Source organism: Tachyglossus aculeatus, unplaced genomic scaffold (assembly GCF_015852505.1).
Source record: "Tachyglossus aculeatus isolate mTacAcu1 unplaced genomic scaffold, mTacAcu1.pri scaffold_131_arrow_ctg1, whole genome shotgun sequence".
NCBI classification, from domain to species: domain Eukaryota; kingdom Metazoa; phylum Chordata; class Mammalia; order Monotremata; family Tachyglossidae; genus Tachyglossus; species Tachyglossus aculeatus.
The window spans coordinates 624,189-684,673 of NW_024044860.1; the positions used below are offsets into that span (position 1 = coordinate 624,189).

General features: G+C 60.8%; 1 protein-coding gene across 1 annotated transcript; it reads right to left on the bottom strand.

The window, feature by feature from the left end:
* Positions 1 to 2,188: 2,188 nt before the first annotated feature.
* Positions 2,189 to 53,307, bottom strand: SPTLC1 (serine palmitoyltransferase long chain base subunit 1). The gene is made up of 15 exons (XM_038742564.1): positions 53,224 to 53,307; positions 45,320 to 45,427; positions 42,740 to 42,834; positions 42,534 to 42,627; positions 42,364 to 42,436; positions 40,462 to 40,594; positions 34,677 to 34,806; positions 28,938 to 29,027; positions 23,587 to 23,694; positions 20,017 to 20,112; positions 19,804 to 19,900; positions 16,036 to 16,090; positions 15,799 to 15,919; positions 11,610 to 11,683; positions 2,189 to 2,360 (listed from the first exon to the last, which is right to left on the bottom strand). Exons 1-15 carry the CDS (start codon positions 53,278 to 53,280, stop codon positions 2,267 to 2,269), a joined length of 1,425 nt encoding a protein of 474 aa, XP_038598492.1. The 5' UTR covers positions 53,281 to 53,307; the 3' UTR covers positions 2,189 to 2,266.
* Positions 53,308 to 60,485: the final 7,178 nt, after the last annotated feature.

The following is a 60,485-nucleotide window of genomic DNA, read 5'->3' on the forward strand; positions in this document are numbered from 1 at the left end:
CAATAATAATAATGATGGCATTTATTAAGCGCTTACCATGTGCCAAGCACTGTGCTAAGCGCTGGGGAGGTTCCAAGGTGATGGGGTTGTCCCCCGGGGGGCTCACGGTCTTCATCCCCATTTTCCAGATGAGGGAACTGAGGCCCAGAGAAGGGAAGTGACTCGCCCAAAGTCACCCAGCTGACAATAATAATAATAATAATAATGGCATTTATTAAGCACTTACTATGTGCCAAGCACTGTGCTAAGCGCTGGGGAGGTTACAAGGTGATGAGGTTGTCCCACAGGGGGCTGAGTCTTCACCCCCATTTTGCAGATGAGGGAACTGAGGCCCAGAGAAGGGAAATGACTTGCCCAAAGTCACCCAGCTGACAATAATAATAATAATAATAATAATAACGATGGCGGCATTTATTAAGCGCTTACTACGTGCCAAGCACTGTTCTAAGCGCCGGGGAGGTTCCAAGGTGATGGGGTTGTCCCCCGGGGGGCTCCCGGTCTTCGTCCCCATTTTCCAGATGAGGGAACTGAGGCCCAGAGAAGGGAAATGACTTGCCCAAAGTCACCCAGCTGACGATAATAATAATAATAATAATAATGATGGCATTTATTAAGCGCTTACCATGTGCCAAGCACTGTTCTAAGCGCCGGGGCGGTCGCAAGGTGATGAGGTGGTCCCCCGGGGGGGCTCCCGGTCTTCACCCCCATTTTCCAGACGAGGGAACTGAGGCCCAGAGAAGCGAAGCGACTCGCCCCAAGTCACCCAGCTGACAAGCGGCGGGGCCGGGATTCGAACCCAGGACCCGGGACTCCAAAGCCCGGGCTCTTCCCTCCCGGCGGGCTCCGCCGCACGGATTCCCGCTTCCTCCTCTCTGGGAAAACGGGGGGGGGGGGGGGGTCCGATCCCCGCCCCCACTTCCCTTCATTCATTCCTTCCATCGTATTTATTGAGCGCTTCCTGCGTGCAGAGCGCTGTACTGAGCGCTTGGGGAGGGCAAGTCGGCAACATGGGGGGGCCGCGTCCGACCTCACCGTCTGCTCGGCACACAAAAAGGCCTCATGGGTCCGTGCCTCAGTTTCCCCCGCTATAAAATGGCCATTCCAACCGCCGCTCTCCCTCTCCTTTAGACTCCGTGCCTCAGTTTCCCCTCCGTAAAACGGGGACGGCGACCCCCCCCCGGCTCTCCCCCCTAGACCGCATCCCTTCCGACGCTTATCACGGCGCTCCGCGCCTCAGTTTCCCCCCCGTAAAATGGGGATCCTCTTTTAGACGCCCTCTTTTAGACGGCCAACCCGACGTCCCGACGCTTAGCGCGGCGCCCCGTGCCTCAGTTTCCCCGCGCCACGAAACGGGGACTCCGACCCCTGCCCTCCCTCGGACTGCGACCGACCCCGGGGGACCCGGCGTCCCTCCCGCCGGCGCTCCGTGCCTCAGTTTCCCCCGCCCCCGCGGTCCGGCGTCTCCCCCAGCCCCGAAACGAGGAGACGGATGCGGGCGACGTGCCTTTTTATCGACCCGAGATCCACCACCACCACCGGCACCGCGACGAGCTGGCGGCGTCCACTACGGCTCCCGGGGCCAGTGTAGACGGAGCCCGAGGGGTCTCCCCCAGTGCCAGTGTGGAAGCCGCCCAAAGAGGGGTGGGGTGGGGGTCTCCCCCTGGGCCGGTGTAGACGCCAAGGCGTGATGAGGGTGGGGGTGTCTGGTGTAGACGGAGCCTGCGTGGGGGCTGTTGTAGACGCCAAGGGGGGGGGTGTCTCCCCCAGGGCCGGTGTAGACGGATCTGGGAGGGGTCGATGAGGGTCTGGGGGGTCTCCCCGGGGGCCGGTGTAGACGGGGCACGGAGGTCGACGAGGAGGGGCGACCGTCTCCCCCAGCGCCAGTGTAGTAGACGCCCAAGGAGGGGGGAGGGCTGCGGGCGTCTCCCCCGGGGCCGGTGTAGACGCCAAGGGGCGGGGAGGATGGGGGGGGGGTCTCCCCCTGGGCCGGTGTAGACGGAGCCCGGGGGCGGGAGGGTCGACGAGGAGGGGAGGCCAGTGTAGAAGACGCCCAAGGGGGGGGGGGGGGGGTGTCGATGAGGGTGTAGACGCCAAGGAGCGATGAGAGCGGGGGTCTCCCCCCCTCGGAGGCAGTGTAGACGGAGCCCGGGGCGGGGGTCTTCCTGAGCGGCAGTGTAGACGAGTCCAGGGGTCGGTGGGGGGGACGGAGGGCGGTGTAGACGGAGGGCGGTGTAGACGGAGGGTGGTGTAGACGGGGGGGGGTCCCCTAGGGGAGCAGGGTCTCGGCGGCCCGGCGCAGGGTGAGCGCCGCCCGCTCCAGTTCCGCCTCCGTCTGCTCCACGCTCACCGACACGCGGATGCTGCGGGGACACACAGAGACACACAGAGACACACGGACAGGGAGAGACGTCGGGGGGAGAGACAAGAGGCGGGGAGAGACAGTCAGAGATCGGGAGAGATACGGTTGGGGAAGGGGGGCGGAGATGCGGATCAGAGAGGGACGGAGAGACATGCGGGGGGAGAGACGGAGATGGGGACGAGAGACAGAGACGGAGAGATGCAGGGATGAGAGACGGAGATGGGGAGAGACAGATGGAGAGACATAGGGGGGAGAGACAGAGATGGAGAGACGTAGGGGTGAGAGATGGAGATGGGGAGAGACGGGGTTGAAGAATGGGGAGAGACAGAGATGGGGGTGAGAGAGACGGAGAGACGTAGGGGAGAGAGACGGAGACGGGGAGAGACGGAGTCAGAGATGGGGAGACACAGGGGTGAAGAGACAGAGATGGAGAGACGTAGGGGTGAGAGATAGAGACGGGGAGAGACGGAGTCAAAAATCGGGGAGGGACAGAGATGGAGAGGGACAAAGTCAGAGATCGGGGAGGGGAGAGACACGGTTGGAGAAGGGGGAGAGACAGAGATGGGGACGAGAGACGGAGAGATGCAGGGGTGAGAGACAGAGATGGGAGAGAGAGATGGAGAGACGCAGGGGTGAGAGACAGGGACGGGGAGAGACGGAGTCAGAGATCGGGAAGGGGAGAGATGCGGTTGGAGAATGGGGAGAGACAGAGATGGGGATGAGAGACAGAGATGGAGAGACGTAGGGGGAGAGACGGAGATGGGGAGAGACGGAGTCAGAGATCGGGGACGAGAGAGAGATGGAGAGATGTAGGGGGGAGAGAGAGACGGGGAGAGATGGAGTCAGAGTTCGGGGGAGATGGAGACCGGGATGAGAGACAGAGATGGAGAGACATAGGGGGGAGGGGGAGAGACAGGGTGGGAGATTGGGGAGAAACAGAGATGGGGAGAGACAGAGATGGAGAGAGACAGTTAGAGATCGGGGAGGGGAGAGATACGGTTGAGGAATGGGGAGAGACAGAGATGGGGATGAGAGACAGAGACGGAGACGTGGGGGGAGACGGAGATGGGGAGAGACGGAGTCAGAGATCGGGGAGGGGAGAGATATGGTTGAGGAATGGGGAGAGACAGAGATGGGGGTGAGAAACAGAGACGGAGATGGGGAGAGACGGAGTCAGAGATCGGGGAGAGACAGAGATGGGGAGACATAGGGGTGAAGAGACAGAGACGGGGAGAGACAGAGATGGAGAGACGTAGGGGTGAGAGACAGAGACGGGGAGAGACGGAGTCAAAAATCGGGGAGGGACAGAGATGGAGAGAGACAAAGTCAGAGATCGGGGAGGGGAGAGACACGGTTGGAGAAGGGGGAGAGACAGAGATGGGGACGAGAGGCAGAGACGGAGAGATGCAGGGGGGAGAGACGGAGATGGGGAGAGAGATGGAGAGACGTAGGGGTGAGAGACAAAGACGGGGAGGGAGATCGGGGAGGGGAGAGACGGGGTGGGAGATCGGGGAGAGACAGAGATGGGGAGAGACGGAGTCAGAGATCGGGGAGGGGAGAGATACGGTTGGGGAATGGGGAGAGACAGAGATGGGGGATGAGAGACAGAGACGGAGAGACGCAGGGGGGAGAGACAGAGATGGGGAGAGACGGAGTCAGAGATCGGGGAGAGAGAGATGGAGAGACGCAGGGGGAGAGACGGGGAGAGACGGAGTCAGAGATCGGGGAGGGGAGAGACGGGGTGGGAGATCGGGGAGAGACGGAGATGGGGATGAGAGAGATGGAGAGACATAGGGGTGAGAGACAGAGATGGAGAGACATAGGGGTGAGAGACGGAGATGGGGAGAGACGGAGTCAGAGATTGGGGAGGGAGAGATGGGGAGAGACAGAGATGGAGAGAGACAAAGTCAGAGATTGGGGAGGGGAGAGATACAGTTGGAGAAGGGGGAGAGACAGAGATGGGGATGGGAGACAGAGACGGAGAGATGCGGGGGAGAGACGGAGATGGGGAGACGTAGGGGTGAGAGACGGAGATGGGGAGAGACGGAGTCAGAGATCGGGGAGGGGAGAGACGGGGTGGGAGATCGGGGAGAGAGAGACAGGGAGAGACAGAGATGGGGAGAGACAGTCAGAGATCGGGGAGGGGAGAGATCCGGTTGGAGAATGGGGAGAGACAGAGATGGGGTGAGAGACAGAGATGGAGAGATGCAGGGGTGAGAGACAGAGATGGGGAGAGACAGAGATGGAGAGACGTAGGGGGGAGAGACGGAGATGGGGAGAGATGGAGTCAGAGATCGGGGAGGGGAGAGACAGAGATGGGGATGAGAGAGAGATGGAGAGACGTAGGGGTGAGAGACAGAGATGGGGAGAGATGGAGTCAGTCAGAGATTGGGGAGGGGAGAGATCGGGGAGAGACGAAGATGGGCATGAGAGACAGAGATGGAGACACGTAGGGGTGAGAGACATGGGGAGAGACAGAGATGGGGAGAGACAGAGATGGGGAGAGACAGTTAGAGATCGGGGAGGGGAGAGATACGGTTGGAGAATGGGGAGAGACAGAGATGGGGATGAGAGACAGAGACGGAGAGATGCAGGGGGAGAGACGGAGACGGGGAGAGACGGAGTCAGAGATCGGGGGAGACGGGCAAGAGAGACAGACATGGAGAGATGTAGGGGGGAGAGATCGGGGAGAGACAGAGATGGGGATGAGAGAAAGACGGAGCGATGCAGGGGTGAGGGACAGAGATGGGGAGAGACAGAGACGGGAGAGACAAATGGGGAGAGACAGTTAGAGATTGGGGAGGGGAGAGATACGGTTGAGGAATGGGGACAGAGATGGGGGTGAGAGACAGAGACGGAGAGATGCAGGGGGGGAGAGACGGAGTCAGAGATTGGGGAGGGGAGAGATACGGTTGAGGAATGGGGAGAGACAGAGATGGGGATGAGAGACAGAGACGGAGAGATGCAGGGCGAGAGACGGAGATGGGGTCAGAGATCGGGGGAGACGGGCAAGAGAGACAGACATGGAGAGATGTAGGGGTGAGAGATCGAGGAGAGACAGAGATGGGGATGAGAGATGGAGAGACGTAGGGGTGACAGAGATGGGGAGAGACAGAGACGGGAGAGACAAATGGGGAGAGACAGTTAGAGATTGGGGAGGGGAGAGATACGGTTGAGGAATGGGGACAGAGATGGGGGTGAGAGACAGAGACGGAGAGATGCAGGGGGGGGAGATGGGGAGAGACGGGGTCAGACCGGGGAGAGACAGAGATGGAGAGACGTAGGGGTGAGGGGGAGAGACGGGGTGGGAGATTGGGGAGAGACAGAGACGGGGAGAGACAGAGATGGAGAGAGACAGTCAGAGATCGGGAGGGGAGAGATACGGTTGAGGAATGGGGAGAGACAGAGATGGGGACGAGAGACAGAGACGGAGACGTGGGGGGGAGACGGAGATGGGGAGACATAGGGGGGAGAGACAGATGGAGAGATCGGGGAGGGGAGAGATATGGTTGAGGAATGGGGAGAGACAGAGATGGGGATGAGAGACAGAGACGGAGAGACGGAGATGGGGAGAGATGGAGTCAGAGATCGGGGAGGGGAGAGACGGTGGGAGATCGGGAGAGACGGTGGGAGATCGGGGAGAGACAGAGATGGGGACGAGAGACAGAGATGGAGAGACGTAGGGGTGAGAGATGGAGACGGGGAGAGGAGAGACAGGGTTGAAGAATGGGGAGAGACAGAGATGGGGGTGAGAGACAGAGATGGAGAGATGTAGGGGGGAGAGACAGAGATGGGGAGAGACAGAGGCGGGGAGAGATGGGAGTGGGAGACAGAGACAGGGAGAGGATGAGGAGAGACACACCCCGGGAGGAGAGAGACAGAGACAAGGACGGCGGCTCAGAGATGGAGACGGGAGAGAGACAGAGACGGGGTGAGGATGAGGAGAGACACACCCCGGGAGGAGAGAGACAAGGACAGCGGCCCAGAGATGGAGACGGGGGAGAGACAGAGACGAGGAGGAGAGATACGGAGAGGGGACAGAGACAGTGAGAGACAGGGGAGGACCAGAGATGGAGAGAGACAGATACGGGGGTGAGAGGGAGAGACGTAGGGGGGAGAGACAGAGATGGGGAGAGACAGAGACAGGGAGAGGACGAGGAGAGAGACAGAGACAAGGACGGCGGCCCAGAGATGGAGATGGGAGAGAGACAGAGACGAGGAGGAGAGATACGGAGGGGGCACAGAGACGGGGAGAGACGGGGGCGAGGGGAGAGACACGGGGAGAGAGAGAGAGAGAGAGAATGTCATAGACGGCCCCTCGGCTCCCCATTATCCAGCCCCCGCCCCCAAACTCTCTGTTATCCGGCCCCTTCTGCCCCCGGACTCTGGATTATCCGCCCCTTCTCTCCATTATCCGGCCCTCCCACCCCCCCCGGACTTTCAATTCAGCGCTCGGCACAGTGCTTTGCACATAGTAAGCGCTTAATAAATGCCATCATCATTATTATTATGATTATCCGGCCCCTTCTGCCCCCGGACTCTGGATTATCCGCCCCTTCTCTCCATTATCCGGCCCTCCCACCCCCCCCGGACTTTCAATTCAGCGCTCAGCACAGTGCTTTGCACATAGTAAGCGCTTAATAAATGCCATCATTATTATTATTATTATTAATATCCGGCCCCCTGTGCCCCCAGACTCTGGATTATCCGCCCTTTTTCTCCATTATCCGGCCTGTCCAGCCCCGACCCTCCGTTATCCGGCCCTCCCCCCCCCCCCCCCCCCCCCGGACTTTGGATTCAGCGCTCGGCACAGTGCTTTGCACATAGTAAGCGCTTCATAAACGCCATCATTATTAGTATTATTATTATCCGGCCCCTTCTGCCCTCAGACTCTGGATTATCCGCCCCTTCTCTCCATTATCCGGTCCGTCCAGCCCCGGCCCTCCCGGACTTTCGATTCAGCGCTTGGCACAGTGCTTTGCACATAGTAAGCGCTTAATAAACGCCATCATCATTAGTATTATTATTATCCGGCCCCTTCTGCCCCCGGACTCTGGATTATCCACCCCTCCTCTCCATTATCCGGCCCGTCCAGCCCCGACCCTCTGTCATCCGGCCCTCCCGGACTTTCGATTCAGCGCTCGGCACAGTGCTTGGCACATAGTAAGCGCTTCATAAATGCCATCATTATTAATATTATTAACCGGCCCCCTCCTCCGACTCGATCATCCGCCCCAACTCTCGATTATCCGGCCCTTTAGGGCCACCCTCCGATTAGCCGTCCCCTGACTCTCCATTATCCGCCCCCTGGATTCTGGATTATCCGCTCTTTCTCTCCATTATCCGGCCCGTCCAGCCCCGACCCTCCGTTATCCGGCTCTTCCACCCCCCCCGGACTTTCGATTCAGCGCTCAGCACAGGGCTTTGCACATAGTAAGCGCTTAATAAATGCCATCATTATTAGTATTATTGTTATTATTATCCGGCCCCTCGATCACTCGCCCCAACTCTCGATTATATCTGGCCCTTTAGGGCCACCCTCCGATTATCCGGCCCCTCTGCCCCCTGACTCTCCATTATCCGTCCCCTGGATTCTGAATTATCCGCTCTTTCTCTCCATTATCCGGCCCATCCAGCCCCAACCCTCAGTTATCCGGGCCCCCCCACCCCACCCCGGACTTTCGATTCAGCGCTCGGCACAGTGCTTTGCACATAGTAAGCACTTACTAAATGCCATCGTTATTAGTATTATCATCCGCCCCAACTCTCGATTATCCGGCCCTTTAGGGCCACCCTCCGATTATCCGGCCCCTCCGCCCCCTGACTCTCCATTATCCGCCCCCCTGCACTCTGGATTATCCGCCCTTTCTCTCCATTATCCGGCCCTCCCACCCCCTCCGACTTTCGATTCAGCGCTCAGCAGTGCTTTGCACATAGTAAGCGCTTAATAAATGTTGTCGTTATTAGTATCATTTTTATTATTATCCGGCCCCTCCTGTCCGGCCCTCCGTTATCCGGCCCTCCCGCCCCCAAACTTTGGATTATCCGGCCCGACTCTCCATCATCCGCCCCGACTCTCGATTATCTGGCCCTTTAGTACCCCCCACCCCACCCCCCCGATCATCCAGCGCTTAGCACATAGTAAGCACTGAACAAATACCAAAATTATTATTATTATTGTTATTGTTAACCGGCTCCTCCGCCCCGACTCGATTACCCGCTCCCAACTCTGGATTATCCGTCCTGTCCATCCCCGCCCCCCCCCGCCCCCTGACTTTCGATTATCCGGCCCCTCTGCCCCGACTCGATTACCCGCTCCCAACTCTGGATTATCTGTCCTGCCCACCCCCGACCCTCCATTACCCGGCCCCCCCGCCCCGCAACTTTCGATTATCCGGCCCGACTCTAGATCATCAGCCCCGACTCTCGATTATCCAGCCCCGATAGGGCCATCCCCCCGGTTTATCCGGTCCCTGACTCTCCATTTTCCGCCCCTCCTGCCCCCCACCTTTGGATTATCCGGCCTGACTCTCCATCATCCGCCCCTACTCTCGATTACCTGGCCCTTTAGCGGCCCCCCCCCCCCCCCTCGATTATCCAGCGCTTAAAACAGTGCTTGGCACATAGTAAGCACTGAACAAATACCTAAATTATTATTATTGTTATTATTATTATTACTATTAACCGGCCCCTCTGCCCCGACTCAATTACCCGCTCCCAACTCTGGATTATCCGTCCTGCCCATCCCCGACCCTCCACTACCCGGCCCTCCCGCCCCCTGACTTCCGATTATCCGGCCCCTCCGCCCCGACTCGATTACCCGCTCCCAACTCTGGATTACCCGTCCTGTCCATCCCCGACCCTCCCACCCCGCAACTTTCGATTATCCGGCCCGACTCTAGATCATCCGCCCCAACTCTCGATTATCCAGCCCCGATAGGTCCACCCCCCCGATTATCCGGTCCCTGACTCTCCATTTTCCGCCCCTCCTGCCCCAATTTTGGATTATCCGGCCCGACTCTCCATCATCCGCCCCAACTCTCGACTCTCTGGCCCTTTAGTGCCCCCCACCCCCACCCCGATTATCCAGCGCTTAGCACATAGTAAGCACTGAACAAATACCAAAATTATCATTATTATTATTATTTTTAACCGGCCCCTCTGCCCTGACTCTATTACCCGCTCCCAACTCTGGATTATCCGTCCTGTCCATCCCCGACCCTCCATTACCCGGCCCTCCCGCCCCCTGACTTTCGATTATCCGGCCCCTCCGCCCCGACTCGATTACCCGCTCCCAACTCTGGATTATCCGTCCTGTCCATCCCCGCCCCTCCCGCCCCGCAACTTTGGATTATCCGGCCCGACACTCCATCATCCGCCCCAACCTCTCGATTATCTGCCCCTTTAGTGCCCCCCCCGATTACCCAGCGCTTAGCACATAGTAAGCACTGAACAAATACCAAAATTATTACTATTCCCCGCTCCCAACTCCGGATTATCCGTCCTGTCCATCCCCACCCCTCCCGCCCCCCTGCCTTTCGATTATCCGCTCCCAACTCTGGGTTATCCGTCCTGCCCATCCCCGACCCTCCATTACCCGGCCCTCCCGCCCTGCAACTTTCGATTATCCGGCCCGACTCTCCATCATCCGCCCCAACTCTCGATTATCTGGCCCTTTAGTGCCCCCCCCCGCCCCCCGATTATCCACCCGACTCTCCATTTTCCGCCCCTCCCGCCCCACAACTTTCAATTATCCGGCCCGACTCTCCATCATCCGCCCCAACTCTCGACTCTCTGGCCCTTTAGTGCCCCCCCCCCCCCCCGACCCGATTATCCAGCACTTAGCACATAGTAAGCACTGAACAAATACCAAAATTATTACTATTACCCGCTCCCAACTCTGGATTATCCGTCCTGTCCATCCCCGCCCCTCCCGCCCCCCTGCCTTTCGATTATCCGCTCCCAACTCTGGGTTATCCGTCCTGCCCATCCCCGACCCTCCGTTACCCGGCCCTCCCGCCCTGCAACTTTCGATCATCCACCCCGACTCTCGATCATCCGCCCCGACTCTCGATTATCCGGCCCCCGACCCCCCATTTTCCGCCCCTCCCGCCCCCCTGCCTTTCGATTATCCGCTCCCAACTCTGGGTTATCCGTCCTGCCCATCCCCGACCCTCCGTTTCCCGGCCCTCCCGCCCTGCAACCTTTGATCATCCACCCCGACTCTCGATCATCTGCCCCGACTCTCGATTATCCGGCCCCCGACTCCCCATTTTCCGCCCCCCCCGGCTCTCGATCATCCGGCCCGTCCATCCCCGACCCCCCGTTATCCGGCCCCTCCTGCCCGCCTCTCGATTATCCGCCCCGTCCATCCTCAACCCTGCATTATCCGCCCCTCCCACCCCACAACTTTGGATTATCCGGCCCGACTCTCCATCATCCGCCCCAACTCTCGACTATCTGGCCCTTTAGTGCCCCCCCACCCCCACCCCGATTATCCAGCGCTTAGCACATACCAAACAACAAATACCAAAATTATTATTATTATTATTATTTTTAACCGGCCCCTCTGCCCTGACTCGATTACCCGCTCCCAACTCTGGATTATCCGTCCTGTCCATCCCCGACCCTCCATTACCCGGCCCTCCCGCCCCCTGACTTGCGATTATCCGGCCCCTCCGCCCCGACTCGATTACCCGCTCCCAACTCTGGATTATCCGTCCTGTCCATCCCCGCCCCTCCCGCCCCCCTGCCTTTCGATTATCCGCTCCCAACTCCGGGTTATCCGTCCTGCCCATCCCCGACCCTCCGTTACCCGGCCTTCCCGCCCTGCAACTTTCGATCATCCGGCCCGACTCTCGATCCTCCGCCCCGACTCTGGATTATCCGGCCCCTGACCCCCCATTTTCCGCCCCTCCCGCCCCCTGCCTTTGGATTATCCGCTCCCAACTCTGGATTATCCGTCCTGCCCATCCCCGACCCTCCGTTACCCGACCCTCCCGCCCTGCAACTTTCGATCATCCGCCCCGACTCTCGATTATCCGGCCCCCGCCTCCCCATTTTCCGCCCCCCCGCCCCCCAGGCTCTCGATTATCCGGCCCGTCCATCCCCGACCCTCCGTTACCCGGCCTCTCGATTATCCGCCCCCCCCAACCCTCGACTCTCCGGGGCTCTCCCTCCACCGACTCTCCATTATCCGCCCCCGGCTGTCGATTATCCGCGGGACGGGGGCGTCCACAGCAGCACCCACCTGGGCGGGGGCAGGTGCTTCTCCTCCTTGTCCAGGTACCGGGCCTGAGTCAGCGCAATCCCCCTCTCGAGGCACTGCCCGGCGGAGGCGGGCGGGACGGACGGCAAGCGGGAAAGAGAGAAGGAAGGAGCGTTCAGTAAGTACCCCGGGCGGACGGATGGACCGAGCGCTCGGCACAGTGCTCCGCGCTCGGTAGGCGCTCAATAAATACGACCGGACGGATAAATGCGTTTAATCGCGGTGTCGTCCTCTCCCGAGCGCTCAGTACAGTGCTCCGCGCTCGGTAGGCGCTCAATAAATACAACCGGACGAATAAATGCGTTAAATTGCGGTGTCGTCCTCTCCGGAGCGCTCAGCACAGTGCTCCGCGCTCGGTAGGCGCTCAATAAATACAACCGGACGAACAGACGTGTTATATCGCCATATCATCCTCTCCCGAGCGCTCAGCACAGTGCTCTGCGCTCAGTAAGTGCTCAATAAATATAATCGGATGAATAAATGCGGTAAATCGCGGTATCGTCCTCTCCCGAGCGCTCAGCACAGTGCTCCGCGCTCGGCAGGCGCTCAATAAATACGACCGGACGAACAGACGCGTTACATCGCGGTATCATCCTCTCCCGAGCGCTCAGCACAGCGCTCCGCGCTCAGTAGGCGCTCAATAAATATAACTGGATGAATAAATGCGTTAAATCGCGGTGTCGTCCTCTCCCGGGCGCTCAGTACAGTGCTCTGCGCTCGGTAGGCGCTCAATAAATACGACCGGACGGATAAATGCGTTAAATTGCGGTGTCGTCCTCTCCGGAGCGCTCAGCACAGTGCTCCGCGCTCGGTAGGCGCTCAATAAATATGACCGGACGAATAAATGCGTTAAATCGCGGTATCGTCCTCTCCCGAGCGCTCAGCACAGTGCTCCGCGCTCGGTAGGCGCTCAATAAATACGACCGGACGGATAAATGCGTTAAATCGCGGTGCCGTCCTCTCCCGGGCGCTCAGTACAGTGCTCTGCGCTCGGTAGGCGCTCAATAAATACGACCGGACGAACAGACGCGTTACATCGCGGTGTCGTCCTCTCCCGAGCGCTCAGCACAGTGCTCTGCCCACGGCAGGCGCTCAATAAATACGACCGGACGAACGGACGCATTACATCGCGGTGTCATCCTCTCCCGAGCGCTCAGCACAGTGCTCCGCGCTCGGTAGGCGCTCAATAAATACGACCGGACGAATAAATGCGTTACATCGCGGTATCGTCCTCTCCCGAGCGCTCAGCACAGTGCTCCGCGCTCGGTAGGCGCTCAATAAATACAACCGGACGAATAAATGCGTTAAATTGCGGTGTCGTCCTCTCCGGAGCGCTCAGCACAGTGCTCCGCGCTCGGTAGGCGCTCAATAAATACGACCAAACAAATAGACGTGTTATATTGCGGTATCGTCCTCTCCCGAGCGCTCAGCACAGTGCTCCGCGCTCGGTAGGCGCTCAATAAATACGACCAGACGAATAAATGCGTTTAATCGTGGTGTCGTCCTCTCCCGAGCGCTCAGCACAGTGCTCCGCGCTTGGTAGGCGCTCAATAAATACGACCGGATGAACAGACGTGCTATATCGCGGTATCGTCCTCCTCCGAGTGCTTAGTACAGTGCTTAGCACACAGCGAGCGCCCAATAAGTATCACAATGAATAAACCATGAATGTGCTACGTTGCGGTATTGTCCTCTCCCGAGCGCTCAGCACAGTGCTCCACGCTCGGTAGGCGCTCAATAAATACGACCGGACAAACACGTTACATCGCTGTGTCGTCCTCTCCGGAGCGCTCAGCACAGTGCTCCGCGCTCGGTAAGTGCTCAATAAATACGACCGGACGAACGGACGCGTTACATCGCGGTGTCGTCCTCTCCCGAGCGCTCAGCACAGTGCTCCGCGCTCGGTAGGCGCTCAATAAATATGACTGGACGAACAGACGCGAGCGCTCAGTACAGTGCTCCGCGCTCGGTAGGCGCTCAATAAATATAACCGGACGAATAAATGCGTTATATCGCGGTATCGTCCTCTCCTGAGCGCTCAGCACAGCGCTCCGCGCTCGGTAGGCGCTCAATAAATACGACCAGACGAATAAAAGCGGTAAATTGTGGTATCGTCCTCTCCCGAGCGCTCAGCACAGTGCTCCGCGCTCGGTAGGCGCTCAATAAATACGACCGGACGAACAGACGCGAGCGCTCAGCACAGTGCTCCGCACTCGGTAGGCGCTCAATAAATATAACCGGACGAATAAATGCGTTACATCGCGGTATCGTCCTCTCCCGAGCGCTCAGCACAGCCCTCCGCGCTCGGTAGGCGCTCAATAAATACAACCGGACAAACATGTTACATCGCTGTGTCGTCCTCTCCAGAGCGCTCAGCACAGTGCTCTGCCCACGGCAGGCGCTCAATAAATACGACCGGACGAACAGACGCGAGCGCTCAGCACAGTGCTCCGCGCTCGGTAGGCGCTCAATAAATAGGACCAAACAAATAGACGTGTTACATCGCGGTGTCGTCCTCTCCCGGGCGCTCAGCACAGTGCTCCGCGCTCGGTAGGCGCTCAATAAATACGACCGGACGAACAAACATGTTACATCGCTGTGTCGTCCTCTCTGGAGCGCTCAGCACAGTGCTCCGCGCTTGGTAGGCGCTCAATAAATAGGACCAAACAAATAGACGTGTTACATTGCGGTATCGTCCTCTCCCGAGCGCTCAGCACAGCGCTCCGCGCTCGGTAGGCGCTCAATAAATACGACCGGACAAACAAACATGTTACATCGCTGTGTCGTCCTCTCCGGAGCGCTCAGCACAGTGCTCTGCCCACGGCAGGCGCTCAATAAATACGACCGGACGAACAGACGCGAGCGCTCAGTACAGTGCTCCGCGCTCGGTAGGTGCTCAATAAATAGGACCAAACAAACAGACGCGTTACATCGCGGTGTCGTCCTCTCCCGAGCGCTCAGCACAGCGCTCCGCGCTCGGTAGGCGCTCAATAAATACGACCGGACAAACAAACATGTTACATCGCTGTGTCGTCCTCTCCGGAGCGCTCAGTACAGTGCTCCGCGCTTGGTAGGCGCTCAATAAATAGGACCAAACAAATAGACGTGTTACATTGCGGTATCGTCCTCTCCCGAGCGCTCAGCACAGTGCTCCGCGCTCGGTAGGCGCTCAATAAATACGACCGGACGAACAAACATGTTACATCGCTGTGTCGTCCTCTCCGGAGCGCTCAGCACAGTGCTCCGCGCTTGGTAGGCGCTCAATAAATAGGACCAAACAAATAGACGTGTTACATCGCGGTATCGTCCTCTCCCGAGCGCTCAGCACAGTGCTCCGCGCTCGGTAGGCGCTCAATAAATACGACCGGACGAACAAACATGTTACATCGCTGTGTCGTCCTCTCCGGAGCGCTCAGCACAGCGCTCCGCGCTCGGTAGGCGCTCAATAAATAGGACCAAACAAATAGACGTGTTACATCGCGGTGTCGCCCTCTCCCGAGCGTTCAGCACAGTGCTCCGCGCTTGGTAGGCGCTCAATAAATACGACCGGACAAACAAACGTGTTACATCGCTGTGTCGTCCTCTCCGGAGCGCTCAGCACAGTGCTCTGCCCACGGCAGGCGCTCAATAAATACGACCGGACGAACAGACGCGAGCGCTCAGCACAGTGCTCCGCGCTCGGTAGGCGCTCAATAAATAGGACCAAACAAACAGACGCGTTACATCGCGGTGCCGTCCTCTCCCGAGCGCTCAGCACAGCGCTCCGCGCCCGGTAGGCGCTCAATAAATAGGACCAAACAAACAGACGCGTTACATCGCGGTGTCGTCCTCTCCCGAGCGCTCAGCACAGTGCTCCGCGCTCGGTAGGCGCTCAATAAATAGGACCAAACAAACAGACGCGTTACATCGCGGTGCCGTCCTCTCCCGAGCGCTCAGCACAGTGCTCCGCGCTCGGTAGGCGCTCAATAAATACGACCGAACAAACAGACGTGTTATATCGCGGTATCGTCCTCTCCCGGGCGCTCAGCACAGCGCTCGCTACATACTGAGCGCCCGGCAAGCGCGACAGCGGATGAACGGAAAGCGCGCGACACGGCCGCGCGCCTCGGTTTCCCCGCACGCGCGCCTCGGTTTCCCCGCCCGCCGCGGGGGGGTGGGGGGCGTCTCTCACATAGTCGACGAGGCGCTGCAGGATTCGCACGTGGTCCCGGCGGGCCCCGGCGGCGGGGCGGGCCAGCTGCAGGTGGAGGGCGGGCGAGCAGGGCTCCCCGACCACGGCCAGCCCGGGCGTCCTGGCGATAGACACGCGGCGGGGCGTCCAGCACAGCGCCCCGGGGGTGGGCGGAGGGGGGAAACTGAGGCCCGGGGGCGTCTCCCCCACCCCCCGCCCCCCCGAAGCCCGACTCACCCCTGCAGGGCCCGGTGCATTTGCTCGCACTTCTTCCGCAGCACCTGGAAGAGGCCTAAGAGCGCGCGCGCGTGTGCAGACACACGCGTGTGCGGACCCACGCGTGTGCGTGTACATGGGAACACACGCGTATACATGGACAGAAGCGCATAGGCGCATGCGTAGATACACACAGGACACGCATACATGGGCACAAGCGCACATGCGCAGACACACACAGACACATACACATAGGCACGGACACGCATATACATGTATAGATTCAGATACACGCACACAGACACATACACACACACACACACACACACACACACACACAGATACACATATACCCACGCATACGCATGGGCACTCGGTAAACACGCAGACACACACACACATAGACATGCACACACACAGCCACACGGGCACAGAGACACGCGCACACGGACACACACAGACACAGACGCACGCACGGACTTACGCACAGACACGGACACAAGCGCATGCACAGACACCCACACAAACACACACACACACACACAGACGTGGACACATGGGCCCACAGACACACACACACACACACACACACACACACACACACACACAGAGAGACATGGACACATGGGCCCACAGACACACACACACACACACACACACACACACAGAGACATGGACACATGGGCTCACAGACGCACACACCCATGCACACACGCAGGCACAAGCGCATGCACAGACACACCCATGCACACCCATGCACACAGACACACGTGCACACACACAGACACCCGCAGACACACAGACACCCACGCACACGCAGACACAGGCACAAGGGCCCACAGGCACACGTATGCGTGCGCGCGCTCGGGGACGCACGTGTGCACACGCGCAGGCACAGACGCACCCACGCACGCAGACTCACACACACACACACACCCCCACACACACGCAGACACGGACACAAAAGGGCCCACAGGCACACGTATGCGTGCGCGCACTCGGGGACGCACGTGTGCACAGACACAACCACGAACACACAGACACACACACACACAGACACACACACACAGAGACACGGACTCATGGGCCCACAGACACGCGTACGCGTGTGCGCATTGGGGACGTGCACACGCAGACACAAGCGCATGCACAGGCACGCCCACGCCCGCAGACACCGAGACGCTCACAGACACACGTATGTGTGTGTGCACTCGGGGACGCACACGCGCACACGCAGACACAAGCGCACGCACAGACACAACCATGAACACACAGACACACCGACACACACGGACACATGGTCCCACAGACACGCGTATGCTTGCGCACACTCGGGGATGCACACGCGCACACGCAGACACAAGCGCACGCACAGACACAACCACGAACACACAGACTCACACACACACACACACACACACGCAGACACGGACACAGGGGCCCACAGGCACACGTATGCGTGCGCGCGCTCGGGGTCGCGCACGCGCACACGCAGACACAGGCGCACGCACAGACACAACCATGAACACAGACACAGACACACACACACACGGACACACGGGCCCACAGACACACACGCACACGTGCGCACACTCAGGGACACCCATGCGCCCACGCAGACACAAGCACACGCACAGACACACCCACGCGCAGACACACACACACACAGACACACAGCCACACGCACACATGGACAGAATGGCCTGCCCAGGCACACACACACACACACACACACAGCCGCACGCACACGCAGACACGGACACAAGGGCCCGCACAGACTCACACACACACACACACGGACACATGGGCCCACAGACACATGTATGCGTGCGTACACTCAGGGACACACACACGCACACACGCAGGCACAAGCGCACGCACAGAAACACCCACACACTCAGACACACAAACACAGACACACACACACGCAGACACGGACACAAGGGCCCACAGGCACACGTATGCGTGCGCGCGCTCGGGGACGCACGCGCGCACAGGCAGACACAGGCGCACGCACAGACACAACCACGAACACACAGACACACACACACAGAGACACGGACTCATGGGCCCACAGACACGCGTACGCGTGCGCGCATCGGGGACGCGCACACGCAGACGCAAGCGCATGCACAGACACAACCATGAGACACACAGACACACAGACACACACACACAGAGACACGGACACACGGGCCCACAGACACGCGTACGCGTGCGCGCGCTCGGGGACGCACACGCGCACACGCAGACACAAGCGCATGCACAGGCACGCCCACGCCCGCAGACACACGCACGCGCGCACACTCGGGGACGCACACGCAGGCACAAGCGCACGCACAGACAGACCCACGCACCCAGAAACGCACGCACGCAGACACGGACATACGCATGGACACAAGCACACGCACACACAGACACACACACACACGGACTCACGGGCCCACAGACACGCGTACGCGTGCGCGCATCGGGGACGCGCACACGCAGACACAAGCACATGCACAGACACACCCACGCACGCAGACTCACACACAGACACACACCCACACACACGCAGACACGGACACAAGGGCCCACAGGCACACGTATGCGTGCGTGCACTCGGGGACGCACACGCACAGACACAACCATGAACACAGACACACACACACACACAGACACGGACTCACGGGCCCACAGACACGCGTACGCCTGCGCGTGCTCGGGGACGCACACGCGCACACGCAGACGCAAGCGCATGCACAGACACGCCCACGCCCGCAGACACCCAGACGCCCACAGACACACGTATGTGCGTGCGCTCGGGGACGCACACGCGCACAGGCAGACACAAGCGCACGCACAGACACAACCACGAACACACAGACTCACACACACACACACACACACGCAGACACGGACACAGGGGCCCACAGGCACACGTATGCGTGCGCGCGCTCGGGGTCGCGCACGCGCACACGCAGACACAGGCGCACGCACAGACACAACCATGAACACAGACACAGACACACACACACACGGACACACGGGCCCACAGACACACACGCACACGTGCGCACACTCAGGGACACCCATGCGCCCACGCAGACACAAGCACACGCACAGACACACCCACGCGCAGACACACACACACACAGACACACAGCCACACGCACACATGGACAGAATGGCCTGCCCAGGCACACACACACACACACACACAGCCGCACGCACACGCAGACACGGACACAAGGGCCCGCACAGACTCACACACACACACACACACACACACACACACGGGCCCACAGACACATGTATGCGTGCGTACACTCAGGGACACACACACGCACACACGCAGGCACAAGCGCACGCACAGAAGCACCCACACACTCAGACACACAAGCACAGACACACACACATGCCGACACGGACACAAGGGCCCACAGGCACACGTATGCGTGCGTGCACTCGGGGACGCACACGCACAGACACAACCGTGAACACAGACACACACACACAGACACACAGACACACACACGGACACACGGGCCCACAGACACGCGCGCGCCTGCGCGCGCTCGGGGACGCACACGCGCACACGCAGACACACCCACGCACACAGACACACACACACACACACACGCAGACACGGACACCGGGGCCCACAGACACGCGCAGGCGCGTGCGCCCTCGGGGACGCGCACGCGCGCACACGCACACACAAACAAGGCCGCACGCGTGGCCGGGGACACGCCTCCACACGGAGGACACGCGTGCACACGGACGCGCGGAGGGGTCCGGCCGTACCCGGGTCGTCCTCCATGACGTTGAGGGCCTCGATGGCGGCGGCGGCCAGCAGCGGCGGCAGGGAGGCGGAGAAACAGTAGCCCTGCCCCGACAGGCGCTGGGGGAGGCGCCGCGGGGTCACCGCGGGGTCACGGAGGGGTCACGCGGGGGTCACGAGGGGGTCACGGAGGGGTCAAGGCCGTCAGCCCCCCGCCCCCGGGCCCGCGGCGCCACCTGGTGGTCGACGACGAAGGAGCGCCCGCAGCAGAAGCCGCCCACCGAGGCCAGCGCGTTCTCCATGTTGGCGCTGATCAGGTCGATGTCCTCGATCTGCCGGGAATGGCGGGCGGGAAGCGGGAATGGCGGGCGGGAAGCGGGCGGGGGTGGATGGGAAGTGGGCGTGGTGGACGGGAAGTGGGCACGGTGGACGGGAAGTGAGTGCGTGCGGATGGGAAGTGGGCATGGTGGACGGGAAGTGGGCATGGTGGACGGGAAGTGGGCGCGGGCGGACGGGAAGTGGGCACGGTGGATGGGAAGTGAGCACAAGCGGACAGGAAGTGGGCATGGTGGACGGGAAGTGGGCGTGGGTGGATGGGAGGTGAGCATGGGTGGACGGGAAGTGGGCAGGGTGGACAGGAAGTGAGCATGGGTGGATGGGAAGTGAGCGCAGGCAGATGGGAAGTGGGCATGGTGGACGGGAAGTGAGCATGGGTGGACGGGAAGTGGGCAGGGTGGACGGGAAGTGAGCATGGGTGGATGGGAAGTGAGCGCAGGCAGATGGGAAGTGGGCATGGTGGACGGGCAGTGGGTGCGGGTGGGCAGGAAGTGGGCGTGGTGGATGGGAAGTGGGCACGGGTGGATGGGAAGTGGGCGCGGGCGGACGGGAAGTGGGCACGGGCGGACGGGAAGTGGGCATGGTGGACGGGAAGTGGGCAGGGTGGACGGGAAGTGGGCATGGGCGGATGGGAAGTGGGCATGGTGGACGGGAAGAGGGTGCGGGTGGATGGGAAGTGAGCGCAGGCGGATGGGAAGTGGGCATGGTGGACGGACAGTGGGTGCGGGTGGGCGGGAAGTGGGCACGGGTGGATGGGAAGTGGGCGCGGGCGGACGGGAAGCGGGCGCGGGTGGATGGGAAGTGGGCACGGGAGGGCGGGAAGTAGGCATGGTGGACGGGAAGCGGGCCCGGGCGGGCGGGAAGTGGGTGCGGGAGGACGGGAAGTGGGTGTGGTGGACGGGAAGTGAGTGCGGGCGGATGGGAAGTGGGCATGGTGGACGGGAAGCAGGAGTGGGTGGATGGGAAGTGGGCCTGGGCAGACGGGAAGTGGGCGTGGTGGACGGGAAGCGGGCGCGGGCGGGCGGGAAGTGCGCATGATGGATAGGAAGTGGGCGCGGGCAGATGGGAAGTGGGTGTGGGCGGACAGGAAGTGGGCAGGGTGGATGGGAAGTGGGCATGGGTGGATGGGAAGTGGGCACGGGCAGATGGGAAGTGGGCACGGTGGATGGAAAGTGGGTGTGGGTGGATGGGATGTGAGTGCGGGCGGACAGGAAGTGGGCGCGGGCAGACGGGGAAGTGGGTGCGGGCGGATGGGAAGTGGGCATGGTGGATGGGAAGTGGGCATGGTGGATGGGAAGTGGGCGCGGGCGGGCGGGAAGTGAGCGCGGGCAGATGGGAAGTGGGCACGGTGGACGGGAAGTGAGCACAGGCAGACGGGAAGTGGCCATGGTGGACGGGAAGTGAGCACAGGCGGACGGGAAGTGGGCATGGTGGACGGGAAGTGAGCACAAGCGGACGGGAAGTGGGCATGGTGGACGGGAAGTGGGCGCGGGTGGATGGGAAGTGAGCGTGGGTGGACGGGAAGTGGGCAGGGTGGACGGGAAGTGAGCATGGGTGGATGGGAAGTGAGCGCAGGCGGATGGGAAGTGGGCATGGTGGACGGACAGTGGGCGCGGGTGGGCAGGAAGTGGGCGTGGTGGACGGGAAGTGGGCGCGGGTGGACGGGAAGTGGGCGTGGTGGATGGGAAGTGGGTGCAGGTGGACAGGAAGTGGGCGTGGTGGACGGGAAGTGGGTGTGGGCAGACAGGCAGTGGGCACAGGTGGATGGGACATAAGCACGGGTGGACAGGAAGTGGGCGCAGGCAGACAGGAAGTGGGCACGGTGGATGGGAAGTGAGCACAAGCGGACGGGAAGTGGGCATGGTGGACGGGAAGTGGGCGTGGGTGGATGGGAAGTGAGCATGGGTGGACGGGAAGTGGGCAGGGTGGACGGGAAGTGGGCAGGGTGGACGGGAAGTGGGCGTGGGCGGACGGGAAGTGGGCATGGGCAGATGGGAAGTGGGCAGGGTGGACGGGAAGTGGGCGTGGGCGGATGGGAAGTGGGCAGGGTGGACGGGAAGTGGGCATGGGCGGATGGGAAGTGGGCATGGTGGACGGGAAGTGGGTGCGGGTGGATGGGAAGTGAGCGCAGGCGGATGGGAAGTGGGCATGGTGGACGGACAGTGGGTGCGGGTGGGCAGGAAGTGGGCATGGTGGACGGGAAGTGGGTGCGGGTGGACGGGAAGTGGGCGTGGTGGACGGGAAGTGGGTGCGGGCAGACAGGCAGTGGGCACAGGTGGATGGGACATAAGCACAGGTGGACAGGAAGTGGGCGCAGGCAGACAGGAAGTGGGCACGGTGGATGGGAAGTGAGCACAAGCGGACGGGAAGTGGGCATGGTGGACGGGAAGTGGGCGTGGGTGGATGGGAAGTGAGCATGGGTGGACGGGAAGTGGGCAGGGTGGACGGGAAGTGGGCGCGGGCGGACGGGAAGTGGGCATGGGCAGATGGGAAGTGGGCAGGGTGGACGGGAAGTGGGCGTGGGCGGATGGGAAGTGGGCAGGGTGGACAGGAAGTGGGCATGGGCGGATGGGAAGTGGGCATGGTGGACGGGAAGTGGGTGCGGGTGGATGGGAAGTGAGCGCAGGCGGATGGGAAGTGGGCATGGTGGACGGACAGTGGGCGCGGGTGGGCAGGAAGTGGGCGTGGTGGACGGGAAGTGGGTGCAGGTGGATGGGAAGTGGGCGTGGTGGACGGGAAGTGGGTGCGGGCAGACAGGAAGTGGGCACAGGTGGATGGGACATAAGCACGGGTGGACAGGAAGTGGGCGCGGGCAGACAGGAAGTGGGCATGGTGGATGGGAAGTGAGCGTGGGTGGACGGGAAGTGGGCATGGTGGACGGGAAGTGGGCATGGTGGACGGAAAGTGGGTGCAGGTGGACAAAAAGTGGGTGAGGGTAGACACGTAGTGGGCATGGTGGACAGGAAGTGGGCGTGGGTGGACAGGACGTGAGCACAGGTGGACAGGAATTGGGTGCAGGTGGACAGGAAGTGGGCATGGTGGACGGGAAGTGGGTGCGGGGGGACGGGAAGTGGGCGCGGGGGGACGGGAAGTGGGCGATGGGCCAACAGGATGTGGGGTGCGTGGTCAGGAAGCGGGTGTGGGTAGACAGGAAGCGGGCAAGTACGGACAGGAAGTGGGCACGGGCGGACGGGAAGTGAGCGCGGGCGGATGGGAAGTGGGAACGGGCGGACGGGAAGTGGGCACGGGCAGATAAAGGGGGCACGGGCGGACAGGAAGCGGGCAAGCACGGACAGGAAGTGGGCGCGGGCGGGAAGCGGGCACGACGGGGGCGCGGCCCGGGGAGGGGGAGGGTCGGGGCGGCCGCCCGCGGTCCCGGGTTCGACTCCCGGCCCCCGCCGGGGCGGAGGGGAGAGGCCGGGCGGGGTCGGCGGGGTCAGGGGTCGGGGGTCGGGGGTCGGGGCACTCACGTTGATGCCAAAGTGCTCGGTGACCCCGCGGCCGTGCTCGCCCAGGACCCCGAAGGAGAGGCTCTCCTCCAGGAAGATCCGCGCCTTGTAGCGGTACTTCAGCCGCACCTCGGGGACGGAGGAGAGACGACCCCCGGGTCGGGAGAGACTCGGGGAGACGGGGGGGACGAGAGACATCGGGGGGGGGCCGAGAGACACCGGGGGAGGAAAACGGGGACAGAGACAGACCGGGGGGGGGGGGGGACAGAGAGACACCGGGGGAGACAAATGGGGACAGAGACAGAGGGGGACAGAGAGACACGGGGGAGCAGAGAGACACCGGGGGAGACAAATGGGGACAGAGACAGACAGAGGGGAACAGAGAGACACGGGGGAGCAGAGAGACACCGGGGGAGACAAATGGGGACAGAGACAGACAGAGGGGAACAGAGAGACGGGGGGAGAAAAATGGGGACAGAGACAGAGGGGAACAGAGAGACACCGAGGGAGGAAAATGGGGACAGAGACAGAGGGGAACAGAGAGACACGGGGGAGCAGAGAGACACCGGGGGAGGAAAATGGGGACAGAGACAGAGGGGGACAGAGAGACAAGGGGGAGCAGAGAGACACCAGGGGAGGAAAATGGGGACAGAGACAGATGGGGGGGAACAGAGAGACACGGGGGAGCAGAGAGACACTGGGGGAGACAAATGGGGACAGAGACAGAGGGGAACACAGAGACGGGGGGGAGAAAAATGGGGACAGAGACAGAGGGGAACAGAGAGACACGGGGAAGAAAACTGGGGACAGAGACAGACAGAGGGGAACAGAGAGACACGGGGAGCAGAGAGACACCGGGGGAGAAAAATGGGGACAGAGACAGAGGGGAACAGAGAGACAAGGGGGGGACAGAGAGACACTGGGGGAGGAAAATGGGGACAGAGACAGACAGAGGGGGAACAGAGAGACAAGGGGGAGCAGAGAGACACCGGGGGAGACAAATGGGGACAGAGACAGAGGGGAACACAGAGACGGGGGGAGAAAAATGGGGACAGAGACAGAGGGGAACAGAGAGACAAGGGGAAGAAAACTGGGGACAGAGACAGACAGAGGGGAACAGAGAGACACGGGGGAGCAGAGAGACACCGGGGGAGACAAATGGGGACAGAGACAGAGGGGAACAGAGAGACACGGGGGAGCAGAGAGACACCGGGGGAGAAAAATGGGGACAGAGACAGACAGAGGGGGAACAGAGAGACAAGGGGGAGCAGAGAGACACTGGGGGAGGAAAATGGGGACAGAGACAGAGGGGAACAGAGAGACATTGGGGGAGGAAAATGGGGACAGAGACAGAGGGGAACAGAGAGACACCGAGGGAGGAAAATGGGGACAGAGACAGACAGAGGGGAACAGAGAGACAAGGGGGGACAGAGAGACACCGGGGGAGAAGAATGGGGACAGAGACAGACAGAGGGGGAACAGAGAGACAAGGGGGAGCAGAGAGACACCGGGGGAGACAAATGGGGACAGAGACAGAGGGGAACACAGAGACGGGGGGGGAGAAAAATGGGGACAGAGACAGAGGGGAACAGAGAGACACGGGGAAGAAAACTGGGGACAGAGACAGACAGAGGGGAACAGAGAGACACGGGGAGCAGAGAGACACCGGGGGAGAAAAATGGGGACAGAGACAGAGGGGAACAGAGAGACACGGGGGAGCAGAGAGACACCGGGGGGAGAAAAATGGGGACAGAGACAGACAGAGGGGGAACAGAGAGACAAGGGGGAGCAGAGAGACACTGGGGGAGGAAAATGGGGACAGAGACAGAGGGGAACAGAGAGACATTGGGGGAGGAAAATGGGGACAGAGACAGAGGGGAACAGAGAGACACCGAGGGAGGAAAATGGGGACAGAGACAGACAGAGGGGAACAGAGAGACAAGGGGGGACAGAGAGACACCGGGGGAGAAGAATGGGGACAGAGACAGACAGAGGGGGAACAGAGAGACAAGGGGGAGCAGAGAGACACCGGGGGAGACAAATGGGGACAGAGACAGAGGGGAACACAGAGACGGGGGGGAGAAAAATGGGGACAGAGACAGAGGGGAACAGAGAGACACCGAGGGAGGAAAATGGGGACAGAGACAGAGGGGAACAGAGAGACACGGGGGAGCAGAGAGACACCGGGGGAGGAAAACGGGGACAGAGACAGACGGGGGGGGGGGGGACGGGGGACAGAGAGACACCGGGGGAGACAAATGGGGACAGAGACAGAGGGGAACAGAGAGACACGGGGGAGCAGAGAGACACTGGGGGGGACAATGGGGACAGAGACAGAGGGGGACAGAGAGACACTGGGGAGAAAAATGGGGACGGAGACAGAGGGGAACAGAGAGACAAGGGGGGGGTCAGAGAGACATGGGGGGAGATAAATGGGGACAGAGACAGAGGGGAACAGAGAGACATGGGGGAGCAGAGAGACACCGGGGGAGAAAAACGGGGACAGAGACAGAGGGGAACAGAGACAAGGGGAGCAGAGAGATACTGGGGAGAAAAATGGGGACAGAGACAGAGGGGAACAGAGAGACATGGGGGAGCAGAGAGACACCGGGGGAGGAAAATGGGGACAGAGACAGATGGGGGGGAACACAGAGACACGGGGGGGCAGAGAGACACTGGGGGAGGCAAATGGGGACAGAGACAGACGGGGGGAACAGAGAGACACGGGGGGGGGGCAGAGAGACGCCGGGGGAGAGAAATGGGGACAGAGACAGGGGGGAACAGAGAGACAAGGGGGAGCAGAGAGACACCGGGGGAGAAAAATGGGGACAGAGACAGAGGGGAACAGAGAGACACGGGGGAGCAGAGAGACACCGGGGGGGAAAATGGGGACAGAGACAGACAGAGGGGAACAGAGAGACACGGGGGAGAAAAATGGGGACAGAGGGGAACAGAGAGACAAGGGGGGGCAGAGAGACACCGGGGGAGAAAATTGGGGACAGAGACAGAGGGGAACAGAGAGACACGGGGAAGAAAACTGGGGACAGAGACAGACAGAGGGGAACAGAGAGACACGGGGGAGCAGAGAGACACCGGGGGAGACAAATGGGGACAGAGACAGAGGGGAACACAGAGACGGGGGGGAGAAAAATGGGGACAGAGACAGAGGGGAACAGAGAGACACGGGGAAGAAAACTGGGGACAGAGACAGACAGAGGGGAACAGAGAGACACGGGGGAGCAGAGAGACACCGGGGGAGAAAAATGGGGACAGAGACAGAGGGGGAACAGAGAGACAAGGGGGGGCAGAGAGACACCGGGGGAGGAAAATGGGGACAGAGACAGACAGAGGGGGAACAGAGAGACAAGGGGGAGCAGAGAGACACCGGGGGAGACGAATGGGGACAGAGACAGACAGAGGGGAACAGAGAGACACGGGGGAGAAATATGGGGACAGAGACAGAGGGGGGACAGAGAGACAATGGGGGGCAGAGAGACACCGGGAGAGAAAAATGGGGACAGAGACAGGGGAACAGAGAGACAACGGGTGAGAAAAATGGGGACAGAGACAGACAGAGGGGAACAGGGAGACAAGGGGGGAGCAGAGAGACACCGGGGGGGGGGGAAATGGGGACAGAGACAGAGGAGAACAGAGAGACAAGGGGGGACAGAGAGACACTGGGGGAGGAAAATGGGGACAGAGACAGACAGAGGGGGAACAGAGAGACAGGGGGGAGCAGAGAGACACTGGGGGAGGAAAATGGGGACAGAGACAGAGGGGGAACAGAGAGACAAGGGGGGGCAGAGAGACACCGGGGGAGGAAAATGGGGACAGAGACAGACAGGGGAACAGAGAGACATGGGGGAGAAGAGAGACACCGGGGGGGAAAATGGGGACAGAGACAGACAGAGGGGAACAGAGAGACAAGGGGGAGCAAAAAGACGCCGGGGGAGAAAAATGGGGACAGAGGGAAACAGAGAGACAAGGGGGAGCAGAAAGACACCGGGGGGGGAGGGGGGGGGAAATGGGGACAGAGACAGACAGAGGGGAACACAGAGACATGGGGGGCAGAGAGACAAGGGGGGGGCAGAGAGACACCGGGGGGTAAAATGGGGACAGAGACAGAGGGGAACAGAGAGATAAGGGGGAGCAGAGAGACACCGGGGGGGGAAAATGGGGACAGAGACAGAGGAGAACAGAGAGACACCGGGGGAGAAAAATGGGGACAGAGACAGAGGGGGGACAGAGAGACAAGGGAGAGTAGAGAGACACCAGAGAGAGAAATGGGGACAGAGACAGAGGGGAACAGGGAGACACGGGGGGGACAGAGAGACACCGGGGGAGAAATATGGGGACAGAGACAGACAGAGAGGAAACAAAGAGACAAGGGAGAGCAGAGAGACACCGGGGGAGGAAAATGGGGACAGAGACAGAGGGGAACAGAGAGACACTGGGGGAGGAAAATGGGGACAGAGACAGAGGAGAATAGAGAGACACGGGGGGCAGAGAGACACCGGGGGAGAAGAATGGGGACAGAGACAGACAGAGGGGAACAGAGAGACATGGGGGAGCAGAGAGACACCGGGGGAGAAAAATGGGGACAGAGACAGAGGGGAACACAGAGACAAGGGGGAGAAAAATGGAGACAGAGACAGAGGGGAATAGAGAGATAAGGGGGGACAGAGAGACACCGGGGGAGAAAATTCGGGACAGAGACAGACGGGGGGGAACAGAGACACGGGGGGAGCAGAGAGACACTGGGGGAGAAAAATGGGGACAGAGACAGAGGGGAACAGAGAGACAAGGGGGAGCAGAGAGACACCGGGGGAGAAAAATGGGGACAGAGACAGAGGGGAACAGAGAGACACGGGGGGAGCAGAGAGACACCGGGGGAGGAAAATGGGGACAGAGACAGACAGGGGGGAACAGAGAGACACGGGGGAGCAGAGAGACACCGGGGGAGGAAAATGGGGACAGAGACAGAGGGAAACAGAGAGACACAGGGGGACAGAGAAGTGAGACGCGGATGGGACAGAGAGACGCGGCGGCACAGAGATACGGGGCGCAAAGAGACATGGGGGCAGGGAGATACGGTGGGAGAGAGACACACGGGTGGAGAGAGATACGGGGGCGATGGAGACCTGGGGAAGAGAGACACGCGGGGACAGAGAGACACAAGGGGATGGAGACTCTGGGGGAGAGACAGAGAGCGAGACAGAGAGACGCGGGGGACAGAGAGACACGGAGATAGAGAGAGATACGAGACCCGGGGAGACAAAGAGGCATAGAGGAGACGGACACACGGGGACAGGGGGACGTGGGGGAAACTGAGGCACGGGGGAGACCGACATGGTGGGGGGCGGGGGGCTCACCAGGTCGGGCAGGGGGCAGACGGCGCCGGTGTTGACGTAGAGCCCCTCCACCACGATGAAGCGTCGGGTCACGCGGGCCTTACGCGGGTTCTGGGGGGACGGGGTCGCGGGGTCGCGGGGTCGCGGGGTCACGGGGTCACGGCTCAGCACCCCAACCCCCCCCGGGACCCCCCCCTCCGGCCCCGGGCCACGGCCGTCCTGCTGGGCGGGTGGGGAAACTGAGGCCCGGGGCAGGTAATAATAATATAATAATTATTGCTGGGCGGGTGGAGAAACTGAGGCCCGGGGCAGGTAATAATAATATAAAAATTATTGCTGGGCGGGTGGGGAAACTGAGGCCCGGGGCAGGTAATAATAATAATAATAATAATAATAATTATGGGTCACGGGTTCAAACCCTGGCTCCGCCAGTTGTCAGCTGTGTGACTTTGGGCAAGTCGCTTAACTTCTCTGGGCCTCAGTTCCCTCATCTGTGAAATGGGGATGGAGACCGTGACCCCCCGTGGGACAACCTGATCCCCTTGTAACCTCCCCAGCGCTCAGAACAGTGCTTGGCACATAGTAAGCGCTTAATAAATGCCATCATTATTATTATTATTATTACTAATAATAATAATAATAATAATTATGGGTCACGGGTTCAAACCCCGGCTCCGCCAGTTGTCAGCTGTGTGACTTTGGGCAAGTCGCTTAACTTCTCTGGGCCTCAGTTACCTCATCTGTGAAATGGGGATGGAGACCGTGAGCCCCCCGTGGGACAACCTGATCCCCTTGTAACCTCCCCAGCGCTTAGAACAGTGCTTGGCACATAGTAAGCGCTTAATAAATGCCATTACTATTATTATTACTATTATTATTACTACTACTACTACTACTACTAATAATAATAATTATGGGTCACGGGTTCAAACCCCGGCTCCGCCAGTTGTCAGCTGCGTGACTTTGGGCAAGTCGCTTAACTTCTCTGGGCCTCAGTTCCCTCATCTGTGAAATGGGGATGGAGACCGTGAGCCCCCCGTGGGACAACCTGATCCCCTTGTAACCTCCCCAGCGCTTAGAACAGTGCTTTGCACATAGTAAGCGCTTAATAAATGCCATTATTATTAACAATAATATTATTAATAATAATATCATTAATAATAATGACGATGATGATAATGATAATAATAATAATTATTATGGGTCACGGGTTCAAACCCCGGCTCCGCCAGTTGTCAGCTGCGTGACTTTGGGCAAGTCGCTTAACTTCTCTGGGCCTCAGTTCCCTCATCTGTAAAATGGGGATGGAGACTGCGAGCCCCCCGTGGGACAACCTGATCCCCTTGTTAACCTCCCCAGCGCTTAGAACAGTGCTTGGCACATAGTAAGTGCTTAATAAATGCCATTATCATTATTAATAATAATATTAATAATAATAATAATAATAATAATAATAATAATAATTATGGGTCACGGGTTCAAACCCCGGCTCCGCCAGTTGTCAGCTGGGTGACTTTGGGCAAGTCGCTTAACTTCTCTGGGCCTCAGTTCCCTCATCTGTGAAATGGGGATGGAGACTGTGAGCCCCCCGTGGGACAACCTGATCACCCTGTTAACCTCCCCGGCGCTCAGAACAGTGCTTGGCACATAGTAAGCGCTTAATAAATGCCATTATTATTATTATTATTATTATTATTACTAATAATAATAATAATAATAATAATAATAATAATAATAATAATAATAATAATTATGGGTCACGGGTTCAAACCCCGGCTCTGCCAGTTATCACCTGCGTGACTTTGGGCAAGTCGCTTAACTTCTCTGGGCCTCAGTTCCCTCATCTGTAAAATGGGGATGGAGACTGTGAACCCCCCCGTGGGACAACCCCATCACCTTGTTAACCTCCCCAGCACTTAGAACAGCGCTTGGCACATAGTAAGCGCTTAATAAATGCCATTATCATTATTAATAAAAATATTAATAATAATAATAATAATAATAATAATAATAATAATAATAATAATAATAATGGGTCACGGGTTCAAACCCCGGCTCCGCCAGTTGTCAGCTGTGTGACTTTGGGCAAGTCGCTTAACTTCTCTGGGCCTCAGTTCCCTCATCTGTGAAATGGGGATGGAGACTGTGAGCCCCCCCGTGGGACAACCCCATCACCTTGTTAACCTCCCCAGCGCTTAGAACAGTGCTTGGCACATAGTAAGCGCTTAATAAATGCCATCATTATTATTATTATTCATAATAATAATAATAATAATAGTAATAACACAACGGTATTTTCTAAGCGCTTACTACGTGGCGAGCACTCGTCTAAGCGCCGGCGCTTACTACTACTCTTCTAAGCGCTGAAAAAAACGCGCCAGACACTGTACTAAGCGCTGGGGTGGACACCAGCTAATTGGGTTGGACGCAGTCCCTGTCCCACGTGGAGCTCCCGGTCTCCATCCCCATTTTCCGGATGGGGGAACCGAGGCCCCCCAGAAGTGAAGCGACTCGCCCAGGGTCACGCGGCCGACACGGCTCCGCGCACGGTGGGCGCTCAATACGCACGACTGGGCCGGGATTCGAACCCACGACCCCTGACTCCAAAGCCCGGGCTCCTCCTACGGAGCCGCGCTGCTCCTCCGGACGGCGAGCCCTGTCTCTGTGTGTTGCCCATCTGTCCTTCCCAAGCGCTTAGCACAGCGCTCTGCACATAGTAGGCGCTCAATAAATACGATTGATTGATTGATTGAGCCCGCTGTCGGGTAGGGACCGTCTCTGTTAGGCGCTTAATACAGTAAGCGCTTAGTACAGTGCTCTGCCCACAGTAAGCGCTCAATAAATACGATTGATTGATCGATTGAGCCCGTTGTCGGGTAGGGACCGTCTCTGTTAGGCGCTTAATACAGTAAGCGCTTAGTACAGTGCTCTGCCCACAGTAAGCGCTCAATAAATACGATTGATTGATTGATTGAGCCCGTCGTCGGGTAGGGACCGTCTCTATCTGTTGGGTGCTTAATACAGTAAGCGCTTAGTACAGTGCTCTGCACACGGTAAGCGCTCAATAAATACGATTGATTGATTGATTGATTGTCGATTTAGACTCCCCAGGCGCTCAGCACAGTACCTTGCGCACAGTACGCGCTCAATAAATATGACTGGACGGACGAACGAATGCATGGGAGGGGTCTCTGGGAGTCCCGGGGGGGGGGGTCTCTGAGGACGGTGGGGGTCTGGGGGTCCGCGGGGGGTGGGGGTAGGGTCTCTGGGGTGGGGTCTCTCTCTGGGGTGGGGTCTCTCTCTCTGGGGAGGGGTCTCTGGGAGTCCCAGGGGGGTCTCTGAGGATGGGGAGGGGTCTCTGGGAGCCCCGGGGGGGTCTCTGAGGACGGCGGGAAAGTCTGGTGGTCTGGGGGGGGGGGGTGGGAGTAGGGTCTCTGGGGGGGGGGTCTCTCTCTGGGGAGGGGGTCTCTCTCTGGGGAGGGGTCTCTGGGAGTCCCGGGAGGTCTCTGAGGATGGGGAGGGGTCTCTGAGGACGGTGGGAAAGTCTGGTGGTCTGGGGGTGGGTGGGCGTAGGGTCTCTGGGGTGGGGTCTCTCTCTGGGGAGGGGTCTCTCTCCGGGGTGGGGTCTCTCTCTGGGGAGGGGTCTCTGGGAGTCCCAGAGGGGTCTCTGAGGATGGGGAGGGGTCTCTGGGAGCCCCGGGGGGGGTCTCTGAGGACGGCGGGAAAGTCTGGTGGTCTGCGGGGGGTGGGCGTAGGGTCTCTGGGGTGGGGTCTCTCTCTGGGGAGGGGTCTCTGGGAGTCCCGTGGGGGTCTCTGAGGACGGTGGGAAAGTCTGGTGGTCTGGGGGTGGGTGGGAGTAGGGTCTCTGGGGTGGGGTCTCTCTCTGGGGAGGGGTCTCTCTCCGGGGTGGGGTCTCTCTCTGGGGAGGGGTCTCTGGGAGTCCCAGGGGGGTCTCTGAGGACGGCGGGAAAGGCTGGTGGTCTGGGGGGGGGGTGGGCGTAGGGTCTCTGGGGTGGGGTCTCTCTCTGGGGAGGGGTCTCTCTCCGGGGTGGGGTCTCTCTCTGGGGAGGGGTCTCTGGGAGTCCCAGAGGGGTCTCTGAGGATGGGGAGGGGTCTCTGGGAGTCCCGGGGGGGTCTCTGAGGACGGTGGGAAAGTCTGGTGGTCTGGGGGTGGGTGGGCGTAGGGTCTCTGGGGTGGGGTCTCTGAGAGTCCCGGGGGGGGTCTCTGAGGACGGTGGGAAAGTCTGGTGGTCTGGGGGGGGTGGGCGTAGGGTCTCTGGGGTGGGGTCTCTCTCTGGGGAGGGGTCTCTCTCCGGGGTGGGGTCTCTCTCTGGGGAGGGGTCTCTGGGAGTCCCAGAGGGGTCTCTGAGGATGGGGAGGGGTCTCTGGGAGTCCCGGGGGGGTCTCTGAGGACGGCGGGAAAGTCTGGTGGTCTTCAGGGGTGGGCGTAGGGTCTCTGGGGTGGGGTCTCTCTCTGGGGAGGGGTCTCTGGGAGCCCGGGGGGGTCTCTGAGGATGGCGGGAAAGTCTGGTGGTCTGGGGGTGGGTGGGCGTAGGGTCTCTGGGGTGGGGTCTCTCTCTGGGGGAGGGGTCTCTGGGAGTCCTGGGGGGGGTCTCTGAGGATGGTGGAAAAAACTGGTGGTCTGGGGGGGGGTGGGCGTAGGGTCTCTGGGGTGGGGTCTCTCTCTGGGGAGGGGTCTCTGGGAGTCCCGGGGGGGGGGTCTCTGAGGACGGCGGGAAAGTCTGGTGGTCTGGGGGGGGGGTGGGAGTAGGGTCTCTGGGGTGGGGTCTCTCTCTGGGGAGGGGTCTCTGGGAGTCCCGGGGGGGTCTCTGAGGACGGCGGGAAAGTCTGGTGGTCTGGGGGGGTGGGCGTAGGGCCTCTGGGGTGGGGTCTCTCTCTGGGGAGGGGGTCTCTCTCCGGGGTAGGGTCTCTCTCTTGGGAGGGGTCTCTGGGAGTCCCAGGGGGGTCTCTGAGGATGGGAAGGGGTCTCTGGGAGCCCCGGGGGGGGTCTCTGAGGACGGCGGGAAAGTCTGGTGGTTTGGGGGGGGGTGGGAGTAGGGTCTCTGGGGTGGGGTCTCTCTCTGGGGAGGGGTCTCTGGGAGTCCCGAGGGGGTCTCTGAGGACGGCGGGAAAGTCTGGTGGTCTGGGGGGTGGGCACAGGGTCTCTGGGGTGGGGTCTCTCTCTGGGGAGGGGTCTCTGGGAGCCCGGGGGGGTCTCTGAGGATGGCGGGAAAGTCTGGTGGTCTGGGGGGGTGGGCGTAGGGTCTCTGGGGTGGGGTCTCTCTCTGGGGAGGGGTCTCTGAGGACGGTGGGAAAGTCTGGTGGTCTTCAGGGGTGGGCGTAGGGTCTCTGGGGTGGGGTCTCTCTCTGGGGAGGGGTCTCTGGGAGTCCCGGGGGGGTCTCTGAGGACGGCGGGAAAGTCTGGTGGTCTGGGGGGGGTGGGCGTAGGGTCTCTGGGGTGGGGTCTCTCTCTGAGGGAGGGGTCTCTGGGAGTCCCGGGGGGGGTCTCTGAGGACGGCGGGAAAGTCTGGTGGTCTGGGGGGGTGGGAGTAGGGTCTCTGGGGTGGGGTCTCTCTCTGGGGAGGGGTCTCTGGGAGTCCGGGGGGGGTCTCTGAGGACGGCGGGAGTCCGGGCCGGGCCGGTCCGGTGGTCTGGCGGGGCGGCGGGGAGGGGTCTCGGTCTCGGGAGGATGTCTCCGGGCGGGGGGGGGGGGGGATGTCTCTCTGGGGAGGGGTCTCTGCGCGGGGAGGGGTCTCTGACCTTGAGGTCCTCGTCCTCCTGCTGGCGCAGCAGCTGCTCCAGGTGGGCCACGTCGTTGTGGCGGAAGACTCGCACCTGGCTCCGGGACGCCTGCAGCCCCTTCTGGATGGCGAAGCACGCCGCCGCGTCTCTGCGCGGAGACACGGACGAGGCACGACAGAGACCGGGGCGCGGAGAGACAGTCAGAGATCGGGGTGAGAGACAGAGATCAGGGCGGGGAGAGATGGGGGGAGAAGGGGGTGAGAGACAGAGATGGAGAGGAGAGACAGAGATGGAGAGACAGGTGGGGGCGAGAGACGGAGATCGGGGTGCGGAGAGATAGTCAGAGATTGGGGAGAGACAGAGATGGGGAGAGGAGGGGGCGAGAGACAGAGATCGGGGAGAGACAGAGATGGGGGTGAGAGACAGAGATCGGGGTGCAGAGAGATAGTCAGAGATCGGGGAGAGAAGAGAAGAGGGTCAGAGACAGAGATGGAGATGAGAGACAGAGATGGAGAGAGAGGTGGGGGCGAGAGACGGAGATCCGGGTGGGGAGAGATAATCGGAGATCAGGGAGAGATAGAGATGGGGAGAGAAGGGAGAGAGATACAGAGGTGGGGGGTGAGAGACAGAGATCGGGGTGGGGAGAGATAGTCAAGAGATTGGGGAGAGAGACAGAGATCAGGGAGAGATAGACACGGGGAGAGAGAGAAGGGATGAGAGACAGAGATCGGGGTGGGAAGAGTCAGAGATCGGGGAGAGACAGAGATGGGGAGAGAAGGGGGTGAGAGACAGAGATCGGGGTGGGGAGAGATAGTCGGAGATCAGGGAGAGATAGAGACGGGGAGAGAAGGGGGTCAGGGACGAAGATCGGGGCAGGGAGAGACAGTCAGAGATTGGGGAGAGATAGAGATGGGGAGAGAAGGGGGTCAGAGACAGAGATGGAGATGAGAGACAGAGATGGAGAGAGAGGTGGAGGCGAGAGATGGAGATTGGGGTGCAGAGAGATGGTCAGAGATTGGGGAGAGAAGAAATGGGGAGAGAAGGGGTGAGAGACAGGTGGGGGGTGAGAGACAGAGATCGGGGTGGGGAGAGATAGTCAGAGATCAGGGAGAGATAGAGATGGGGGTGAGAGACAGAGATCGGGGTGGGGAGAGATAGTCAGAGATAGGGGAAAGAAGGGATGGGGAGAGAAGGGGGTGAGAGACAGGGATCAGGGAGAGACAGAGATGGGGTGAGAGAAAGAGATGGGGAGGAGGGGTGAGAGACAGAGAGAGATGGCGAGAGACAGAGATCGGGGTGCAGAGAGATAGAGATCGGGGAGAGAAGAGATAGGGAGAGAAAGGGGTGAGAGACAGAGATGGAGAGGTGGGGGCGAGAGACAGAGATTGGGGAGAGACAGAGATGGGGAGAGAAGGGAGTGAGAGACAGGTGGGGGGGGTGAGAGACGGAGATGGACAGAGATGGAGATGAGAGACAGATGGAGAGAGAGGTGGGGGCGAGAGACGGAGATCGGGGTGGGGAGAGATAATCGGAGATCGGGGAGAGAGAAGGGGTGAGAGACAGAGATCAGGGAGAGACAGAGAGGGGGAGAAAAGGGGGCGAGAGACAGAGATCGGAGAGAGGAGAGATAGTCAGAGAGCGGGGAGAGATAGAGATCGGGGAGAGAAAGGGGTGAGAGACAGAGATGGAGATGAGAGACAGAGATGAAGAGAGAGGTGGAGGCGAGAGACGGAGATCGGGGAGAGACAGAGATGGGGAGAGAAGGGAGTGAGAGACAGGTGGGGGGTGAGAGACGGGGATGGACAGAGATGGCGATGAGAGACAGAGATGGAGAGAGAGGTGGGGGCGAGAGACGGAGATCGGGGTGCGGAGAGATAGTCGGAGATCGGGGAGAGAAGAAATGGGGAAAGAAGGGGTGAGAGACAGGTGGGGGGTGAGAGACAGAGATCGGGGTGGGGAGAGATAGAGATCAGGGAGAGATAGAGATGGGGAGAGAAGGGGATGAGAGACAGAGATCGGGGAGAGGAGAGATAGCCAGAGATCAGGGAGACATAGAGATGGGGAGAGAAGGGGGTAAGAGACAGAGATGGAGAGAGAGGTGGGGGCGAGAGACGGAGATCGGGGTGCGGAGAGATGGTCGGAGAACAGGGAGAGAAGAAATGGAGAGAGAAGGGATGAGAGACGGAGATCGGGGCGGGGAGAGATAGAGATGGGGGTGAGAGACAGAGATCGGGGTGGGGAGAGATAGTAAGAGATCGGGGAGAGAAGAGACGGTAGAGAAGGGGGTGAGAGACAGAGATGGAGATGAGAGAGAGAGATGGGGGCGAGAGACAGAGATCGGGGTGCGGAGAGATAGTCGGAGATCGGGGAGAGAAGAAATGGGGAGAGAAGGGGTGAGAGACAGGTGGGGGGTGAGAGACAGAGATCGGGGTGGGGAGAGATAATCAGAGATCAGGGAGATATAAAGATGGGGAGAGACGGAGGTGAGAGACAGAGATCAGGGAGAGACAGAGATGGGGTGAGAGAAAGAGATGGGGAGGAGGAGTGAGAGACAGACAGAGAGAGATGGTGAGAGACAGAGATCGGGGTGGGGAGAGATAGTCAGAGATCGGGGAGAGAAGGGAGTGAGAGACAGGTGGGGGGGTGAGAGACAGAGATGGACAGAGATGGAGATGAGAGACAGGTGGGGGGTGAGAGACAGAGATGGACAGAGATAGAGATGAGAGACAGATGGAGAGAGAGGTGGGGGTGAGAGACGGAGATCGGGGCAGAAGGAGATAGTCAGAGATCGGGGAGAGACAGAGATGGGAAGAGAAGGGAGGGAGAGACAGGTGGGGGGGTGAGAGACAGAGATCGGGGTGCAGAGAGATAGTCAAGAGATCGGGGAGACAGGAGGGGTGAGAGACAGAGATCAGGGAGAGATAGAGATGGGGAGAGAAGGGGGTGAGAGACAGAGATCGGGGAGAGATAGAGATGGGGAGAGAAGGGGGTGAGAGACAGAGATCGGGGAGAGATAGAGATGGGGAGAGAAGGGGGTGAGAGACAGAGATCGGGGTGGGAAGAGATAGTCAGAGATCAGGGAGAGATAGAGATGGGGAGAGAAGGGGGTCAGGGACAAAGATCGGGGAAGGGAGAGACAGTCAGAGATTGGGGAGAGATAGAGATGGGGAGAGAAGGGGGTCAGAGACAGAGATGGAGATGAGAAACAGAGACAGAGAGAGGTGGGGGTGAGAAACGGAGATTGGGGTGCAGAGAGATAGTCAGAGATCGGGGAGAGAAGAAATGGGGAGAGAAGGGGGTGAGAGACAGGTGGGGGGTGAGAGACAGAGATCGGGGCGGGGAGAGATAGTCAGAGATCGGGGAGAGATAGATAGAGAAGGGGGTGAGAGACAGAGATCGGGGAGGGGAGAGATAGTGAGAGATCGGGGAGAGATAGAGATGGGGAGAGGAGGGGGTGAGAGACAGAGATGGCGATGAGACAGAGATGGAGAGAGAGGTGAGGGCAAGAGACAGAGATTGGGGTGCAGAGAGATAGTCAGAGATCAGGGAGAAGAAATGGGGAGAGAAGGGGGTGAGAGACAGGTGCGGGTGAGAGACGGAGATCGGGGTGGGGAGAGATAGTCAGAGATCGGGGAGAGGTAGAGATGGGGGTAAGAGACAGAGATCGGGGTGGGGAGAGATAGTCAGAGATAAGGGAGAGAAGGGATGGGGAGAGGAGGGGGTGAGAGACAGGGATCAGGGAGAGACAGAGATGGGGTGAGAGAAAGACATGGGAAGGAGGGGTGAGAGACAGACAGAGAGAGATGGTGAGAGACAGAGATCGGGGTGGGGAGAGATAGTCAGAGATCGGGGAGAGAAGGGAGTGAGAGACAGGTGGGGGGGTGAGAGACAGAGATGGACAGAGATGGAGATGAGAGACAGATGGAGAGAGAGAGATGGGGGTGAGAGACAGAGATCGGGGCGGAAGGAGATAGGCAGAGTTCGGGGAGAGACGGAGATGGGAAGAGAAGGGAGGGAGAGACAGGTGGGGGGGTGAGAGACAGAGATCGGGGAGGGGAGAGATAGTCAGAGATCGGGGAGACAGGAGGGGTGAGAGACAGAGATCGGGGAGAGATAGAGATGGGGAGAGAAGGGGGTGAGAGACAGATTGGGGTGGGAAGAGACAGTCAGAGATCGCGGAGAGATAGAGATGGGGAGAGAAGGGGGTGAGAGACAGAGATTAGGGAGGGGAGAGATAGTCAGAGATTGGGAAGAGATAGAAATGGAGATGAGAGACAGAGATGGAGAGAGGTGGGGGCGAGAGACGGAGATTGGGGTGCAGAGAGATAGTCAGAGATCAGGGAAAGAAATGGGGAGAGAAGGGGGTGAGAGACAGATTGGGGTGGGAAGAGACAGTCAGAGATCGCGGAGAGATAGAGATGGGCAGAAAAGGGGGTGAGAGACAGAGATTGGGGCGGGGAGAGATAATAAGAGATCAGGGAGAGATAGAGATGGGGGTGAGAGACAGAGATGGTGAGAGACAGAGATAGGGGTGGGGAGAGATAGAGATGGGGGAGGGTGACCGGAGAGATGCAGAGATGATGGGGAGAGAGGAGGGGTGAGAGACAGAGATCGGGGAGAGACAGAGATGGGGTGAGAGACAGAGAGAGATGGTGAGAGACAGAGGTCGGGGTGGGGAGAGATAGTCAGAGATCGGGGAGAGAAGGGAGTGAGAGACAGGTAGGGGGTGAGAGACAGAGATGGAGATGAGAGACAGAGACGGAGATTGGGGAGAGACAGAAATGGGGAGAGAAGGGGGTGAGAGATGGGTGGGGGGGTGAGAGACAGAGATGGAGAGAGATGGAGGTGAGAGACAGAGATGGAGAGAGGCGGAGATCGGGGAGAGACAGGGACGGGGAGAGATGGTGGGGAGAGACAGAGATGGGGGTGAGAGACAGAGACGTGAAAGAGACAGAGATGGGAGAGACGGGGAGAGACAGGTGAGACGGAGGTGGGAGGGGTGGGGGGTCAGGGGTCAAGGGTCACCCCCTCCCAGGAAGACCACCCCCGTCTCGGCGGGGGTGGGAAGAGGTGAGGAGAGCCGTGGGGTCAGAGGTCAAGGGTCACAGCCTCACTGGGGGAGGGAGGTCAGAGGTCAGGGGGTCAACCCCTCCCAAGAAAGCATCACCCCGCTTGGTGGGGGTCAGAGGTCAAGGGTCAGACCCCCTCCCCAACACACACATGAAAACATTGGCCCCCTTCGTGTAGGCGGGGAGGGGAGAGTGAGGTCAGGGGTCGGGGGTCAAAGGTCAGGGGTCACGCCCTCAGGCGAAAGCATCACCCCTCTCGGCCGGGATGGGAAGTGGGGGGTGGGGGAGTGAGGCCCGGGGCCGACAGGGTCAGGGGCTGGGGGGATTAGGGGTCAGAGGTCAGGGGTCACGCCCTCTGGCAAGAACCCCCCACCCCCCATTGGGGGAAGGCGGGGACGGGCCACCTCCCAAGCGCTTAGTACAGTGCTCTGCACCTAGTAAGCGCTCAATAAACGCGATTGATGACGGTGATGACGACACTGTACTGGACGCCCAGCGAGGACTGGGCGCCCGGCCCGGGTCTAGGGGCCGACGGAGGCCGGCGGGGTCAGAGGTCAGGGGTCACGCCCTCCGGCGAAAGCCCCCCCCCCCCCCGTCGGCGGGGACGCGAGGCCCGGGGCTGGCGGGGGCCGGCGAGGCCACGGGGGGGGGGGGGGGGGGGGGGGCTAGGGGTCAGGGGTCACGGCCTCGGGGGCGGGGCCGGGGGTCAGGGGTCAGAGGTCGGGGGTCCTCACACGAAGACGACGTCCCCCCTCTTGGCGTAGGCGGGGATGGCGCTGGCCACGGTGGCGAAGCCGTAGGAGTAGAGCAGGGCCTCCTCCGTGCCCATGAAGGCCGCCAGCCGCTCCTCCAGCTCCAGGTGCACGTCTGACGCCCGTCCGCCCGGGAGCGCACGCCAAGCACACGCTAAGCACACGCTAAGCACACGCTACCGCGCGGCCTCCCTGGAGCGCCCCCTACGGGCCCCCCCACCCACCGCTGACCCTCACCCCTTGCCCCTCTGGTAGCGCCCCCTGGTGGCCCCACCCATGACCCCTGACCCCCTGGAGCGCCCCTGGTGGCCCCACCCCTGACCCCAGTAGCGCCCCCTAGTGGCCCCACCCCTGACCCCGCCAGAGCGCCCCCTGGTGACCCCTGACCCCCCAGTAGCGCCCCCTGGTGGCCCCACCCCTGACCCCCCCAGAGCGCCCCCCTGGTGACCCCTGACCCCAGGAGCGCCCCCTGGTGGCCCCACCCCTGACCCCCCCGGAGCGCCCCCTGGTGACCCCTGACCCCAGTAGCGCCCCCTGGTGGCCCCATCCCTGACCCCCCTAAGAGCGCCCCCTGGTGACCCCTGACCCCAGCAGCGCCCCCTGGCGGCCCCACCCCTGACCCCCCCCAGAGCGCCCCCTGGTGACCCCTGACCCCAGTAGCCCCCTGGTGGCCCCACCCCTGACCCCCCCGGTGACCCCTGACCTCAGCAGCGCCCCCTAGTGCCCCCCCAGACCCCCTGGTGACCCCTGACCCCCGGAGCGCCCCCTGGTGGCCCACCCCTGACCCCCGGAGCGCCCCCTAGTGGCCCCACCCCTGACCCCCCAGAGCGCCCCCTATAGGCCCCACCCCCCTCGGTGACCCCACTCCTGACCCTCACCCCTTCCCCGCCCCCAGCCCTGTAGCACCCCCTGCTGGCCTAACCCCTGACCCCCAACACTGACCCTTGACCCCAGAGCCCACCCCGATGACCCCACCCCCCTCCCGTAGCACCCCCTGGTGGCCTCACCCCAGACCCCAACCCCCCCCCGTAGCGCCCCCTACAGGCCCCACCCTTGACCCCTGACCCCCCAAGCCCACCCAAAAGACCCCCCCCTCCAGTAGCGCCCCCTGGTGGCCTCACCCCTGACCCCTGGATCCACTCCCGCCTCCCAGCAGCGCCCCCTGCAGGCCACCCCTCCAACCATCACCCCCCATACATACCCCAAGACCACCCCATGATGACCCGCCCCCCCCCCCCCCACCAGTAGCGCCCCCTGCTGGCCTCACCCCAGACCCCCACCCCCCGTAGCGCCCCCTACAGGCCCCACCCCTGACCCTTGACCCCCAGAGCCCACCCCCATGACCCCCTCCCCCTCCAGTAGCGCCCCCTGGTGGCCTCACCCCTGTCCCCTGGATCCACCTTCACCTCCCAGCAGCGCCCCCTGCAGGCCTCCAACCATCACCCCCCCATACATACCCCAAGACCGCCCCCCGATGACCCCTGACCCCCCCAGGGCCCACCCCAATGACCCCCTCCAGTAGCGCCCCCTGCTGGCCTCACCCCAGAACCCCACCCCCGTAGCGCCCCCTACAGGCCCCACCCCTGACCCTTGACCCCCGGAGCCCACCCCGATGACCCCTCCTCCTCCAGTAGCGCCCCCTGGTGTCCTCACCCCTGACCCCAGGATGCACTCCCACCACCCCCTGATGACCCGACCCCCCAGGGCCCACCCCAATGACCCCCTCCAGTAGCGCCCCCTGCCGGCCCCACCCCAGACCCCCACCCCCGACCCCAGTGACCACCCCCCGATGACCCCACCCCTTCCCATCGCCCCCCTCCCCCCCCAGTAGCGCCCCCCGGGGGTTGGCCTCATCCCCGACCCCCGCCGGCCGGCCGCGCTCACCGAACGTGCCGTAGAAGCCCCGGGGCCCGCAGGTGCCCACGCCGTATTTCTCCAGCGATTTCAGCGCCGCCGCCTGCCGGGGACGGGGGGGGAGGGTTGCCCGGCTGCCCCGGGCCTCAGTTTCCCCCGCCCACACACACACACACCCACCCCCCCCCGTCCCCGCTCGCCTTGACCCGGCTGTTGTCCAGGAGGCCCAGGAAGTTGAAGGAGGCGAAGTTGATGCACCTCTTCCCGTTGACCACCACCTCGTGGCTCGGGGGTCTGGGGGGACGGAGAGGGGGGTGGCGCGCGCGGTCACACGAGGAAGTCGAGTCAGGGACGGGGGGCGAGCGGGGGAAGTCGAGTCACGGACGGGGGGGGGCTCGATCCGTACCCGGAGACGACGCTGTAGTTGAGGGCCGGGTGGTCCGGGGACACCGGGGGCACGAGGGGCTCGGGTTGCCACTCCTCGATCAGCTCCTCCTTTTCCTGGTTGGAGGGGGGGTCAGAGGTCAGAGGTCGCGGAGGGCCGGGGGTCGGTGACTGGGTGGGTCCTGGGGTCGAGGTGGGCCTGAGGCCAGGGGTCACGGGAGGTGATGGGGGGTTGAAGGTCGGGGGGCCAAGGCTCATCGAGGGTCAGGGTGGGTCTGGGATCGGGGGGCTCAGGGGTCACGGAGGGTCAGGGGAGCTCTGCGGGGTCAAAGGTCGGTTGGGGTCCGGGAGGCAAGGTCCAGGGCGGGTCAAGGGTCGGGGTGAGTCTGGGGTTGGTGGTTGGGGGGTCAGGGGAGGTCAAGGGTCAGGGCGGGCCCGAGGTCCGTCATCAGGGGGTCACAGAGGGTCAGGAGACCTCTGGGGGGGTCAAAGGTCAGGTTGGGTCTGGGAGGAGGGGTCAAGGGTCAGTGCCTAGCGGGGGTCTAGGGTCAGGGGTGTCAAGGAGGGCCCGAGGTCAGTCATCAGGGGTCACAGACGGGCGGGTGAGCTCTGGGGAGGGTCAAAGGTCGGTTTGGGTCCGGGGTCGGCGTCCAGGGGAGGTCAAGGGTCAGGGCGGGCCTGAGGTCCGTCATCGGGGGTCACAGAGGATCAGGAGACCTCTGGGGGTCGAAGGTCAGGTCAGGAACGGGGTCAAGGGTCAGTGTCCAGGGGGAGGTCAGGGAAGGCCCGAGGTCAGTCACAGAGGGGCGGGTGAGCTCGGGGGGGTCAAAGGTCGGGTTGGGTCCGGGGGTCAAGGTCCAGGGTGGGTCTAGGGTCAGGGTGAGTCTGGGGGTGGTTGGGGGGTCAGGGGAGGTCAAGGGTCAGGGCGGGCCCGAGGTCCGTCATCAGGGGGTCACAGAGGGTCAGGAGACCTCTGGGGGGTCAAAGGTCAGGTTGGGTCAGGGGGAGGGGTCAAGGGTCAGTGTCCAGCGGAGGTCAAGGGTCAAGGGTGTCAAGGAGGGCCCGGGATCAGTCATCAGGGGTCACAGAGGGGAGGGTGAGCTCTGGGGGGGGTCAAAGGTCGGTTTGGGTCCGGGGTCGGCGTCCAGGGGAGGTCAAGGGTCAGGGGAGGTCAAGGGTCAGGGCGGGCCCGAGGTCATCTTCGGGGGTCACAGAGGGTCAGGAGACCTCTGGGGGTCGAAGGTCAGGTCGGGTCCGGGGTCAAGGGTCGGTGTCCATGGGGTCAGGGGTCAGGGAGGGCCCGAGGTCAGTCACAGAGGGGCGGGTGAGCTCTGGGGGGGGTCAAAGGTCGGCTTGGGTCCAGGGTCGGTGTCCAGGGGAGGTCAAGGGTCAGGGCGGGCCCGAGGTCCGTCATCGGGGGTCACAGAGGGTCAGGAGACCTCTGGAGGTCGAAGGTCAGGTCGGGTCTGGGTCAAGGGTCGGTGTCCAGGGGGAGGTCAGGGGTCAGGGAGGGCCCGAGATCAGTCACAGAGGGGCGGGTGAGCTCTGGGGGGGGTCAAAGGTCGGGTTGGGTCCGGGGGTCAAGGTCCGGGGGAGGTCAAGGGTCAGGGGGAGTCTGGGGGGGCGGTTGGGGGGGTCGGGGGAGGTCAAGGGTCAGGGCGGGCCCGAGGTCCGTCATCAGGGGGTCACAGAGGGTCAGGAGACCTCTGGGGGGGGGGTCAAAGGTCAGGTTGGGTCCGTGGGGAGGGGTCAAGGGTCAGGGGGTCAAGGAGGGCCCGAGGTCAGCCATCAGGGGTCACAGAGGGTCAGGTGAGCTCTGTGGGGTCAAAGGTCGGTGTGGGTCTGGGGTCGGCGTCCGGGGAAGCCAAGGGTCAGGGGAGGTCAAGGGTCAGGGTGGGCCCGAGGCCCATCACCAGGGGATCACAGGGGGTCAGGAGATCTCTGGGGGGGTCAAAGGTGAGGTTGGGTCCGGGGGAGGGGTCAAGGGTCAGTGTCCAGCAGGGGTCAAGGGTCAGGGGTGTCAAGGAGGGCCCGAGGTCAGTCATCAGGGGTCACAGAGGGGCGGGTGAGCTCTGGGGGGGGTCAAAGGTCGGTTTGGGCCCGGGGTCGGCGTCCAGTGGAGGTCAAGGGTCAGGGGAGGTCAAAGGTCAGGGCGAGCCCGAGGTCCGTCATCGGGGGTCACAGAGGGTCAGGAGACCTCTGGGGGTCAAAGGTCAGGTCCGGGGTCAAGGGTCGGTGTCCATGGGGTCAGGGGTCAGGGAGGGCCCGAGGTCAGTCAGAGAGGGGCGGGCGAGCTCTGGGGGGGGTCAAAGGTCAGGCTGGGTCCGGGGTCAAGGGGCGGCGTCCAGGGGAGGTCAAGGGTCAGGGCAGGGGGTCGGGTGAGCTCTGGGGTGGGTCAAAGGTCGGGTCGGGTCCAGGGGAGGTCAAGGGTCAGGGCAGGCCCGAGGTCACGTCGGGTCAGGTGAGCTCGGGGGGGGTCAAAGGTCGATTTGGGTCTGGGATCCAAAGGAGGTCAAGGGTCAGGGGTGAAAGGTCAGCGCCGGGGGCCGCCGGGGGGCGGGGCGGCTCCGGGGTCAGGGGTCAGAGGTCGGGGGCCCCCGACCTTGAGCGTGAGGTCGGAGCGGTCGTGGAGCCGGTAGGTCTTGGAGAGGAGCAGGCGGACGATCCACAGCACCAGGAGGCCCTCCAGGAACAGGTGGTAGGCCGGCGCCTGCACACGCGTGCGCACGGGGGACACGCGTGGCCCGTCACACGCCAGGGACACGCCCGCCCACGGGACCGGGGGGCCGCAGGCCGAACCGAGCGCCCGGCGCGGGCCCGGGGGCCCTGCTGAGCGCGGGACGCTCTTCTGGACGCCCAGCGAGGGGGCTGGAGGCCGGACTGGGCCGGGGACACTGTGCTGGACGCCCAGGGACGGGGCCGGAGGCTATACTGAACGCCCATCACGGGCCTGGGGGGGCCGTGCTGAGCGCGGGACGCTGTTCTGGACGCCCTGTGAGGGGGCTGGAGGCCGGACTGGGCGGGGGACACTGTGCTGGACGCCCAGGGAGGGGGCCGGAGGCTATACTGAACGCCCATCACGGGCCTGGGGGGGCCGTGCTGAGCGAGAGACGCTGTTCTGGACGCCCAGCGAGGGGGCTGGAGGCCGGACTGGGCGTGGGACACTGTGCTGGACGCCCAGTGAGGGGGCCGGAGGCTATACTGAACGCCCATCACGGGTCTGGGGGGGCCGTGCTGAGCGAGAGACGCTGTTCTGGACGCCCTGTGAGGGGGCTGGAGGCCGGACTGGGCGTGGGGCACTGTGCTGGACGCCCAGTGAGGGGGCCGGAGGCTATACTGAACGCCCATCACGGGTCTGGGGGGGCCGTGCTGAGCAAGAGACGCTGTTCTGGACGCCCTGTGAGGGGGCTGGAGGCCGGACTGGGCGTGGGGCACTGTTCTGGACGCCCAGTGAGGGGGCTGGAGACTATACTGAACGCCCATCACGTGTCTGGGGGGGCCGTGCTGAGCGAGAGACGCTGTTCCGGACGCCCCGTGAGGGGGCCGGAGGCTGAACTGAATGGGGGACGCTGGACTGGACGCCCCGTGCGGGGGGTTGGAGGCTGGACTGAGCGGGAGACTCTGTTCTGGACGCCTAGGGAGGGGGCTGGAGGCCGGACTGGGCGTGGGACACTGTTTTGGACGCCCAGTGAGGGGGCTGGAGGCTATACTGAACGCCCATCACGGGTCTGGGGGGGCCGCGCTGAGCGAGAGACGCTGTTCTGGACGCCCTGTGAGGGGGCTGGAGGCCGAACTGAATGGGGGACGCTGGACTGGACGCCCCGTGCGGGGGGTTGGAGGCTGGACTGAGCGGGAGACTCTGTTCTGGACGCCTAGGGAGGGGGCTGGAGGCCGGACTGGATGTGGGACACTGTTTTGGACGCCCAGTGAGGGGGCTGGAGGCCGGACTGGGCGTGGGACACTGTTCTGGACGCCCAGTGAGGGGACCGGAGGCTATACTGAACGCCCATCACGGGTCTGGGGGCCCGTGCTGAGCGAGAGACACTGTTCTGGACGCCCTGTGAGGGGGCTGGAGGCTGAACTGAATGGGGGACGCTGGACTGGACGCCCGGTGAGGGGGGTTGGAGGCTGTACTGAGCGGGAGACTCTGTTCTGGACGCCCAGCGAGGGGGCTGGAGGCGGAACTGAACACCCAACGCGGGTCCGAGGGCCATGCTGAGCGTGGGACGCTGTTCTGGACGCCCAGTGAGGGGTCTGGAGGCCGGACTGGGCGTGGGACACTGTTCTGGACGCCCAGTGAGGGGGCCGGAGACTATACTGAACACCCATCAGGGGTCTGGGGGGGCCGTGCTGAGCGAGAGACGCTGTTCTGGACGCCCTGTGAGGGGGCCGGAGGCCGAACTGAGCGTGGGACACTGTTCTGGACGCCCAGTGAGGGGGCTGGAGGCCGGACTGGGCGTGGGACACTGTTCTGGACGCCCAGTGAGGGGGCTGGAGGCTATACTGAACGCCCATCACGGGCCTGGGGGGGCCGTGCTGAGCGAGAGACGCTGTTCTGGACGCCCTGTGAGGGGGCTGGAGGCTGAACTGAATGGGGGACACTGTTCTGGACGCCCAGTGAGGGGGGTTGGAGACTATACTGAACGCCCATCACGGGTCTGGGGGGGCCGTGCTGAGCGTGGGACGCTGTTCTGGACGCCCTGTGAGGGGGCCGGAGGCTGAACTGAATGGGGGACGCTGGACTGGACGCCCCGTGAGGGGGGGTTGGAGGCTGTACTGAGCGGGAGACTCTGTTCTGGACGCCCAGCGAGGGGGCTGGAGGCCGGACTGGGTGTGGGACACTGTTCTGGACGCCCAGTGAAGGGGCTGGAGGCCGGACTGGGCGTGGGACACTGTTCTGGACGCCCAGTGAGGGGGCCGGAGGCTATACTGAACGCCCATCACGGGTCTGGGGGGGCCGTGCTGAGCGAGAGACGCTGTTCTGGACGCCCTGTGAGGGGGCCGGAGGCCGAACTGAATGGGGGACGCTGGACTGGACGCCCCATGAGGGGGGTTGGAGGCTGTACTGAGCGGGAGACTCTGTTTTGGACGCCTAGCGAGGGGGCTGGAGGAGGAAATGAAGACCCAACGCGGGTCCGAGGGCCGTGCTGAGCGTGGGACGCTGTTCTGGACGCCCAGTGAGGGGGCTGGAGGCCGGACTGGGCGTGGGACACTGTTCTGGACGCCCAGGGAGGGGGCCGGAGGCTATACTGAACGCCCATCACGGGTCTGGGGGGGCCGTGCTGAGCGAGAGACGCTGTTCTGGACGCCCTGTGAGGGGGCCGGAGGCCGAACTGAGCGTGGGACACTGTTCTGGACGCCCAGTGAGGGGGCTGGAGGCCGGACTGGGCGTGGGACACTGTCCTGGACGCCCAGGGAGGGGGCCGGAGGCTATCCTGAACGCCCATCACGGGTCTGGGGGGGCCGTGCTGAGCGAGAGACGCTGTTCTGGACGCCCTGTGAGGGGGCCGGAGGCCGAACTGAGCGTGGGACACTGTTCTGGACGCCCAGTGAGGGGGCTGGAGGCCGGACTGGGCGTGGGACACTGTCCTGGACGCCCAGGGAGGGGGCCGGAGGCTATACTGAACGCCCATCACGGGTCTGGGGGGGCCGTGCTGAGCGTGGGACGCTGTTCTGGACGCCCAGTGAGGGGGCCGGAGACCGGACTGAGCGCCCGGCCCGGGCCTGGGGGCCGTGCTGAGGGCGGGACGCTGTACCGGACGCCCAGAGATGATTGTAGGCGTCCCGCCCACGTGAGGGGATCTTTCCCAACAAAATGGTGCCTCGCCCCGGGGCCACCGCGCCCCTGCCCTACCTGCCCCCGTCCATTCCAGGCGCTTACTACAGGGCGCCGCACACAGTAAGCGCTCAATAAACGATCCAACGAATGAATCTCTCCCCCCTCCCACGTCTCTCCCTCCGGGTGTCTCCAAGCCCCTCGTCTCTGTCTCTCCCCTCATGTCCCATCTCTCCCTCTCCCATGTCTCTCTCCTCATGCCATCTCTTCCCTCCCCAAGTCCCGTCTCTCCACCCCACGTCCCGTCTCTCCCCTCATGTCCCTTGTCTCTCCCCATGTCCCCATCTGTCTCTGTGTCTCTCACCTCACGCCCTTTGTCTCTCCCCCATGCCCCCTGTCTCTCTCCCGTCCCGTCTCTCCCTCTCCCATGTCTCTCTCCTCATGCCCCGTCTCTTCCCTCCCCATGTCCCGTCTCTCCCATGTCCCTTGTCTCTCCCCGTCTGTGTCTCTCCCCTCACGCCCCTTGTCTCTCCCCCATGTCCCTTGTCCCTGTGTCTCTCCCCCCATGCCCCCTGTCTCTCTCCCGTCCCATCTCTCCCTCTCCCATGTCTCTCTCCTCATTCCCCGTCTCTTCCCTCCCCATGTCCCGTCTCTCCCATGTCCCTTGTCTCTCCCCGTCTGTGTCTCTCCCCTCACGCCCCTTGTCTCTCCCCCATGTCCCTTGTCCCTGTGTCTCTCCCCCCATGCCCCCTGTCTCTCTCCCGTCCCGTCTCTCCCTCTCCCATGTCTCTCTCCTCATGCCCCGTCTCTTCCCTCCCCATGTCCCGTCTCTCCCATGTCCCTTGTCTCTCCCCGTCTGTGTCTCTCCCCTCACGCCCCTTGTCTCTCCCCCATGTCCCTTGTCCCTGTGTCTCTCCCCCATGTCCCCCGTCTCTCTCCCGTCCCGTCTCTCCCTCTCCCATGTCTCTCTCCTCATGCCCTGTCTCTTCCCTCCCCAAGTCCCTTGTCTCTCCCCATGTCCCCATCTGTCTCTGTGTCTCTCCCCTCACGCCCTTTGTCTCTCCATGTCCCCATCTGTCTCTGTGTCTCTCCCCTCACGCCCCTTGTCTCTCCCCCATGTCCCCCGTCTCTCTCCCTCTCCCATGTCTCTCTCCTCATGCCGTCTCTTCCCTCCCCAAGTCCCGTCTCTCCTCATGTCCCCATCTGTCTCTGTGTCTCTCCCCTCACGCCTTGTCTCTCCATGTCCCCATCTGTCTCTGTCTCTCCCCTCACGCCCCTTGTCTCTCCCCCATGTCCCTTGTTCCTGTTTCTCTCCCCCATGTCCCCGTCTCTCTCCCTCTCCCATGTCTCTCTCCTCATGCCCTGTCTCTTCCCTCCCCAAGTCCCGTCTCTCCCCATGTCCCCATCTGTCTCTGTCTCTCCCCTCACGCCCTTTGTCTCTCCATGTCCCCATCTGTCTCTGTGTCTCTCCCCCATGCCCCGTCTCTCCATGTCCCTTGTCCCTGTGTCTCTCCCCCATGTCCCCCGTCTCTCCCTCTCCCATGTCTCTCTCCTCATGCCCCGTCTCTTCCCTCCCCAAGTCCCGTCTCTCCCCATGTCCCCATCTGTCTCTGTGTCTCTCCCCTCACGCCCTTTGTCTCTCCATGTCCCCATCTGTCTCTGTGTCTCTCCCCTCACGCCCCTTGTCCCTGTGTCTCTCCCCCATGTCCCCGTCTCTCTCCCTCTCCCATCTCTCCCTCTCCCATGTCTCTCTCCTCATGCCCTGTCTCTTCCCTCCCCAAGTCCCGTCTCTCCCCATGTCCCCATCTGTCTCTGTGTCTCTCCCCTCACGCCCTTTGTCTCTCCATGTCCCCATCTGTCCCTGTGTCTCTCCCCTCACGCCCCTTGTCTCTCCCCCATGTCCCTTGTCCCTGTGTCTCTCCCCCATGTCCCCCGTCTCTCTCCCGTCCCGTCTCTCCCTCTCCCATGTCTCTCTCCTCATGCCCCGTCTCTTCCCTCCCCAAGTCCCGTCTCTCCCCATGTCCCCATCTGTCTCTGTGTCTCTCCCCTCACGCCCTTTGTCTCTCCATGTCCCCATCTGTCTGTGTCTCTCCCCTCACGCCCCTTGTCTCTCCCCATGTCCCTTGTCCCTGTGTCTCTCCCCCCATGCCCCCCGTCTCTCTCCCGTCCCGTCTCTCCCTCTCCCATGTCTCTCTCCTCATGCCCTGTCTCTTCCCTCCCCAAACCCCGTCTCTCCCCTCACGCCCTTTGTCTCCCCATGTCCCCATCTGTCTCTGTGTCTCTCCCCTCACGCCCCTTGTCTCTCCCCCATGCCCCTTGTCCCTGTCTCTCCCCGTCTCTCTCCCGTCCCATCTCTCTCTCTCCCATGTCTCTCCCCTCACGCCTCGTCTCTCCCCACGTTCCCGTCTCCCTCTTCCCCATATCTCTCCCTCATGTCCCCCGTCTCTCTCCCCCCACGCCCTTGTCTCTCCCCATGTCTCTCCCCTCATGCCCCTTTGTCTCTTCCCTGTCCGCTCTCTCTTCCACGTCCCCGTCTCTCTCTCTCCCCTTATCTCTCTCTCCCCTCAGGCCCCTCGCCTGTCTCCCTCCCGTTACGCTCCTCGTGTCTCTCACCCCTCAGGCCCCTCGCCTGTCTCCCTCCCGTCAGGCCCCTCGCCTGCCTCTCTCCCCTCGGGCCCCTCGTCTCTCTCCCGTCAGGCCCCTCGTGTCTCCCTCCCGTCATGCCCCTCATCTGTCTCTCCCATCAGGCCCCTCGTCTCTCCCCTCATGCTCCTCGCCTGTCTCTCTCCCCTCATTCCCCCCGTCTGTCTCTCTCCCCTCATGCCCCTCGTCTCTCCCCATGCCCCCCATCTGTCTCTCACCCCTCAGGCCCCTCGCCTGTCTCTCTCCCGTCAGGCCCCTCGTCTGTCTCTCACCCCTCAAGCCCCTCGTGTCTCCCCTCAGGCCCCTCACCTGTCTCTCTCCCGTCATGCCCCTCGCCTGCCTCTCTCCCCTCATGCCCCTTGTCTGTCTCTCTGCCGCCATGCCCCTCGCCTGTCTCTCTCCCGTCATGGCCCCCGTCTGTCTCTCTCTCTCCCGTCAGGCCCCTCGCCTGTCTCTCTCCCCTCAGGCCCCTCGTCTCTCCCGTCAGGCCCCTCGCCTGTCTCTCTCCCGTCATGCTCCTGGCCTGTCTCCCCTCATGCCCCCCGTCTCTCTCCCATCATGCCCCTCGTCTCTCGTCTCCCGTCATGCCCCTCGTCTGTCTCTCTCCCCCTCAGGCCCCTCGTCTCTCCCGTCAGGCCCCTCACCTGTCTCCCTCCCGTCACACCCCGCACCTGTCTCTCTCCCCCTCAGGCCCCTCACCTCTCTCCCCTCAGACCCTCGTCTGTCTCCCTCCCGTCACACTCCTCATGTCTCCCTCCCGTCAGGCCCCTCACCTGTCTCTCCCATCATGCCCGCCATCTCTCCCCTCACGCCCCTCGCCTGTCTCTCTCCCGTCATGCCCCTCGTCTCCCTTTTCCCTCAGGCCCCTCGCCTGTCTCTCTCCCGTCATGCCCCTTGTCTGTCTGTCTCCCTCCCCTCAAGCCCCTCGTCTCTCTCTCCCGTCAGGCCCCTCTCCTGTCGCTCTCCCCTCAGGCCCCTCGTCTGCCTCTCTCCCATCATGCCCCTCGCCTCTCTCTCCCATCATGCCCCTCGCCTGCCTCTCTCCCCTCAGGCCCCTCGCCTGTCTCCCTCCCCTCATACCCCTCTCCTGCCTCTCTCCCCTCAGGCCCCTGGTCTGCCTCTCTCCCCTCATGCCCCTCGCCTGTCTCTCCCATCATGCCCCTTGTCAGTCTCCCTCCCGTCATGCCCCTCGCCTGCCTCTCTCCCCTCAGGCCCCTCGTCTGCCTCTCTCCCGTCATGCCCCTCGTCTCTCCCCTCATACCCCTCACCTCTCTTTCTCCCCTCATGCCCCTCGTTTCTCTCCCGTCATGTCCCTCATCTGTCTCTCTCCCCTCAGGCCCCTCGCCTGTGTCTCTCCCCCCTCAGGCCCCTCGCCTGTCTCCCCCCCCCCCACCCCCCGTCATGCCCCTCGCGTCTCTCCCATCATGCCCCTCGCCTGTCTGTCTGCCCTCAGGCCCCTCGTCTCTCTCCCGTCATGCCCCTCGCGTCTCTCCCCTCATGCCCCTCGCCTGTCTTTCTGCCCTCATGCCCCTCGTCTCTCTCTCCCGTCAGGCCCCTCGCCTGCCTCTCTCCCCTCAGGCCCCTCGCCTGCCTCTCTCCCCTCAGGCCCCTCGCCTGTCTCCCTCCCCTCATACCCCTCTCCTGTCTCTCTCCCCTCAGGCCCCTCGTCTGCCTCTCTCCCGTCATGCCCCTCGTCTCTCCCCTCATACCCCTCGCCTCTCTTTCTCCCCTCATGCCCCTCGTTTCTCTCCCGTCATGTCCCTCATCTGTCTCTCTCCCCTCAGGCCCCTCGCCTGTCTCTCTCTCCCCTCAGGCCCCTCGTCTCCCTCCCCTCAGGCCCCTCGCCTGTCTCTCCCATCATGCCCCTCGCCTGTCTGTCTGCCCTCAGGCCCCTCGCCTCTCTCCCATCATGCCCCTCGCCTGTCTGTCTGCCCTCAGGCCCCTCGTGTCTCTCCCATCATGCCCTTCGCCTGTCTGTCTGCCCTCATGCCCCTCGTCCCTCTCTCTCCCGTCATGCCCCTCGTCTGTGTCTCCCTCCCGTCATGCCCCCCGTCTCTGTCTCTCCCCCCCGTGTCTCCGTCTCTCACCTCGTAGAGGGCCTGCACCATCTCCACCAGCACCCACTGCTCGCCCCCGACCGCCATGGCCCCGCTGCCCGACGCTTCCGGGACTCGCGCGTTACGTCAGCGCGCACCTGCCCCACCCCCCCTCCGCCCCGTGACGTCAGCGCGCAGGTCTCCTGCCGGCCCCGCGGGAGGGACCAGACGGCGAGGGCGTGTGACGTCAGCGCGCACAGGGCCGCGCACCAGGCGAGAGCGGCGCGTGACGTCAGCGCGCACAGGCCCACCCACGTGGCGAGGGCGGCGCGTGACGTCTGCGCGCACGGGCCGCCTACAGCCCCGCCCACCAGGGGGAGGTGCCGTTTCTGTGGGGCGCGTGACGTCACGGAGCACGGACCCGCCCACCCGGCGTGACGCCAGCGCGCATGCGCTCCGTGGCTCCGCCCCCCACGGGAGTGGCCAGACGTCGGGGGCGCGTGACGTCAGCGCGCACTGGCTCCCTGCGGGACGCGTGACGTCACTTCGCGCCTACCGCGGCCCGTGACGTCACCGCGCCGCCCGGAGGGGACAGGAGGGCGAGGCGCGCATGCGCGCCCGAACCCCAGCCTGGAGGTGGGGTCAGAGGTCAGCCCAGCCCGGGGTCTCGACCTCTGACCCCAGGATCCTTTTTTCCCCATTTATTCCGTCCTATTACTTATCATTATTAATAATTAATATTGGTCTCATGCATTATCAATAATTTATATTGATCTATTATGCGTTCAATTAATAATTGTAGTGTATTTATTTGTCCATTAATTAATAATTTTAGTATTATATTTGTTCGTCCGTCGTATAATAATAATAATGACGGCATTTATTAAGCGCTTACTATGTGCCAAGCACTGTTCTAAGCGCTGGGGGGGATACAAGGTGATCAGGTTGCCCCCCGGGGGGCTCCCAGTCTTCACCCCCATTTTACAGATGAGGTCACTGAGGCTCAGAGAAGTGAAGCGACTCGCCCAAGGTCACACAGCAGACACGTGGCGGAGCCGGGATTCGAACCCACGACCTCTGACTCCAAAGCCCGGGCTCTTTCCACTGAGCCAGGATGCTTCTCGTATTTATCGACTGAGCGCTTACCGTGCGCAGAGCACCGCACTGAGCGCTTTTTTCACTAAAAGGGTATCGGTTGAGCGCCTACTGTGTGCCAAGCACTGGGCTGAGCGCCGGGCTGAGATTGTTTTTCGATTTAAGAGCCTATTGTTCTTCTTTAGGGTGCCTGTTCATTCATTCAATAATATTTATCGGGCGCTTAATAACACTAATGATGGTGTTTGTTAAGCGCTTACTATTATTACTCTATTTTATTTGTACGTATTTATTCTATTTATTTTATTTGGTTTATATGTTGTGTTTTGTTGCCCGTCTCCCCCTTCTAGACTGCGAGCCCGCCGTTGGGTAGGGGTCGTCTCTAGATGTTGCAAACTTGTAATAATAATAATAATAATAATAATAATAATAATAATGGCATTTATTAAGTGCTTACTATGTGCAAGGCACTGTTCTAAGCGCTGGGGGTATGCAAGGTGATCAGGTTGTCCCACGGGGGGCTCACAGTCTCCATCCCCATTTTACAGATGAGGTCACTGAGGCCCAGAGAAGGGAAGTGACTCGCCCGAAGTCACCCGGCTGACAAGTGGCGGAGCCGGGATTCGAACCCCTGACCCCCTGACTCCAAAGTCCACGCTCTTTCCACTGAGCCACGCTGCTTCCCTTTGTACCTCCCAAGCGCCTAGTACAGTGCTCCGCACGCAGTAAGCGCTCAATACGATTGAATGAAAGAAATGAATGAATGAATGTGCCAAGCACCGTCCTATGGGCCGGTGGGGCGGATGCGGGGTGGTCCCACGGGGGGCTCCCAGTCTTCATCCCCATTTTCCAGATGAGGTCACCGAGGCCCAGAGAAGGGAAGTGACTCGCCCAAAGTCACCCGGCTGGCAGTTGGCGGGGCCGGGATTCGAACCCACGACCTCCGACTCCAGAGCCCGGGCTCCTTCCACCGACTCACGCTGCTTCTCTTCCGCTTTGGGGTGCCCGTTCAGCCATTCATCCGCCCGATCGTATTTATTGAGCGCCTACGTTAGGCGCTTACCCAGCGCCGGACTCTGTGCTAAACGCTGGGGCAGTTTGGGTTTTAACGGAATTAAGCACTTATTGGTTGCCTGGCACTATATTAAACGCCGGGGTCATTTTCTGTGTTGTGCTATTTGTTAAGCACCTACCCAGTGCCAGGTACTGTACTGAGCGCTAGGGTGACTTCTTCCCTTTTCCGGTATCGGTTAAATGATACTAAATAGAACAGAAGAATGATTACTAGGCGCTGTACAAAGCGCTGGGGCCATTGTTTTCTTCATGGTATTAAGCACCTACTCTGTGCCAGGCACTGTACTAAACGCCGGGGTTAGTTTTTTTTATGGTTTTTCTTAAAAACCTACTCTGTGCCAGGCGCCGTGCTGAGCATTAGAGTACATTTTTCCTTTTCATGGTATCGGTTAAGTGCTTACCGTGTGCCGGGCACTGGGGGAGATTGTTTTTTATGGTATTCAGTGCCTACCATGCGCCAGGAACTGTATTAAACAGCGGTTCTTTTTTTTTTAAAGGTATTGGTTAAACGCCTATTCTGTGCCAGGCACTGGACTAAACACAGGGGTCAGATTTTTCCGCTTCCTCCTCCCCTCTTCTCCCAAACTCCCAACCCTCTTCTCCTTCTTCTCCCAAACCCTTTTTCCTCCTCCTCCTCTCCCTAAACTCCTTCTAAAACTTCTTCCTCCTCTTCCCCCAAGTCTTTTTCCTCCTCTCCCAAACCTCTTCTCCCAAGCCTTTTCCCTCCTCCTCCTCTTCCTCCAAACCTCTCCTCCTCCTCGCCCAAACCACCTCTCCCTCTTCTTTGTCCTTTCTCAAGCCTCTTCCTCCTCATCTCCTAAACCTTTCTTCTTCTCCCAAAGTTTTCTTCTCCTCCTCCTCTCCCAAGCTTCTTCCCACATCTCCTCTCCGAAACTTCTTCTTCCCTCCTTCCCCATCCTCTAAACCTCTTCCTCATCGCCTCCCTCCTTTCCCAAAACTTCTTCCCCTTCTCCCAAACCTCTTCTCCCAAACCCTTTCCCTCTTCTCCCAAACCTCTTCTTCCTCTTCTCCCAAACCCTTTTCCCTCTTCTCCCAAACCTTCTTCCTCCTCTCCTCCAAACCCTTTCTTCTTCTCCCAGACTTCTTCCTCCTCCTCCTCTCCTCCCAAACCCTTTCTTTTTCTCCCAAACCTCTTCCCCCCCTCCTCCAAACCTCCTGCTCTTCTCCCACATCTTTCTCTGAAACCTCCTCTTCCTCCTTTCCTCCTAAATCCTTTCTCACCCCCTCCTAACCTCCTCTTCCTCTTCTCCCAAATCTCCTTTCTCCAAATCCTCTTCCTCTTCCTCTTCCCTTAGAAAGCACATTGGAGAAGAAGCGTGGCTCAGTGGAAAGAGCACGGGCTTTTCAGTCTGAGATCAGGGGTTCAAATCCTGGCTCTGCCACTTGTCAGCTGTGTGACCTTGGGCAAGTCCCAACTTCTCTGTGCCTCAGTTACCTCACCTGTAAAATGGGGATTAAAATGGGGATTAAAATTGTGAGCTCCCCGTGGGACAACCTGATCACCTTGTAACCTCCCCAGTGCTTAGAACAGTGCGTTGCACATAGTAAGTGCTTAACAAATACTCTCCCCCTTTTAGACTGTGAGCCCACTGTTGGGTAGGGACCGTCTCTATGTGATGCCAATTTGTACTTCCCAAGCGCTTAGTACAGTGCTCTGCACATAGTAAGCGCTCAATAAATACGATTGATTGATTGATGGATTAAACCTCCTCCCTTCAGCTCCTGCTTTCCTTAACTTCTTCTTCCTCTTCCCCCAAACCTTTTTCCCTACTTTCCCAGACCTCCTCCTCCTCCTCTTCTCCCAAATCTCCTTTCTCTGAAACCTCTTCTCCCTCCCCTAAACCTCTTCTCCATCCTCCTCTCCCAAACCTCTTCTTTTCCCAAACCTTTTCCCCGCCTCTTCTCCCAACTCCTTTCCTCCCAAACCCTTTCTTCCTCTTCCCCCAAATCTTTCTCCAAATCCTCTTCCTCCTCCTTTCCCAAACTCCCTCTTCCTCTTCTCTCAAACGTCATCTTCATCCTCCTCCTCCTCCTCTCCTCCCAAACCCTTTCTCCCAAACCTCTTCTTCCTCCCCCTTTTCTCCCAAACCTCCTCCTCATCTCCCAAATCTCTTCTCCAAAACATCTTCTTCCTCCTCCCCTAAACCTCTTCCTCCTCCTTCCCCAAACTTCTTCTTCCAAACCTCTTCCTCCTCCATCTCTTCCTCTTCTCTCAAATCTTTCTCTGAAACCTCCTCCTCCTTTTCCAAACCTCTTCCTCCTCTTCTCCGAAATCTTCCTCTGAAACCTCTTCTTCCTCCTCCTCTCCCAAGCCTCACCTTCCTCCTTTTCTCCCCAACCTCTTCCTCCTCATCTCCAAAATCTCTTCTCCAAAACATCTTCTTCCCCCTCCCCTTTCCCAAACTTCTTCTTCCAAACCTCTTCCTCCTCCATCTCTTCTCTCAAATCTCCTTTCTCTGAAACCTCTTCCTCCTCTCCTCCCAAATCTTCCTCTGAAATTTCTTCCTCCTCCTCCTCCCCCAAACCTCTTCTTCCTCCTCCTCCATCTCTTCTCCCACATCTTCCTCTGAAACCTCTTCTTCCTCCTCCTTTCCCAAACCTTCTTCCCTCTTCTCCCAAACCTCTCCTTCCTCCTCCTCCAGCTCCGCTTTCTGAAACCTCTTCCTCCTCCTTTCCCAAACCTTTTCCCCTCTTCTCCCTTCTCCTCCTCCATCTCTTCTCCCACATCTTCCTCTGAAACCTCTTCTTCCTCCCCCTTTCCCAAACCTCTTCTTCCTCCTCCTTTCCCAAACCTCTTCTTCCTCCTTTCCCAAACCTCTTCTTCCTCCTCCTCCATCTCTTCTCCCACATCTTCCCCTGAAACCTCTTCTTCCTCCTTTCCCAAACCTTCTTCCCTCCCCCAAACCCCTTCTTCCTCCTCCTCCATCTCTTCTCCCACATCTTCCTCTGAAACCTCTTCTTCCTCCTTTCCCAAACCTTCTTCCCTCTTCTCCCCAACCTCTTCTTCCTCCTCCTCCAGCTCCTCTTCCTCCTCTCCTCCTCCATCTTTCTCTGAAACCTCTTCCTCCTCCTTTCCCAAACCTTTTCCCCTCTTCTCCTCCTCCATCTCTTCTCCCACATCTTCCTCTGAAACCTCTTCTTCCTCCTCCTTTCCCAAACCTTCTTCCCTCTTCTCCCAAACCTCTTCTTCCTCCTCCTCCATCTCTTCTCCCACATCTTCCTCTGAAACCTCTTCTTCCTCCTCCTTTCCCAAACCTTCTTCCCTCTTCTCCCAAACCTCTCCTTCCTCCTCCTCCAGCTCCGCTTTCTGAAACCTCTTCCTCCTCCTTTCCCAAACCTTTTCCCCTCTTCTCCCTTCTCCTCCTCCATCTCTTCTCCCACATCTTCCTCTGAAACCTCTTCTTCCTCCTCCTTTCCCAAACCTCTTCTTCCTCCTTTCCCAAACCTCTTCTTCCTCCTCCTCCATCTCTTCTCCTACATCTTCCCCTGAAACCTCTTCTTCCTCCTTTCCCAAACCTTCTTCCCCCCCCAATCTCTTCTTCTTCCTCCTCCTCCATCTCTTCTCCCACATCTTCCTCTGAAACCTCTTCTTCCTCCTCCTTTCCCAAACCTTCTTCCCTCTTCTCCCAAACCTCTTCTTCCTCCTCCTCCAGCTCCTCTTCCTTTGAAACCTCTTCCTACTCCTTTCCCAAACCTTCTTCCCTCCTCCCAAACCTTCTTCCTCCTCTTCCTCCATCTCTTCTCCCACATCTTCCTCTGAAACCTCTTCTTCCTCCTCCTTTCCCAAACCTTCTTCCCCCTTCTCCCCAACCTCTTCTTCCTCCTCCTCCAGCTCCTCTTCCTCCTCTCCTCCCACCTTTCTCTGAAACCTCTTCTTCCTCTTTTCCCAAACCTCTTCTTCCTCCTCCTCCATCTCTTCTCCCACATCTTCCTCTGAAACCTCTTCTTCCTCCTCCTTTCCCAAACCTTTTTCCCTCTTCTCCAAAACCTCTTCTTCCTTCTCCTCCAGCTCTTAATAATAATGATAATTATGGCATTTGTTAAGCGCCTACTACGTGCAAAGCACTGTTCTAAGCGTCTTCCTCTTGGCACTTAGTCCAGTGCTCTGCACACAGTAAGTGCTCAATAAATACGATCGATTGATTCCTCCTCTTCTCCCACATCTTCCTCTGAAACCTCTTCTTCCTCCTCCTTTCCCAAACCTTTTCCCCCCCTCTTCTCCCCCTCCATCTCTCCTTCCTCCTCTTCTCCCAAATCTCCTTTTCCCCGAAACCTCCTCTTCTCCCAAACCACCTCCTCCACATCTCCTCTTCCATGGAAGAAGCCGCGTGGCTCAGTGGAAAAGAGCCCGGGCTTTGGAGTCCGAGGTCACGGGTTCAAATCCCGGCTCCGCCACTTGTCGGCTGGGTGACTTTGGGCCAGTCACTTCACTTCTCTGGGCCTCAGTCCCCTCCTCTGTCAAATGGGGATGAAGACCGTGAGCCCCCCGCGGGAGACAACCTCATCACCTTGTAACCTCCCCGGCGCTTAGAACAGTGCTTGGCACATAGTAAGCGCTTAATAAATGCCGTCACTATTATTATTATTATTATTCTCTGGGCCTCAGTTCCCTCATCTGTCAAATGGGGATGAAGACCGTGAGCCCCCCGGGGGACAACCTCACCACCTTGTAAACTCCCCCGCGCTTAGAACAGTGCTTGGCACATAGTAAGCGCTTAATAAATGCCATTATTATTATTCATCCCCCTCTCCCATCAGTGCTTAGTACAGTGCTTGGCACATAGTACACTGTCAGCTATGTGAATGGGCAAGTCACTTCACTTCTCCGTGCCTCAGTTACCCCATCTGTCAAATGGGGATGAAGACCGTGAGCCCCACGAGGGACAACCTGATCACCCTGCAACCTCTCCGGCGCTTAGAACAGTGCTTGGCACAGAGTAAGCGCTTCATAAATGCCATTAATCTTCTTCTCTGGGCCTCAGTTCCCACATCTGTCAAATGGGGGTGACGACTGTGAGCCCCACGAGGGACAACCTCATCACCTTGCAACCTCCCTGCGCTTAGAACAGTGCTTGGCACATAGTAAGCGCTTAATAAATGCCACTATTATTATTATTATTCTT

Excerpts from the sequence above, each read along its gene's own strand:
- SPTLC1 (XM_038742564.1), bottom strand. The coding sequence starts at position 53,280 with ATGGCGGTCGGGGGCGAGCAGTGGGTGCTGGTGGAGATGGTGCAGGCC. Across the intron at positions 29,028-34,676 it reads AGGAGGACGAGGACCTCAAG|AACCCGCGTAAGGCCCGCGT; the intron begins GTCAGAGACCCC and ends CCGTCCCCCCAG. Across the intron at positions 15,920-16,035 it reads ATGCACCGGGCCCTGCAGGG|GACGCCCGGGCTGGCCGTGG; the intron begins GTGAGTCGGGCT and ends GTCTATCGCCAG.